The sequence below is a fragment of the Phyllostomus discolor genome, chromosome 1 (genome assembly GCF_004126475.2).
Source record: "Phyllostomus discolor isolate MPI-MPIP mPhyDis1 chromosome 1, mPhyDis1.pri.v3, whole genome shotgun sequence".
In the NCBI taxonomy this organism is placed as follows: Eukaryota; Metazoa; Chordata; class Mammalia; order Chiroptera; family Phyllostomidae; genus Phyllostomus; species Phyllostomus discolor.
The window spans coordinates 43,546,079-43,618,167 of record NC_040903.2 but is presented as its reverse complement, the minus strand read 5'-3'; the positions used below and the strand labels follow the sequence as shown (position 1 = coordinate 43,618,167).

The 72,089-nt window shown below is 36.0% G+C and overlaps 3 protein-coding genes and 1 long non-coding RNA gene across 5 annotated transcripts; all 4 read right to left on the bottom strand.

The window, feature by feature from the left end:
* Positions 1-4,209: 4,209 nt before the first annotated feature.
* Positions 4,210-5,272, bottom strand: MUC7 (mucin 7, secreted; the record flags this gene model as incomplete). Its single annotated transcript, XM_036021705.1, has 1 exon — positions 4,210-5,272. A coding segment is annotated over one exon (816 nt), but the record flags the coding sequence as incomplete, so codon positions are not given.
* Positions 5,273-31,215: 25,943 nt separating this feature from the next.
* LOC118499685 (submaxillary gland androgen-regulated protein 3B-like) lies at positions 31,216-39,538 on the bottom strand. Its single transcript, XM_036021698.1, has 4 exons — positions 39,385-39,538; positions 35,540-35,607; positions 31,660-31,770; positions 31,216-31,569 (listed from the first exon to the last, which is right to left on the bottom strand). The coding sequence occupies exons 2-4, from the start codon at positions 35,591-35,593 to the stop codon at positions 31,387-31,389; spliced, it is 348 nt and encodes a 115-aa protein (XP_035877591.1). The 5' UTR covers positions 35,594-35,607; positions 39,385-39,538; the 3' UTR covers positions 31,216-31,386.
* Positions 39,539-47,719: 8,181 nt separating this feature from the next.
* LOC118499691 lies at positions 47,720-66,282 on the bottom strand. Its single transcript, XR_004902198.1, has 4 exons — positions 66,155-66,282; positions 65,686-65,688; positions 62,464-62,470; positions 47,720-47,731 (listed from the first exon to the last, which is right to left on the bottom strand). It is a non-coding gene; the product is annotated as an uncharacterized LOC118499691 (long non-coding RNA).
* On the bottom strand, positions 57,887-66,215 carry LOC118499682 (submaxillary gland androgen-regulated protein 3B-like). Of its 2 annotated transcripts, none has more exons than XM_036021682.1 (4): positions 66,076-66,215; positions 62,215-62,282; positions 58,301-58,441; positions 57,887-58,258 (listed from the first exon to the last, which is right to left on the bottom strand). In XM_036021682.1, the coding sequence occupies exons 2-4, from the start codon at positions 62,266-62,268 to the stop codon at positions 58,058-58,060; spliced, it is 396 nt and encodes a 131-aa protein (XP_035877575.1). In that variant the 5' UTR covers positions 62,269-62,282; positions 66,076-66,215; the 3' UTR covers positions 57,887-58,057. The 2 variants fall into 2 exon arrangements, with proteins under 2 accessions (XP_035877575.1, XP_035877579.1); XM_036021686.1 differs by having other exon boundaries at positions 57,887-58,240; positions 58,331-58,441; positions 66,076-66,214.
* Positions 66,283-72,089: the final 5,807 nt, after the last annotated feature.

Genomic DNA, 72,089 nt, shown 5'->3' with positions numbered 1-72,089 from the left:
ATATAAAAAGTGGGCATTTCATAGTTTTAATATCTATAGGTTCATGGCTTATCAAATATTTAGATAAAACGTGTGATGCTCTTGGTTTAAATCTTGGCTCTGATGCTTTTAGGCTATTTAATAAGGGATAATGATAGTTTTGTGGATTAAATGAGTTAATATTTGGAAAGCTCTTAGTGATTGGCAGTACCATACAAGTATTAAATTAAAAAAATTGTGCCAGCGATGGCTCATGTATATTTTCTCTGTCCCTTCTGTCAACATCCCAGTTCAGTGGCACCAAGTTGTCCCTATTAGGTGAGGTTGTCAGGTTTCTGAGGCTAAATGCAGACAGAGAATTTTTTTTCCATCCATTTTGTCACTTTTTAATTATTAATTTTTATCATGGTAATATACTTTATAGAACAAATGCTACTCCTTCACATCTTAACCTGCTCTCCAGAGGAAACTGTTTCTAACTCTTTTAGCTGTTTCTTCTATTTGCCTCCATATTTTAAAACCATTATCTTAACAGCTATGTTAAAAGTGGTGGTCTTTTTAAGGGGGCAAACATACTTCCAGTAAAGTATGCTCATCTTAATATTCACATGTCACATCTTGAATGTTTACATATGTTATATATGTTTACACCTGTGTGCCCAGAGCCCAGATGAAGACAGGAAAAATCTCTGGCTCCCCAGGGGCCCCTTTTGGCTCAATTAGAAAACCCTCACAGCAGCATAACCCATCCATCACCATAGATCAGGCTTCCTCAACCTCAGTACTACTGACACTTGAAGAGCCTGTTCTGGACACTGTAGGATGTGTAGCAGCCTCCCTGCCCTTTACCCACTTGAGTAGGCAGAATAATACTCCCTCCCCACCCCACAACATGTCCATGCACTAATCCCTGAAACCTGTGAATATTTGTTACATGGTCAGTGCGAAGTAAGATGGCAGATGAAATAAAGGTTGCTATCAGCTGACCTTAATATAAGGAGATTATCCTGAATCACCCAGGGCCCAATGTAATCACAGGAGTTCTTAACTGTGGAAGAGGGAGGCAGAGTCAGAGGAGATGTGATAATGGAAAGTCAGGTTGGAGTGATGCACTTGAAGATGGAGGAAGAGGTCATAAGCTATAGAATTCAGGCAGTCTCTACAAGCTTGAAAAGACAAAAAAACTGAGATTTGCCTTGAGCCTCCAGGAGGAACACAGCCCTCCAGACACCTTGGTTTTAGCCCAGTGAGACCCAATTTGGATCTTTGAACAGAATTTTCTGGGTGATGTATCATGTTTTATTGTTTGGAACTTGATATTAAAAATTATTTAAGTAAATTAATCCCTATTCTGGGCCAACAGCAGCTTAAGGAATTTCACCTAGAATAGACTGTTTTCTTCCTGTTTGATCACACAGATCCCTGTAGTTCCCCTTTATAAAACACTTGCAATAATTTGTTGAATGTGTTCTCCAGCCAAATGTCAACCCTATGTACATTGCTGAAACTCAGGCACCATGTACAGTGCCTACACATGTAGACATTTGCTAAAGTGAATTACACTGAATTCCATGAACCATCTTAATGAAGAATTTTTCACTTTTCACTCAACCTGTGACTGCTGAGTTGTGTATAGTAAACCCAGTGCTACTGGTCATTGCAGAATACTCAATGCAGCCACAGCTATTTCATTTGACAGAGCTGCAAGTATAAGATGCACAATATAAGCTCATGAAGCAAAAGTGAGGGGAGGGCTCTGAGTCTCCAGTGAAAGTTGTTCCTACCAGGAATAAGGGAAACAGACGATTGGAGAAAAGTTAGCACCAGAGAAGGGGCGTGCTGAATGTGAAATGAAGTTGATGGCTGACTTGCAAAACTGATAAGCCCATGTTCTGCTGCAGTGTCAGTGTGGTGTGACTCAGCTAATTCACTTTACAAAGGCTCATGGGAGAATGGAGAGGAATGAAGAGGAATCTTTCCTTATCAAATGGTCCCTCCAGGTGGCCAACCTACCCTGGTAACTGAAATAGGGTCTATGCCAGAAATGGCAAGAATTGCCTGTGTTAAAGTCTCTAGGATGATAAAATGATGGCTACTAAAGTTAAAGTCTCTAGGGTGATAAATGATGGCTACTAAAAGTCAAAGGATAAAGAGCTCTTGATGACAGGAAATATGCTTTTAAGTACCTTTGCACATGGTTCATAGAAAAGTGCATAAGTGGAGGTCATATTAAGGATTAAACTGGAGTTGGCATGAATCTGTCCAGTTGTTGCTGGCAGCAGCAGCAGAGGCAGAGAGAGCTGACAGTGCTGAGCTTCTGATGGCCCCATGCTGGAAGATTAGTGGGATGTGGGTTTCTTTGAAATGCTTAAACAGTATTTAGGTTTAGAAACCAGGTAATGTTAGTGATACTTCACAAGGAGGTTGGTTAAATCTGGCATGTAGTGCCCTGGAACAGGAGTTCCAAGCTGTTCTAACAGGCCAAATACATATGGATACAAATACATATAACTCTGACTTTTATACTTTTCACAAAAAGTTGATGCGATCTTTTTGTGTGAAAGAATCAAAAAACAAGAGTCAGAGACAAATACAATTTAGAAGTGACAGCAACATACCTGACTGATATTATTAGGTTGATTGAGTGCAAGTAAGTCTATAACCATATTTACTGGCTGCATTCTGAAAAGCACTTTTTTTTTGCTATAACCAAAATTCATTTTGCTTCTACTTTGATTAAATAAAATACTGCCTCATATCTCATTTAGACATTTAAATTTGCTAGAATTGATAGAATGGACTTTTAGCTTCATGAATGAATCAATGATGCTATCATTATAGAAAGTGATTATATAATTTGAGAGCTATTTTCCTGGGTCATAAAATGATCAATTCATTAAGATATTATTTTATGTTTTATGTTTGTAGCTTGTTCTGCTATATTTAAGAAAACACCTTTGAAGTTTTATTAATTATATTTATTTTATTGTTGTTTAGTCACAATTGTCCCACCTTTTTCCCCATTGCTCTCCCCTGCCCCATCTTCCCCACTCCCACAGTCAATCTCCTGCCCCCATTGTTCCTGCCCATGAGTCCTCTATTCATGTTCTCTGGCTTGCTCTTTTTCCTACTTTCTCTCCTTATTTTACTTTCCCTGCCCTTCTGGTCACTGTCAGTTTGTTCTTTATTTCCAAGTCTCTAGTTCTATTTTGCTCATTTGTTTGTTGTGTTAATTAGGTTCCACTTATAGGTGAGATCATATGGTATTTGTCTTTCACTTCCTGGCTTATTTCACTTTAATATATGTTTATTTTGTTTTATATTGATATATTTATATATCATTTTATTTCAATTTGTATTTCTTTTCTTAGAAATTATATTTAGTTATATTTTTTATTACCTAGAATCCCCAGAGACATGTGCATTTCTAGGAAAAGGCAGTAAAATTGATATAATTTTATAATTTACCTTGCTGCCATCTCTTCCCTTTCTGTGCAGGAAGCCAAGAGCTCTTATATGTTTTGTTGCATATCCATTTGGCTTTAAGATGCTGAGTCATGCCACTATGTGCTGTTAGTTCCCCATTAGCAATTCAGCCTTCTCCACTTAGCTGTTTTCCTGGGTAGGATGACCATACAAACTTTCCTATGTGGGTTTCTTTGACTGTTAGATTTTGACTGGAGCCTAGTGATGAAAGCAATAGGAGAAGGAGAGAGGTAGGGAGGGGTACTGTCCTGGACTCTCTATGCTGTTATGCATTATCCTGCAGTAGTTACATCCCTTAACAGTAACAGATCCCACTAGGTGGCCTTTTGTCCACTGTCCAAACTCTCGTTGAGGGTCTGGTATTGGTATTTGATCCTTTTGCCCCATCAAGCCTAGGCACACTATAAGTTCCACTGTGGCTAGACCCTAAATGCCTCAATATCCCTTGTTTATACACTTAAACCTGCCCTTTTTCTTTCTTTTTTTTTTTTTAAGATTTTATTTATTTATTTTTAGAGAGGGAAGGGAAGGAGAATGAGAGAGAGAGAAACATCAATGTGTGGTTGCTGGGGGTCATGGCCTGCAACCCAGGCATTTACCCTGACTGAGACTTTTTCTTTAAGTAGGTCCTTTATTAAATGCCTTTGTTAAAAATAAAGTTCTTTGTTTTATTCTGGGAAACTGACTGATCAGTTGTTCATAGGTATTAAAATATAGATAGAGTGGCAGTCATCATGACAACGATTGTTGCTCAATAGTACTTTATTTTATTTCTTGGTGTGCTAGTTAGATCAGGGTTGATTCCAATGAAATAATTGGATTTCATTTTTTCTATGAGCTCAGAGCTCAGAGATTTCAGAAATATCAATTCTTATTTTTCATATTTAAGGATGAAAGGAATTGTTCCCAAAGGTCCCGGAAAGCATTTAATGCAGCTTGATTGGGAGTTGTCACGTGCAATGTGGTAGAGGGAGGGGTTGTGTTAATTTGACTAGTAGCTGTGGCAGATGCTGTGGTGGTTGCTGCTGGTGTTGTGGTAGTGAGGTCTGTTGACAAAGTGGTTAGGTTCTGTTGAGGAGGTGGTGGCTTCTGTTGTGGTGGTGGTTGCTGTAGTTGGTTCTGTAGAAGTGATAATGGTTGTCGGGGAGGTGGCTTCTGTGGTACCGATGTTGGTTGCAGTTGTAGTCTCTTCTGTGGAAGTGGTGGTGGTTGCTAATGTGGTGGTAGATTCTGCTGTAGTGGTAATGGTTGCTGTTGTGGTGGCGGGTTCTGTGGAAGTGATGGTGGTTGCTGTTGTAGTGGGTGCTATTGATGTGGTTGTTGTGGCAGTGGTGGATTCTGTAGGAGTAGTGGTGGTGGTGGTGGTTGGTTCTACTGAATTGGTAGTGACTGTTTTGGTGGTGGATTCTGTGGGAGTGGTGACAGTTGGTGGAGTAGTGGTGGCTTCTGCAGGGATAGGTTTTATAGCTACAGGAGTTTTTGTAATTACGTGTTGAGGTGGAATGGGGCGAAAAGGGGGACGGTTAAATATTTGTTGGAATGGTGAATTTGGAAAGCCTAGAAAGGGTGGAGGCTGTCTAATAGGGTTCAATGGATGGGGCAGAAATGGAATGGGCCGTTGTCCAGAGTGAGGATGATGAGGAAGAGAGAATATGACTTGGTGGACGAAAAATAGGAACAGGGGGTGGCTAATAACTCCTGGACCACGGAGAACAGTAAGCTGTGCTGGACCCCTCTTGAATGTTGGGGTAGATGGGGTGGTAGCTTCTGGAAAGGTCCATGGGGTCCCCAGGGAACTCTGTGGCCATCACTGGGCTGTGGTGATAAAAATTGAATAGAAACAAAAATAGTTTTAATTTAATCACTTAAAGTTGAAACATTAATATGTGTACTTTTAAAAGTCATATATTCCACTGAAAAAATAAGTTAGAAGAAAAAATAGAATATTTGGAACTCTAGTAGTCAGTAAAGAGTAGAATAATATTAAATGCAAAAAAACAAACAAAACAAAACAAAATACAAGACAAATACGACAACTTACTTTCTGACCTAAAGATTTTGGAGAGGGCCAAATTACCTAGACTGCTTAATGAAAAAAGCGACCTTTGGAAGTTGCTTCAAATGGAAAGTAAATGCTCTAGCAGAATGCCTAGCATACATTTTGGTCCTGTCCAAAGTGTCCACAGAGACACTTCATCCACGCTGACCCTTCTACCACACCCATGTACCATGATCAGCTAGGCTCCTGAGGTGAGAGGGTTGTGACTGGCAGCCACAACACAGTTATTGAACCAATAAAACATTGATAGCCTTTTTGAAAAACCTACTAATTCTGTAAACCAAAAGATAAAATAAACATTATGGTATGTTTGGACCCAGGGCATTTCCTAATCTTGCCTGATTTGGATAGGACTAAATTTCAAAAATCTTTTGGCATGGACCAAATGGCCTCATGGATGTTTTGTATGGGACCAATGTCCTGCAAGGCAGTGGAATTACCCAAGAACACCTTTCTCATTCCCCATTCCAAGAAATTAGTGAGATCCGAGGCTCTGAACCATTAATTAATTTTGTAACTGGTTATTGAGAAACTATTATATGCAACACATCTTTTAGGGGCTAAAGGAACACATTAAAGATATGAATGTCTTGCATAAGTCTGAAATCTAGTAGAAACCATAGCCTCCCCTCCCCCAAGCTACAATCCAAGGAAATACAACAAAAAGTCTATGGGAAGCAGTATAGTGTGTTCAGATAAAGACAATGGAATCTGATTGTAAGAGCCAATTCTACTGTAGCGAGTTAGCTGAGGTGCTTACACTTTCTAAGCCTATGCCTCTTTATTTATAAAATAGCTCTAGATCTAATTTTTACCTTATATAGTGGCTGATAAGATTACATATATACTATGTAAAGTGCTTAGACATAGTAAATAAGGTAAAAATTTTATAAATTTGAGCTATTTCACACTCTATGATTGCCCAGATGGCAGTTGCCAGCTTTGTATGTCTGACAAAAGATCAAATAATAATTGATACAAGTACAAAAAGGTTCTAGATGCAAGGGCAGTTTGGAGGGAAAGTTTATTTTTGACAAAAGAGAGAGGATTAAGGATTGCCTAGTAGAAAAGATAGCATTTGAAATGGGGCTTAAAGAATAGACTAGAATGGGGAAGGGGAAATCAAATTAAATGAATGTAAGCCATGAACAGTGTCAGAAAAATACTAATCCATTTTTAGAAACAGAACACCAGTTTATTTTAAACAAGTTTCAGGAAGGTACAAGACTCTAGTCACTCTCTTGTAACCTTCAACTTCTTGTCTGTGTATCTTTTTACCCTATTGACTTCAAAAACATCAAACTTTTAGAGCAACCCTATACAAATTACCTTCTCTGTTTCTACTTCCAGGCTGGTGAACATTGCTGGAGAATGATACAAATCCCCAAATATTAGAAACACTAGAGACATACAGTGTCTACCCTCATTTGGAACCTCAGCATTGCTAATTCATTCTTCCCTGTGTTCCACCACAAAAGACTATCTTCTCAGCATCCGTGCTCCTCTTCCTCTTATCCCCCTAGAGATATGATCTTGCCTTCTACTTTACAAAATTGAGGCTATCACATGAAGGACTTTGCATTTCTGCCCACACACCTGTAAATCTCACCTATATCCAGTTGCTCCTTCTTCCTGTTTACAACTAACATCTTCATCTGTGTTCTGTATGGGTCTCCTCTTCCTGCCCAGGGCTGTTCCTCTCTTAATTATTACATTTCCCTTCAGTGTTTTTTTAAATCCCTGGCTCTGTGATCTCAGGCTGTATAATAGCAATTTACATCTCATCTACTAAAGAAGCCCACTGACCACCTAATGTACTCCTGCCCTATTATCACTAGGTTATCCCTTTCCATTCCTAGCCAGATACTGGGGAAGGCTAGACTAGATTTTCTGTTTCTGCTTCCTAATATCCTATTCGCTTTTTATCCTGGATTCCATCTCTGACACACAACCTAATGTCTTTTTATAAAAGTAAGCCATCACTCAAAAATGACATAAAGAATTTAGCATAGAATTTGGCCTATTTCGATCATCAGTGAAATTAAATGTTACGTTTTGTAAACTTCTTAATAATGTTGAGTTAATCTTATGATTATTTTTAAAAAGCTGTATTAAGCCTTTCTAATGCAGCTCAGGAGTTGAAAAACAAAGCCCTGGGCTGAATGAAGCTTGCCTGATTTGGTAAATAAATTTTATTGGAACACAGTCATATTCTTTTGTTTATTGGGGCTGCTTTTGTTCTCCATTGGCTGAGTTGAGCAGTTGATGAAGAGACCATATGGCCCACAAAGTCTAAAATATTTATTACCTGGCACTATTTGGAAAAAAGTTTGTTCATCCTTGGTTATTATTATAAATCTATGCCATATTTCCCAGATTTAAGTCCCTTGGAGTCAGAAATCAGTTTTTTATACCATTATTACACCACTATCAATAGGCAGTATTAAATACATATTTATGGATGCTGTTTGGATATTGTAGAAATTTCATTTTTTGACAAACGTCACTGGATATGGAGGTGAGGGTGTGTGGAAGGGGCTATATCTTTCTAAGACTGTGCACTGACTTCATGCACTGTTTTTGCACATCACTCAGAGTAAAAAACCCAAGCAGTCAAAGGCTCATGAGACTGTATGCTATCTAACCCTCTTTATTCCTTCTGATCTCCCTCCTGATCCTGCCTTCCTCTCACTCTGTACCAGGCCTACTAACTGTTCCTCATGCTAGGCAGGCATGCCTCTCCTTCAGATGTTGATATTTTCTACTTTCTCTGCTTGCATGATTTGCTTTTTTACCTCCTTTCAGTCTTTAGTCAAATGTCATTTTCGGTCTGGCTATCCTGTATAATGTCCTATTCAAAAATGTAAACTTGTTCTATTTTCCCCTCACCCCTTCTAAAATTCAACATTGCCTCTTGTCTTTACTGGTGCATCCCAAGAACACATCTGGTCTTCTAGGATTTTTGCAAAGTTTAACTCTAATCTGAGAAAATTCATATACTAAATTTATATTTTTTAGGACATACAAGCCTCTCCTTCATATATAGGTGGGATTCTACAGTTTTATAAACTAGAAAATAATTTGTCTTAAGTTGCATTAGTCTTGTATTTCAGGCTTCTGGAATAGAAATGTGCTATTATTTTGTAAGAATCTTCAGGATGGAGGCCGTGTACATGGCTCCTGGGAAGTTGCCTACTGTCAGTATGAAATACAGGGTTGCAGGAAAGGAACCAAGATACCACTCTCTCTATTATCTCTGAAAATTGCTCTAGTCAACAAAGTTAGATATAATTTTATCTACCTTTCCTAAGTTTGCTTGTCCACAGAATTTTATTTATCTTCTAATCTATTAATGTTTTGGAAAGTCTGAAGCAAAGTTTATAAATATGGCCAGTGAAGTCATCTTTGTCACATGTGTTGAAGAATGATTCCAAAACAGTGGTTTATTGTAGCATGGTAAATTTGATAAATAATTATAATCATTGACCTCAGGCTTTTCATTTGATGTATTGATTTCAGTTGAATTGACCTTAAAATCTTTTTATATAACTCATGTAATTATAACACAATAGTGTAAGAAGTTAATCTCAAAAAACGTATTTGAGTGACCTCAAATTTCAGCATGGAAAAGAATCTTGTAGAATTCAGGTTCTCAGGCCCACAGCCAGATTTTTTTTTTATTTTTTTAAGTTTTGGGATATGGACTTTTTAAAGTTCTGAGATAAGTAGATCACAAGTTTCTGATACAGATATCCATGAAATGAAATATTCTTCTATTTCAACATTATATTATAGATGAGAAATGGGCTCAGTGAAAATGAACCAGTTGTCTAAAAATATTTATATAGATGTCATTAAATGTACCAGAATATAATTCTACTTTATCTGCTTATATTATTACATGTGCTTGATGGCAATGTTGACATTTTTTCATTGTGTAATGTAGATGGATTCTAAAGACTTTCTCTCAGGAAAGCACTGTAAAATGAAGACCTAAACATGAGCTCCCAGTTTTGAATTCAGCCTTGGTACTTTTTGTGTTATCCAGCACTGGGCTCAGTCTACAGCAGATTGTCAGTCATTATTAAAAGTGAAACATATTCTGAGCACTCTCTCCTAACTCTCACCCTAATACCAACCAACATAGTCTATGGTGATTGTTCTTTCTCTGAGGTCACATTATTCCATTGATGTTTTTGGCTATGGGACTTGTCACTTTCTTTTTGTATTATATGTTTTGGAGCCTATCAATGCCTTATAAACGTTTGAATGAAAGTGTTTCTAGAGTGAATGACCTTTTCCCCTCTCTGTTTTTATTTTTCCTTAAGTAAAAAAGGAAAGAGTAAACAGTAAAGAAGGACTTTACTCCTCAATTAACCAGAAGCATGTTAATTGTAACCAATGTGTTTGTATAGATCACAAATGCTTTCTAATTTTCATCTTTACAAATATTTTTATTAAAATGATTATCAATCAGTGATATGTGCATTGATGCAGCATGTCTTTCTAGATATTTATCTAGAAACTTTCTATTTTCCCCTTTCTTGTAACCTTAAAACATTAAGTAAGCTTCAATAATATTTTTCTTACAGTTTTGATTTGTCATGCTTTTGAAAAAGAGAAATAAAGAAAGAGCTGTTCCTGGAAAAAGAATTTGGCTTTCCCAGATTCTACCTAGCCTCGATCCCTTCATGCCCAAAACTACTGGACAGAAAATTTATGTGAAAGAGAAAGGAAAAGGAAAATAGGGACAAGTCTATGATGATAGACATCTGACACTGTATTGTTATATAAAGGAGACATAATTAGTACCAAAAATTTTTTATGAAGTTATAATTAATACAAGTATATAAGATTTCTAGGATTGGGTGACTTACCAAGAACATGCAATAAGAGCCAATAGGCTGAAGTTGAAAGTTATTTTTTCATTTTTTGGTATTGCACCTGAAAGCGAAAAAGATTACCAGTGGTTAGTCAAACTGATAACATTATGTTTTCTTAATTTTAAATAAAAATTTAGAAACAATCCTGGTACATGCTATGTAATATGACAAAAGAGCACGATAGGATTTTATAGATATACTTGAAATTTAGAAGAAAGGAAGGGCATACCTTGATAGTAACATTGCTATGTTTCTGATATTTTATAACAAAATCATGGGACTTGTATTTTATGAAAGGCAATTCCAGATAATTTTTAAATGCTTTTTGAAGTCAAAGGTTTTTTTGAAAAATCTTGTGGTCTCCAGTGGTGGCTAGATTGGAGAGCTGTAACTTATTTGGTTGTACTTTTGATAATAATTGTAAGCCAAAACTTACACATTTCTGTAGATTCATGATCTATATAGTGTTGATGTGACTGGATTATTGTAAAACTCAATATCTTGATGTAATTATTTTTTAAAAAACAAAAAATATAGTCCCTGTGTTACATTTACCTGAAGGGGGAAATAATTGTGCAATGTGCATCTTTTCTTTAACATCAACCTTCTGAGTTTTTTCTGCAAGTGATTCCCAAAAGCAAATTATTGTCCATCAGTGACTGAATGAGGAAGAAGATTTTGTCCTTAATTTGATTACAGTTTTCAGCAGTATTTCACAAGTATATGGCAACCTGTGCTCTGGGAAGGCAAAGTTCAAGTACCCTCATGCTGACAGATTGCTTGGGGTCAGTGTTGGTGTCTATCATCTGTGCCATCTTTAAAATGACACAGAGGAGAGGTCCACAGATTCCACAGTGCTGTGCTCTTGTGGCCATTTACTGAAAAGTGCTTTCTCTACTATGCTCTCTTTGTAGGCAGTTTAAAAACATCAATAAATACCCACATCAACAAAACAACAGAAATGCAGATCTATTTTTAATGTGTCTTTAAAACTCTTCCACTCATGATTGACTTTAGAGACCATTACAATACATCAGCAGAAAAGAATCAATAAATTGTGAAGCTGGATGTTTAACATTTCTGACACACTCCTTCAGAAATGTTAAAGATCTGGTGAGCTTTACCACTGACAATATATTTTCTTAAAATACACCTAAGGTTTTTAGGTAGTATGACTATTTCTATTGTTTCTTTGGCTTTATTCAGTTATGATTGACCAATAAAATTGTGAGATTATTTAACAGGACAAATGTGATGAGTTGATATATGTATATACTGTGAAAAGATTCCCCTCATTGAGTTAATTAATACATACATCACTTTGCACATTTACCCTTTTTTCTTTATCTTTAGGTGAGAGTATTTAAGTTCTATCTCTTAGCAAATTTCAGTTATACAATACAGTGTTGTCAACGACAGTCACTGCATTATACTTTAAACATCAGACTTCATTCATGATGTAACAGGGGAAATTTGGACTCTTTTACCAACCTCTTCCTATGTCATTAACCACAGCCCCTGGCAATCACTTTTCTACCTTCTGTTTCTGAGTTTGACTTTTTTGTTTTAGATTCTACATATAAGTAATATCACATAGCATTTTCCTTTTTCTGTCTGGCTTAGCAAAATACTCTTCAGATTCACCCATGTAGCTGCAAATGAACTAGTTTTTTCTTTTTAAAGGCTGAATAATATTCCATTATATTTTATCACATGTGAGAATGATAAACTTAAGAATATGAGCAAAAGTAAAAATCCTTACATCTGTATTTCTAATACATACCTTGGTTGGAGATTCTTCTTTGAAACAACCAAACTGTTGTTTAATTTTACTTCTGTCAGATAGTCAGTTTATACAGCCACCAGTTGAAAATTCAAGATGAGAGAGCTTGAAATTCAAGAAGAATGAGAACTTCCACAGGAAAACCTTCCTTTATAAGTACCTTCATCTGGATTTTTATTGGAGTTCAGAAGAAGGTTGAGTGAAGGTGATCTTTTGGGTTGATTTTCTTTACCTAAACAAAGAAATGACAGTTGCATATGCCAGTTTGGCAGCTTCATCCATAGAGCTGTGATCCAATCACTTAACAGGCCTTGGGAAAGCATGCAGAGTGGTCTGACACAGTGGTTTTCAAACTTGACTGCACATTAAAATTACCTGGGCAGCTTTTACAATCTATGGGGCAGGGAGACAGGTAAAAGCACTTTTTAAAACTGCCCTGTAGTATTCACAAAATGAAACCATATTTGAGAACCACTATTGTAAAATCTGGACTTTTCCCTTGTCTAGGCATATGAATTGGAACTGATGTATACTGTAAGAATTAACTTATTTGACAAGATGGATTTTGAAAAGTGGGAAAAGGAGAAAGTTAATATAAATGTGGTTGTCTCAGTTTTGGGAGAAAAAAGATCTCGTGGCAGAGGGGGAGAATTAATAAACACAGTTTTTATAGTTCCTTAATCTTAATTTGATATTTCTTTTCTAGTTGTAATTTTATTTAAAATTGTTAAAGGTACTGTAGACAGACTTGAAGCTACTTAAAATATGAAATATGCCTAATAAATTTGTTTGTAGCTAATGAATAGCTAGGTATTTAAAGGGTAAGAAAATACTTTCAAGATATATTAAGTTCTGTAAGTATGTTATTTCCATTACCTCAATAATATTAATGGATACAATAGACACTAGCTTAGCAAAGGTGATAGGTATGGAAAATTTAATAACTTATTTTTAATTTATGGCAAATAGGTATAGTGAATCAGATAATTTTATATTTAAAGTAAATCCAAGTATTGAGAGATTTAAACATATGCGATCGATGTATTCAGTTGAGAAAAATTATCCTATGTTAGAAAATGTTATACTTACTTCTCTAATAGCTATTGTTTGTTTAATCCTTCTCACATCCTAGACTATGTAGACTCTGTGATAATCATTTCTTGTGGATTAGATCATTTAATCTTCATAAAACCCCTTGCAATTTATGTTATTATTGCTAGATTACTGATTAAAAACAAATCATAGGGAAGTCAACTTGGTTAAGTTTGTCAAATATTTAAGATAGGGATGATCTTAAATATGACACATTTAAAAATTTGAATTTTTTCCACTGTGCTATTTTGTCCCTAAATCTGTTTTCTAATAGCTTAAGTAGCATACTTTTTTTTTTTACTATAGCACAAATTGATATGTGGATGCAACCCCTTAGTAATCTGTCCTATCAATCTAGAGAGTTGTAAACTTTATTTAAAGAATGAATAGAGAGGAACCAAAAAGAAAATATCAGATTGTATTACATGTAACTATTTTTCAAGAAATATTTTATGGTTGTACATGTGGGTATGTATTGGGCTATGCAAGTTACATGTCTTTGACTTGCAGTCATAAAAGTATGAAAGCCTTTTTTTAAAGGACAATTTAATGGTGTGTGTGGGATGAAGTCAAGTAGCCTGACTGGATTCCCAACTTCCTTCTGTGTTTAGCTGTATGCTGTATGAACAATTACTAATCACATGTGTGCCAATATAGTCATCCAAAAAATAGGATAATATTAATTCTACATGATAGAATTGTTCTGAAATTAAATGAAATTGCATATAGAAAATATGATCCTTGTGATTATTAAATGTTAGCCAAAGTTTCAATAAGAATTTTTTCTTCTCTTAATTTTTAAGATACTCTGGTATGATAGTTTTCTGGTAATTAAGATGTAATGCATGGAAGGAGACTTGACTTGGGGTGGTGAATACACATACAATATACAGATAATATATTTTAGAATTGTGTACCTGAAACCTTCATACTTTTATTAACCAATGTCACCCTGAAAACCTAAATAAAAATAAAAATAAAAGACAGACCAGTGACAAACCATTCAATTAAAAAAATAAAATTTAAAGGTGATTTAAAAGCTTTGGGTGGTGATAGGGGAATTGAGTTGAAATTGGTCTTAAACTACCAAGTTTTCTTTGTCTTGTCATATCTTTGGCTCATGATTTCATGTAGTTGACAAGTAAAAATCATACAGCAATTATTAATTTATTAACTTATTTATGAGTTGGCCATAAATTCAGGCCCTCTGCTCACTTTTTAATTGGACTGTTTGAGTTTTTTGGTGTTTGGTTGTCTGAGTCATTTATAAATTTTACATATTAGTCCTTTGCATATATCCCCCAAACTTTGATATGTCATAATGTCTTTCTCATTTGTCTCTATGTATCTTTGATTTCTTCTTTTATTTCTTCTGTGACCCAGTTGTTGTTTAGTAACATGTTGTTCAGCCTCCACATATTTGTGGTTTCTCCAGCTTTCTTTTGCAGCTGATTTTCAATTTCAAAGCATTGTGTTTAGGGGATATGCTTGGTATGATTTTAACCTTCCTAAATTTGATGAGGCTAGTGTTGTGTCTCACATCTGTTACTTCAAGACCTGAATGCAGAGTTAATCAATATTCCATGTTGCCTGCCAGATCTAAATAACCTTCATAAATGTAACTAACATTACATGTTAGTGTGTTGCAGAGATTAGTCAAGAGAATTTATAGTCAGGTCATTTTACTTCAAAGTGTAATGCAAACATTTATTTACTGGGTGATATCAGATAAGCTATTGTAACTCATTGTACCTCACTATCTTCACTGGAAAAATGTGCATATTTATAATTTTTCATGTCATGGAGTTTAGCTATTCCATCATTCATCCATTCACTCATTCATTCACTCATTCAACATTTATTTAATGCCTACTGGGCATCAGACATGGTATTAATTGTTAAAGTCACAGAATGTTTAAATGGTTAGAGTTTTAAGAATATTTTAGGAATCACAGGTGGTTTAGGAACAGAGAAGGTACATTTCGAGTATTGATCTTGAAAAAAATTCTGATGATATAATTAAGAGTATAAAACTGTGTGACTGGTTTGCTTACCTTAGGTCCTAATCAGTTACTGAACAATTACATGTCCAAACAGGGAAGGTAATTTTCCTATTTCTAAGTTAACATGAACAGTTCAATAAACCACTTTCTTCTCTGACATTAATTCAGGTTGTCAAAGCTGGAGTATCTTTTCTTTCTTGCTTTGACGCCAACATACTTTTCAGCCAAGTGTTTTAAATCCAGGAACAATCTGAACTTTAATGGATCATTGGCTCTGAAGGACTTAGGATGAACATTGGCAAAACTAAAAGATAGTTTCTGGTGACTTGTGACCAACAAAAGATCAGAGCAACATAAGCCAATGAAAGCATCTAAAGAACAATATAAATGAACAAACAAATGAGAAACAGACTCATAGATAGGGAGAACTGACTGATGGCTGCTGAAGAGGAATGAGGGTTGGGGGCTGGCTGAAAAAGTGAAGGGATTAAGAAGTACAAATTGGCAGTTACAAAATAGTCACAGGAGATGGAAAGTACAGCACAGGGAATATAGTCAATAATATTGTAATAACTATGTATGGTGCCAGTGGGTACTAGAAATATCAGGGAGAACACTTTGTAAAGTATATGATTATCTAACCATTGTGCTGTATACCTGAAACTAATACAAAATAATATTGAATGTAAACTGTAATTAAATTTTTTAATTAAAAAAGAAAGAAGCAGTCACTCAAGTTAATCTTTAATTAATTCATGGTGTTAAGAGATCCTGCATGAATACATTCTAGAAAGGTACCTAACTGAGCTAATGTCTCTGGTCTTAGGAACTTCAAGATAACAGTGGAATGACACAATTTTTAGTGCAGAGACTTATGTGACAGATAGAAAATGTTTTTGTGACATATGTTATTAGATTTAGCAAAATTAAACTCAGTCATGCAGCACCATATTTGTAGTTTGCTGCTATGTTGTACAATAGTAATACCTCTATTTTGGACTGATGAAAAGCATATGGATGTGTTTCTTCCAGGTTATGTAGTAGTAGATGATTTGGCTTTGGAGTTAGTAATACTTTGAATATGTCTCTTGTTTTTGAAATTATAGATTGCTTTGAAAATTGTTATGGAAAAATTTTTGTGTGGGAACAAACCACAACCCTTTTTTGTCGTGTGGGTTTAGTAGTGATGCCATTAAACAACAAAGAAGCATTCTGTTGGACTGAAGAAGTCTAGCACAAGGAAATGGGATTAATACGAGGCTTTAGCCTGACAAAGAACTATAGCTCTGATTTACACATCATGGATGCTGCAGGAATCCAGAGCTGAAGTTCTGTAAACTGGGAAGTTGGCTACAAGTTTCCCCCACTTTCAAGATGCTAAAGTTAAAAGAAAAAATATAATGAGATCTGAAGGATTCAAAATATCCATAAACCATGTCACAGCAATTGTTTAATATAATTACATTCCTTCATTTCAGTACCATGAGAACAGTTTTTCATTTGCTTTAAGTAGAAAGAGTATTATTCTGTAGTAAACATGAAAGTAATCTTCACAGTATAAACTGAATGGCTCCAGCCTATGAATGTAATTAAGTGTACAATTACCTTTTAATCACAATTTTGTTACCTACATGACTGCAATATGTAACCAAAGTACTTCAGTTCCTATTTTAAGATCTATGTTGGGGAATTTCCTTGGCTTTATCTTACTATACAAACATATTTTTGTTACAATTTTTTTATTATAACAATGTCTAGTTTTATACAAGTTCTCTCTGTAAACTAGATCCAATACTTTAAAAAATTAAAATGTAAATGTAACATATTTTTAGTTGATAAATCATGTTACATTTACTTTTTCATTTAATATGCAAAATAACTCTAAGACATAGAAAGTAATTTTCTAGTTTTTTAACTGAAAAAAAAAAAGCTGAGGGGTAGAGTTAGAGTTAAGGTTGTCACCTAAAAGCTAGTACAAATGCCATAAATAACAACTTTATATTTGGGGGAAAAATGGAATTGTTTTTTGAAGTGGAAATCAAAAGGCCTCAGCTTCGGAATTGACCTAGCTATCTATGAATAGTATGGCTTTGGGAGAAATATCATAAACCTTTCCCGGCTTTATTTTCTTCCTTTGTAAAATGGTCAAGTTAAGTTCAATAGCTCCCTTTTATCCCCAGTACAGGCAGATTCCTTGTCAAGGCCCATGCCAGGTCCCCAGTAGAGGGCGCACAAGGCTTTGGAGGGGCCTAAGGCTTATATAATTTTGGGAACTGACGGTAAGAAAAAGTTCAAAATTATGATTACCAACTACCTGCTGTTTGGTGGACAGCAGCCATAGAGAAGGGAAGAAAAAGGAGGCCAAATGTCCCAGGCTGCACCAAAGTGGGAATCGTCTGTTAGAAGTTCCGAGAGTAACGGTCTCCGTACTATCTGGCCTTCCTGCAGTTAACAACAATCTCAGTGACTAACGAAAGCGAACGTTTATTTCTCTCATATCATGTCGTGGCAACCGAGGGCATCCTGTTTCTGCAATTTTGTTGAGTGTGTTTAGGGAGCTGGATGCCCTGCAGCCCTATGGCATTAAGTGGACATATGTAATCCTCTTTTTACAGAAACAGTGGAAGTAAATGGTTGGGAACAGTAGTACCATCTACCGCAATTGGGAAGCAGCAGCCAAGGGGATGACAAATCCGTTTGTTTTATTTCTCGTAAAAGACCAACCTTAGTCTTTGAAAGCCTAATCCCTTCTAGTTTCACTAGGATACAGTTTTATTAATTATCATGTATTCAAAACTAAACGTTCAACTTCTTATTTTCAACTGTATAGAACGCCTAATTCATCTTGGAACTAAATAACGCTTGATTGCATTACCTTCTCAAGCCAGCGATCTCTTTATGGTCTGTTTAATAGGAAACCTCTTTTGTTGCTATCTCACTTTTCACCCCTTAACTTTTTTCATAAATTGGGACAATTATTGAGTTCTTATTCCCAAGCATTGTGTCATCCAGGTGCTTCTTGTTCTCCTTTCTTCCTTTTTCTTTTCTCTAAGTGTTTAAAAATTCTTAAACTTTTTTCTCTTCTTGGCTTTTTTGAATAGTTTGTGAATTCTCTAACCTAGGATTACCCCTTTTCTTCCTTTAAAAATTATTTATTTATTTTTAGAGAGAGGGAAAGGAAGGGAGAAAGAGAGGAAGAGAAACTTCAATATGTAGTTGCCTCTTTTGCACCCTCTACTGGGGACTTGACCCCACAAGCCAGGCAAATGCCTTGACACAGAATCCAACTTGCTAGTTGGAAGGAACCCTCTGGTTTTCAGGCAGGTGCTCAATCCACTGAACCACACCAGCCAGGGTGGGATTGCCCCCTTTTCTATCTGCTTTTCTGTCTTTTCTTTCTTCTGGTCTAATAAGGGGTTTCCCTCATGATTCTACCTTTTTCACTGCTCCTACTTTTGATTTTCTTCCCACCAGTCCTGCTCCAAACTCCCAATTCTCCTCTTCCGCTCCTCCTCTTTCTTCCTCTTCCTCTTTACTTAACAACAATACACATACAGAAAAACTTGTGTTTCTAGAAGAAATGTGCTCCAAACTGTACCTAATGGTAAAGGCCATCTGAATTGCACTGATGTAGAGTTTGTGCAGTCCTAGTTGAATAAAACGTTTTGTTATATAAAAGTCCAGGATAAGCAGAACACAAAGCTGACTGGACCATCACAATTGATTCCTTGTTTGTTTATACATTCTAGATGTCCTAGGCATGAGTGGTGGAAAAAGTTAATTGTATGGGCCACACCAGCCAGGTTGAATGCCTGCCCTTCACTTACCTACTATGTGTCCTTGGGTAGTTGATTAAATTCCATGTGCCTCAGTTTTCCTATCTGTAGAATGTCAATAATGATGGGAATTATCTTATAAGATAATGGTGAGTATTAAATAGTTACATGTGAAGCCTGAGAACAGAGTTTGCTACATAAAAGAAACTAAATGTTTTTATTATTTTCAAGGTATATTTTCTCTAATAATCTTCTAGGTAAAACCTTTATTAATTTTCTTTTCCTATAGAACTCTTAATCATGGTCCTCGTTAATCTGTTTATAAATTCCCGTTCTCATATCCATTTTTCTAGGCAAGTCTGATATTCATGGACAACTTGTTTCATGGGATGAAGAGCAAATGGGAAGTGTGGAAAGTATTGTAGTTTATCCATATTCATGTTCCCAGAATTTAAGTCCTGGTATGTTGTGTACACTTAACATATGTTTGGAGGGTGTGAATATGATTGCCAATTTCTCTCTTGCCTCCATGTATTTGCTGTATTTTTATCCAGCAGTGGGCCTCCTACCTTTTCCTGCCTATTGAAATCAGTCCTTTTGTTTTCATCTCCATGAAAGCATTTTTTTCCCTTCTCCTCAGTGAAAATCATAATATGTACTATGGATCATTTTTAATGGTCCTAATCTTAGTTACATGCATTCTTACCTTTGATTATTACTTCTTAGGACCTGGTTGTGTCTCATTAGCTACTGAATTTGCTTCCACCCCTCTTGTATCAAGATTTTGTGGTTACATATATCTTCTATAATAGTTTATCTATTCTAGTTTTCTATAAGTGTTTGCTTTCCCTAAAGAGGGATAAATGTCTCTCTCCCCTTTATGCTCATTATTGTTTGTGCCTTGCATATAATACAGGGTGGGAAAAAAGTAGGGTTACAGTTGTTCGTATGGAAAATAATATAATAATAAATAAATAATAAGAGAATAAACTCTGTGTTTCACATACTCACATCTGTAAAACTACTTTCGTTCTACCTTGTAAATAGTATGGATTCTTTAGATTGTTATGTAGTTAATTGCCTTGTTTCTATCTTTGCTACTTGAATCTTTGATGAATAGCAATGGAGTTTTTTAAATATTTGTATTATTTTATTCCCTATTCCAGATCCAGGTCATTTTTTACTAAATCACTTGAATGGGTTAATTTATCAACTATAAATTGATAAAAAAATTTTGGATGAAGTGATTCATGAGATGGTACAAAGTCTCAGTTAAAAGATATCTGGAGAAAATACCTCTTCAATGAAAGAATAGTGATTATGATATTTGGAAAAATAGTATAGTAGATCTGCAGAAATTTATTTTACTTATTTTTCTATCCTTTTTGAAACTATTCCTTCTAGTGTATGATCTTTCTGAACACAGGATGTATTTGTATCTCTTTTTTGTAGCTTTTATCATGGTTGGAATTTTATGTACACATTTATATGAGGTCTGCCTGGAAAAAGTCCAGTCATTGCGAATATAATGAGAATGGTATGCATAACATCAATATAGCCTGGCAGCCAAGGAGAGTGGACTGGAATGTGCCTATGTGAATAATGATGACTTCACTGTACTAGTCAGTGGGGGTAGTAGATGCCATTGAGTGAGCATGTGTACTGTGTGGCTGTCACACTCAAAATGACAGTGTGTAGAGCAATGAATCTGCATCAAATTTGGTGTTATGCTTGAACATTCCCCTGAGGAAATTCAGAATATGGCAGCTGTGGGCAACTGGTGATTGGCAGCTTCATCACAACAATGTGCCTGCTCACGCATCATGTCCTTGTCCAGAGTTTTTGGTGAAACATCAAATCACCCAGGTGACTCAGTCCCCCTACAGCCCAGACTTGGCACCCTGTGACTTCTAGATTTTCCCAAACTAAAATCACCTTTGAAATGAAAGAGATTTCAAATCATTGATGAGAATCAGGAAAATACAATTGGGAAACTGATGGTGATTGGGAGAACTGTGTGAGTAGGTTCCAAGGTGCCTGCTTTGAAGGGGACTGAGGTGTCATTGTCTTATGTACAATGTTTTTTGTATCTTGTATCTTCTTCATTAAATGTCTCTACTTTTCATATTACATGACCAGATACCTTCTGGAGCTTCTTGTTATATTCTATTATAATAGGATATAAATGTAAATTCTATTTATGTAGAATTACATTTTTACATAAATTATTTAGATGTAATTTTTGGTTATTACTAAATGCACTAGGGTTTCACAAAAAGTCATTTATAAATATTATAGTATTTTAACATGATGCTATATGGGGTGAATTCAAACAGTTATTTTTTTTTGCTTTGGAACATTTACATTTTGTTTTTCTGGACTTGCTGTATTGGACTTTGTTTTTCTGGACTTTGTAGTACTTTGTGTGCTACAGAGTCATCTCAAAGAACAGAGGTGCTGGCAATACTGCTGTCACTCTGCAGAGTAGTAAAGAGACTAATACCCATGTGATCAAATGTATAAATCAACTTAGAAGTTTTCACAGTATAGCAAAACTAAAGAAGAAGCAATAAGGACCCACTTTCCTCATCATTTTTCTCCCTTTATGAGTAGACTATATCATAATGTAACCAAGTACCAAGATTTTATGTATGACTATTATTGTTGTTATATTTCCTAACAAACAAGAATGTAAACAAAGGTAAATTAGAAAATAAGAAACTTTATAGAATGTTCTCAAGATTAAATTGATGTTGGACATATAAAAGTCTGACCCATGTGATTAGCATTACATTTCAATAGGCATTTCCTCTTCACATCATTTAATTTTTAAAATATCCTGATTTAATGGTTCTCTAATAATTGTGGTACAATGCATATTTAAATTTTAAAGGTGATTTACAAGTGTTTGGTGGTGATGGGGAAATTGAGTTGAAATTGAGATTAAACTATTAAGTTTTTGCTAATGATTTCATATAGTTGACAACTGTAACCTATATACAGTTTATAACTTACTAATTATGTTGACATATTCTGTTACTAAGCATGTGTATGATCCAGTAAATCTTTAAGTTAATGCTGAGTAACATTAATTGTTACTTCATAAATTGTTACCTTCTGCAGTCACATATTCATTTTGTGAAAAAAAAAATCTTTTCTTTCTTTTTGGTGCTGTAAATTATTTTCATACCAAGACACATTTTAGCCAAGTGTTTTTAAATACAAGGTGTGATTTCTAGTTGTCATGGAACATTGGTTAAAGGATCTAGGATGAACACTGTCAAACCGAATGGGTTTTGCTGTGGGTCACTGACAACAAAGGATTAAAGAGTCCAAAACAGGCAAAAAGCACACTGCTTTGAAAAATAAAAACTTTTACTCAGGTGGAATTTTAGTTAAAATCTGACCCTAAGAGATCTTGACTAAATACTTTTTAGAACAATATCTAAAATGGCAATTGTCTTTTTTGACAAGAAATTCAGGTTTCTTGTGGAATTTCACTCTTGTTAGTGAATAAAGTCATTTAACAGATAAAAATTAATTTTTTTTCAATTACAGCTTACCTTCAATATTGTTTTGTATTAGTTTCATGTATACAGCATAGTGGTTGGGCAATCATATACTTAATAAAGTGATTTCCCTGATATTTCATGTACTTACATGGTACCATACATAGTTACTACTATATTATTGACTATATTCTCTATTCTGTACTTTACATCCCCATGACTATTCTGTGACTACCAGTTTTTATTTCTTAATTCATTCACCTATTTCATCCAATTTCTCAAACCTTTTCTCCTCTGACAACCATTAGTTTGTTCTCTGTATCTGTGAGTCTAATTTTAGAAAATGGTTTTTCTAAAGAAACCTGTATCTGGTGGAATTAAGGCAGTGATTTATCTTTGCTCTCCTGTTATAATGGCTCCTTTCTTCCTTTAGTTATCAGTTTGCATTATATACTTAGAGGCTATGTTTTAAAACAAATTTAAGCATTTTGACTTATTATTGAATTGATCCTTTTGCATTAGAGATATGCCTTGTCTCTGGTGATACTTCTTGTCTTTAAATCTATTTTGCCTGCTGTTAGTATAGCTACACCAGATTCCTTTTAGATAGTGTTTTACATGGTATACTTTTCCCCCCTTGTTTCACCCTCTCCTCAAACAGTGTCTTCTTGCTTAAGGAGAACCTCTTGTAGACAATACATAACTTTAACAATTAGGTCTGGCAGTCTTTGTAATTAGGTAATCTAATTTGCTTGTTGCTGATCAAGGGCTTGCTGCCTGTGCTGGGGCCAATACTATGACATCAGCAGTTGAGTAAAGAAAAATTGGTTATTGCTAATCAACTAGCAAGGACACTGGTCATGAGGCTCTAATCTATCTCCTCAACCAAGGATTTTTGTGTTATATCTAAAGGAAGAATTGAAGGAAGTTATGTATATTCTATAGAGTTACATTATTTCAGCAAAATGAGAGCTTAGTGTGCAGGCTCTAGAGGATCTCAGCTTTTTTTGCATCACATGTTTATATTTGGGGGGTTTAATATGTAGTCCACAGTAGATTTCTACCTAACGATGTTGAAAGGTGAATTCTTTCTCTAGTGTGCATGTCAGACTGCATGATTTCTGATTTTGTTCAGTTACCTCTGGAAAAGATCTCTGTATCTCTAGAGACGGAACAGGCCAGTTTGGACTGGTTCTGCAATTACAGGCTTCCCCTTTTTGTTACTCATTCTTCACTCTTGAGGGAAATATGGTAACGAGGTCTGGTTTCAGTTAAGATGGTTGATTAACTCCAAGATGGAGTCAGACTAGTCTTCCTATTGCATCCTTCTTATCTGGCTCTTAGGATTTCCCATGCCCACCCACCTCTTCCCCAATGGTCCCTAAGACTTAGAGCAGCTACTCTGGGTGTTTAATTTACAAGCTGAGAGCACAGCAATTGTAGAGTTAGAAGCGGGCCAGGGTACCTATACCCTGTATGAGACAAAGAATAAAGTGTAACTTTTATTGTTATGTTCCCCAGGTCCTGAACCATGATGATGCCATCGTGATGACTGCTGGAGAAAAAGAAAGTATGGGTTTGATCATTGTTTCCTGCTAATCAGGGATGGAGGTCAGGATTTGAGGAATTAAATTGCTTTGTATTGATTACAGTAAACCAGGATAACTTTGAAGAGTAAACAAATATTTAATATTAATAGGAGTAAGATTATTTACATTTGCAATTCTGATCTCAAGAGGGACCTGATTCCTGAAGATAACCAGCTAAAAAGATTATTTAGAATACCTGTCTATGTCCGAGGTTCTGTTTGTGCCATTATCTTTGTGATTCCTAAATATTTTGCCACCTGGCTGGAGGGGTTAATATAAAAGTAGCAACTTTTTTTTTTTTCACAGAGCTAGAACAGATATTTCAAAAATTTATATTGGAGCCATAGAAGCCCCCCCACCCCCATAGCAACAACATCCTGAGAAAGAAGAAAAAAGGAGGAATCCCTCTACCTAATATCAACTATATTATAAGGCAGAGGTCCCCAACCCCCAGATTGTGGACTGATACCAGTCTGTGGCCTGTTAGGAACCAGGACACACAGCAGGAAATGAGCTGCAGGGCAGCCAGCAAGTGAAACTTCAAAACTTTGCTGGCATTACCATCTGAGCTCTGCCTCCTGTTCTCCCTGCCCCCATCCATGGAAAAAAATTGTCTTCCGTGAAACTGGTCTCTGGTGCCCAAAAGGTTGGGGACTGCTACTATAAGACCATAGTAATGAAAACAGACACATAGATCAATGGAACAGAATAGAGAGCCTAGAAGTAAACCCACACTGTTATAGTCAATTAATATTTAACAGAGGAAGCAAGCACATACAATAGGCTAAAGATAGTTTATTCAATAAATGATGGTAGGAAAATTGATCAGATACCTGCAGAAAAATGAAACTATGACTACCTTCTTACACCACACATAAGAACAAATTCAAAATGGATCAAAGACTTAAATGTTAGACCTGAAACCATAAAAATCCTAGATGAAAACATGGGCAGCAGTCTTGGACATTGTTTGTAGCAATATTTTATTGAATATATCTCGCCAAGTAAGGAAAACAAAAGAAAAGATGCACAAATGGGACTACATTGAACTGACAAGTTTTTGCACAGCAAAAGAAAACAAATAAAAGACAACATACAGAATAGGAGAACATATTTGCCAATACACCTGATAAGGGGTTAATATACAAAATTTATCAAGTACTTTCAAAACTCAACACCAAAAAAACAACCCAGTTAAAAAATGGGCAAAGGATTTGAATAGACACTTCTCCAAAGAGGACATGTGAATGGCCAACAGACATGTGAAAATATGCTCAACATCACTAATCATCAGAGAAATGCAAATTAAAACCACACTGAGATACCATATTATACCTGCCAGAATGGCTATCATCAATAAGTCAACAAACAACAGGTGCTGGTGAGGATGTTGAGAAAGGGCAACTCTTTTGCACTGTTGGTAGGAATGTAGATTGCTGCAACCACTGTGGAAAGCAGTATGAAGCTACCTCAAAAAATTAAAAATGGATCTATCTTTTGACTCAGCAATCCTATTTCTAGGAATATACCCAAAGGAACCCCAAACACTACTTTGAATAACATAAGCAACCCTATGTTCATTGCAGTGTTACTTACCATCACCAAAATAGGGAGGCAACCCAAGTGTTCACCAGTTGATGAGCAGCTAAAACAACTATGGGGACGTTTACACAATGGAATATACTCGACCATAAAAAAGAATAAAATTTTACACTTTGTAACAGTATAGATGGACATGGAGAACATTGAGCTAAGTAAAATAAGCCATTCAGAGAAAGACAAATCCAAATGTTTTCACTCATATGTGGAATCTAATAAATGAACTGAACTAACAAGCAGAACAGAGACAGACTCATAGTGAGCAGGATGACAGCTAATAGGGTGGGGAAGGGGAGGGTATGGAGGGCTTGAGCAAAAAGGAAACAGGGCTTCTTTTTTAAAAAACTCTGTGGACTTTCATTTGTTTAATTTTTTTATTGATTATGCTATTACAATTGTCCCATTTTTTTCTCCCCTTTCTTCTTCTCCTCTCCACCCTGTACCCCCCTCCCACCAGCATTCCCCCACCTTAGTTCATGTCCATGGGTCATACACATAAGTTCGTTGGCTTCTCTATTTCCTGTAGTGTTCTTACCCCCCCCCCACCCCGTGCTGTCTATTTTGTACCTACCATTTATGCTTCTTATTCCATGTACCTTCCCCCCATTTTCTCCCCTGCCCTTCCACTGAGAACCTTCCACGTAATCTCTATTTCTGTGATTCTGTTCCTGTTATAACTGTTTGCTTAATTTGTTTTTGTTTTTGCTATTTTTTTAGGTTCAGTTGTTGATAGCTGTGAGTTTGTTGTGATTTTGTTGTTCATATTTTTGATCATCTTCTTTTTCTTAGATAAGTCCCCTTATCATTTCATATGATAAGGGTTTGGTGATGATGAACTTTAACTTGACCTTATCTAGGAAGCATTTAGTCTGCCCTTCCATTCTAAATGATAGCTTTGCTGGATAGAGTAATCTTGGATGTAGGTCCTTGCCTTTCATGACTTTGAATATTTCTTCCTAGCCCTTTCTTGCCTTCAAGATTTCTTTGGAGAAATCAGTTGATGCTCTTATGGAAACTCCTTTGTAGGTAACTGTCTTCTTTTCTCTTGCTGCTTTGAAGCTTCTCTCATCTTTAATCTTGGGTAATGTAATTATGATGTGCCTTGTGTGCTTCCTTAGGTTCAATGTCTTTGGGACTCTCTGAGTTTCCTGGACTTCCTGGAAGTCTATTTCCTTTGCCAGACTGGGGAAGCTCTCCTTCATTATTTTTTCAAGTAAGTGTTCAATTTATTGCTCTTCCTTTTTTCCTTCTGGTACTCCTATGATTCAGATGTTGGAATGTTTAAAGTTATCCCAGAGGTTCCTAAGCCTCTCCTCATTTCTTTGAATTTTTGTTTCTTCATTCTGTTCCAGCTGAATGTTTATTTCTCCCTTATGCTCCAAACTGTTTATTTGAGTCCTGGTTTCCTTACCATCACTGTTGGTTTCCAGTACATTTTCCTTTTTTTCACTTTGTGTAGCTTCTTCTATTTTGCAACCACACTCAAAGATTTCTGTGAGCATCCTGATTACCAGGGTTTTGAACTCTGCATCTGATAGGTTGGCTATCTCTTCATTGCTTAGTTCTATATTTGGAGCTTTGGCCTGTTCTTTCATTTTGGCCATATTTCTTTGTCTTGCCATGCCTGTTACATAGTAAGGGGGGAGCCACCCAGGTCGCTGAGTTGCGGTGCTATATGTGGGGTAGGGGCTGAGAGGGAACACCTCTTGGCCCTTGCTTGGCTCTTGGCTGCCTTTCAGTCAATTTCCCTGCTACTCACAAGCAAATTTGGCCCTTCTGGTGCTGATTTGTGGGTTAGTGGGTTTGTGTGCATTCTAGGACCCTGTGGGTCTCCAATGAACTCTCCAATGAGGTTGGGATTTTCTCTTGCCATGATAACCCCCAGGTTTTTACAGAGGTTTTGGGGCTTTATTTTCCAGCTAGAAAACGTGGTTGCATGGTTTGTCTTGCTCCCTGGTTGTTCCTCCTGATTTATCCACATGCAAATGTGGGACTGCCTGGTCTGCCAGCTTCCACCTTGTGATCTGTCAGCTGCTGTCTCGCTCACCCAGATGTCCTAGCTGCTGCCTTGCTGCAGAGTCCTCTCCACCCCTCTGCCTGTCTCTGCCCATCTGACAAGTCTGGATGAATGTTTCTTTAACTCCTGGGTTGTTGGACTTCCATACAGTTCTATTTTCTGGCAGTTCTGGTTATTTTTTGTTTTTAAATTTGTTGTTGTCCTTCTTTTGGTTGTGTGAGGAGGGAAAGTGTATCTACCTATGCCTCCATTTTGGCTGGAAGTCAGGACTCTTTTGTGTGTGTGTTGCCATCCAGCTGAAATTATATAGCTGGAGATTATATATAGTTGACATTATATATAGAACGTTATTCTATAATGTTTTCCTGGAATGTCCAGGCTCAGTGCTTAGAAGCCTTGATTAGACTTGATTGCACACTAAGATATAAATTCTGGAAAATAGGTAAATAGCTCAGCAAAAATTCCTTAAAAGACAATACAGTGAAACTTTCTGTCTTAAAGCACCTTTCCCCCATGCCTAAAACGTTTTACAGGTCAGTGCTGGGTTCTTTGATCTGGTGGACTCTTTTGTCCACATTGGCTGTTGAGACTTCCAAAATCTGTGTTTCTCTATCTGATAAAGAGAGAAAGTACCAGGAAACCACACCATTCACTCATGCGCACCATATTTTTGAGATGTCTGCACATTCCTGCTTGTTCACATATTTGATAATACTCCAAACTCAAAGTACACTCAGTCAAGTCTGAGTTGTCACTAAAACCAGTTTGTGCTTTTCCCATAGCTGTTTGTAGTGACCTCTGAAAATAGCTCACTATTCACTTGACCCAGAGAACTCCACAAAATCATACAACTCAAGAGTTTCAAACCTTCACGTTCACTTTAACACCTATAAGACTTTCCAGGCCATCACATGTATGAAAGTCTGAAATGCTACCAAGTAAAGGGTGTCCCTTTACAGAAGCCACATGTAGCATTTTGTTGTTATAATGGTGGAATTAGCAGGTGTGCCCAGGCCAAACAGTGAGACTGGACACAGGGTTCATGGCCCAAAAACAGTGCTGAATTTTTGCTGCCATTGAAAATGCAGAGTAATGCTGAACTTAAGAGGTTAGATGTAGATTCCCCTCTGCTTATGGAGAACATGCAGGTGAACAAGCTCCTCAGAGGCAGCACTGAATTTACAGAGCTCATGGGTGGATTAACCCATACATGAGCTCTCTCTGCCACACTGAGACAAACCTACTGACAAGGAGCAGATTGTTCCCAAACCAGAAGAGAAAGTTGCACAGAGGAAAAATATATCCCAGAAGAAACTAAACAAACAAAAACATACGGCTTGCGAGTAAATTCAGCATAAAATAAGCATTAATAAAAGGGAAAGCAGGAAAAAGAAACATTTTTTAAACTTTTACCAGCCCTTTGTGGTATGGCTAAGCTCATATATAACTGTAATTCCTAGAGTGGCTCCTCTTTCCCATCTATTTTTCTGTCATTCTTTCTTGGCAAAATTGAGATCTTGGTTAAATTCAGTCCTTCCATTTATTCTGCTCTCGTATACATCCTGTCTGCTCATCTCAGTATATATACTTAAAAGTTGTGTCTCTTCAAAATCTTCATTTATTTATTTATTTATTATTTTAAAAAGATTTAGTTTATTTTTAGACAGAGGGGAAGTGAGAGAGAGAGGGAGAGGAACATCAATGTGTGGTTGCCTCTCTCAAGCCCCATACAGGGGGACCTGGCCCGCAATCCAGGCATGTACCCTGACTGAGAATTGAACCTGTGACCATCTGCTTTGCAGGCTGGTGATCAATCCACTGAACCACATCAGCCAAAACATGTCTCTTCAAAATTTGTAAGGCTGTGCCCCTCAATTCCATCCCATGGTTACCTAATCAAACATTAATCTAGGTATTTCTGCAAAAGAGACTTCCCAGATGTCATTAAATAGAGATAATGAAACAGAGAGGTTATCCTGGATTATTTTAGTAGGCTCATTATAATAATCTAAAGTCTTAAAAGTAGATAAATTTCTCCATCTGGAGTCAGAGATGTGGTGAGGAAGAGTCAGGCAGAAGAGGTGTGCAGGGGAAATGAGTGAGCCTTGAAACATTCTTTTCTAGAGCCTCCAAAAAAGAATGCAGCCCTGTCAATACATTGATTTCAGCCTTGTGAGACTCTAAGCAGAGGAATTAGCTGAGCCATGATATTGCATGGACTTCTAATTAATAGAACTGTGAGGTGATACATTTGTGTTATGATGCTAAATTTGTGATAATATATTATGGCAGTAATGAAAAATAATATTGAAGTTAAATAGAGACCTCAAACTTAACATATCCAAAGCAGAATTTGTGATTATTTCAAATCCTTGTACACTGAGTCTTCTCTGGTCTTTCCTTTCTCATTAATATTACCATTATTCACATACTTTCTTGTGCCCTATATAAAATTATTTCCAGACAATTTTTTTTTATAATTGTATGATGGGTTCTGGTACTCAGAGGGCATCCTGTTGCCTACTCTTCTAGCTTTATCACCCAGAAATTCAGGTGTCTCACTGTACTTTCCCTAATTACATCTTTGGCCCCATGGTATAAAGCTTGGCTTCTGTCAGCTCGAATCTTCATTTGGGTTGCTTACCTGGAGACAAACTGGTGACTTTCTTGACAACACTGGAGATCTCACATTATTGCTTAACTCTTTTTTTCTTTTAAATACTTTGAATAATTTTTTGTTTTTTTCAAGTAGAGAGTACTTTGTTCTTTTTTAACATTTTTTAAATTGTTGTTCAAATACAGTTTTCTGCTTTTTCCACCCACCCTTCTCCACCACTCCATCCCTCCCTACCACCATCCCCTGTTTCCACTCCCCCCTCCCCCTGCCTTGTTATTGTCTATGAGTCCTTTATAATTGTTCCTGCAAACCCTTCCCCCTTTTCCCATATAATCCCCTTCGTTCTCCCCACTGGTCACTGTCAGCCTGTTCTCAATTTCAATGTCTTTGGTTATATTTGCTTGCTTGTTCATTTTATTGATTAGGTTCCTGTTAAAGGTGAGATCATATGGTATTTGCTTTTTTTTTTAAAAAAAGGTAAATGATTTGTGCATTCTGAAGAGAAACCAGAGTATGAACTCTTTTTTAAAGGTAATAATAGTTCCTTCTTTTTCATATTTATTTATTTATTTATTTATTTATTATCATCACCCAAGGACATTTTTTTCATTGCTTTGCAAGAAAGAATGAGAGAGAGAGAGAGGGAGAGAGAGAGAGAAGTGTGACAGAGAAACTTCGACTGGCTGCATTCTCATACATACCCCAACCAGGGATTGAACCCACAACCTGGGTATGTGCTCCAACCAGAAACCCAAACTGTGACCTTTTGGTCCATAGGACAGCATTCCAACCAAAAGAACCACACACAACAGGCCAGGACTATTGCTCAACTCTTTATTTTCACTTTGTTAGCCTAATGTTTATGTGAGTTGTTTTGGTTTCTTTGTAAGCTTATTTATCTACACAGTTTAGGACTACTGGAATATCTCATCCTTATCCCAAGTTGGAAACTATTTTATCAAAAAAGCCTTTGGGTGAAGTAGCACTACTTGGGTTAAGTGGTTGTATCTTGGGTAGTAGTAGTTGTAGGGCTGGTGGGTTTTTCTGTGGTTGTGGTAGAGCTTGTTGTAGTAGATTGTACTTCAGGGGTTAAGTAGGTAATATACTCGGGAGGGTATCCTGGTAATTCTATAGGATTAGGTTGGAAAGGTGGATATGGATAACCTGGGCCATAAGGGGAAGGAGGAGGGGGTGGGGGAATCCTCCCTGGGCCACAAGGGAAAGGAGGAGGGGGTGGTGGAATCCTCCCTGGGCCATAAGGGGGAGGAGGAGGGGGTGGACCAAATCCTGGGCCAAAAGGATTAGGCTGTGGAGGGAAAGGAGGAGGCAATGGTCGTGGTGGATATCGTCTCCTGGGGCCTCTCTGACTCTCACCAGGCTGTGGGAAAAAAAGAAGTAAACAATTTTAAATTAAATATTCCAGTGTGAAGCCCAAGAACTTACAGTCTCTGTGGCAGGCAGAATTCTGAGATGGCTCCCAAGACTTGTGCTTTCTGTTGGCCAATGCTGATCTGACTGTATCAGGTGAGCCTTTTACAATAGGTTCTACAGGTCAGAGACAGAAGAAGTAGAGAGATTTGAAGCTGCAGCAAGTGCTCTTCTCTTGCCTTTGGAGCCAAGAGCCATGTTGTGTAGAGGAACACATGGAAATAAATGGTAGATGGGCAAGAGGAGCTAGGAATGGTCACTTGCTCATAGCAAGCAAATAAGGACCTCAGTCCTACAAACAAGGGAATTAATTCTTATAATAGTCACACAAGCCTGAAAGAGGACCCTGGGCTCCAGAAAGGAACATACTTTTGGCAACACTTTTTTAGCCTTGTCAGACCCTGAGCAGAGAATCCAACCAAGCCAAGGCCAGAATTCTGACCATAGAATTTGTGAGATAATAAATGGATTTTTAAAGCTACTAGTTTGTGGAAGTTATGCAGCAAGAGAAAATATTATATCTATCTAAGTCACACAGTTTGAAAGTCTATATTAGAGGAGAGAAAGAGATTTTCTTTTGTCCTGTGAATGCCTAGGCACTCAGTGAAAGCTGAGATAGGTAGTATTGAATGGAAAATAAAAATTGAGTTAAATCACATCCTTCTCATATAGTAGAGACTGCCATTGGCATCAATTTCAAATGTAGAAAATTTCTCATATCTCATTCAAGAGTTCAAGATTGTTTCAGACTATGAAACTAATAAGTTGTCAAATATATTACTGAGCACCTACTTTGTGCAATATGCTGAAGTAGGAGTTATAGGGGTACAACCATGAAATTTGTGAGTCTACAGATTAAGTAGCTATGATACTAGAAGGTACAAAAATTGCCCAAAGAGAGGCAGTTTCCTGCCTCTGCTACTTAGAGATTGTGTGAATGTGAAATGCTTTTTGAGCCTCTCTCTTCACCTGCCTTAGATTTATGCTACCCCATTCCCCAGAAGCCTATACTTTTCTAAGCTGGTGCCAGTTTTATTAAAGTTCTCTACCTCTTCTTTAGCCCTCAGCTACCCTACTAAGCTGATGTTTTCTACTGTTCAAAGTAATGTGAGCAATTAGAAATGAACTTTATTGATTTACTGGTCACATACTGTAAAGTCATAAGTATTTGGATATTTCCTTTTTCTTTATAAGCATTTTTTCAGGATTCTGTCAGTTTTTCCTTTATTACTGAACTTCAATATGTGCCTTTTAACTGGCTTGTTTTCCCAGAAGATAACTAGCACCTGTGTGCCACTTATATAAGGTCCCCTTTCAACTATGCATTTTCTTGTCACCACTTTCTCTTCACCTCTGTCCTTGATAGCAAAACTCTCTGAAAGGGTAGTCTAGGTTTGCTGACACTAGTTCCACTTCTCATATGTTAGTTACTCTTCAAACTGACTTCTGTCCCCAGCATGCCAGTAAAACACTTTCTTTGGTGTCACCAATAAACAAAAAATGCCAAGTCACAGCTATGAACCTGTTATGTCAGCCCTCACTATCTACTGAGAGTGTATTGAATTATGGAGGGCGTTTGACCCAAGGCTGACAATCCAAAGGCTAGATCAGGGTGTTTGAAAAGTTCAAGACTTGATTTTTAATTGGCGAAAACTCCAAATCCTTAGTGTGGAAAATATTTCACATAATTTTCACTGTTGAGACAGTGACTTTGCTGAAAGTGCCCATATCTCCTAAGCATACCCCAGGTATTCATCTAAAAGTTATGTGTAATACAAAAAACTTTATAGTAAATATCTGTTTTTTTTCCTACCTTTTTAACCCAGCCACAGTAATTAGCTCCCTTTTCACAACTGGACAATGATAATGAACTTGGTAAAATGATGAAGATAGAAAGAAAAATTACCCTATCACTGGACTAAAATGAAGCTAATTTCTTACATTACTTGGTTTAGGAACAGTTCAGCTAGACATGAATACTTAGAATCTCAATGTATTTATTCTTTAATGGGATTAATATTTATTAATTTTCTCTGGTAGAAATTACTCTGGAATTCATCTTTTTCCCAAACAGGAATGAATCTATCCCTACCTCATAGCTGGTTATTATTCTATTACTTATGCTTTAATGGGATTCAGGCTTTCTTTGAGGATTAAATGAGATGATGTCTGTAAAGCATTTAGAAAATTATCTATAACAGAAAATACACTCAAAAGAAGACTGAATCAATATTACTATTTACCTGCCCATATTATCAATTATTAATCATCATGAATTTCACATAATTAAGCTGGAGAAAAGCTTAGTTTTATTTAAACTGCTTATATTATTGGAATTCTAAAATTTATTTTACAAAAAAAATCATTGGCTAATCAGTGCCTAATTCTTTAAAATAAGCAAGTATTTTTCTCATAGTCTGAGGACATGAAAATATTAAATATAAACTTTAGCATCAGATAAGAATGATATAATATGACCTTTTAAACAGGTCAATATGTTTTATTGGTTTATCAGAAATCATATTACATCTAGCCTTGGCTGGTGTGGCTCAGTGGATTGAGCACAGGCATGCAAACCAAAGGCTTGCTGGTTCTATTCCCAGTCAGGGCACATGCCTGGGTTGAGGGCCAGATCCCGAGTAGGATGTGTGTGAAAGGCAACCACGCATTGAAGTTTCTCTCCTTCTCTCCATTGCTTCCTCTCTCTCTATAAATAAAATCTTTTAAAAAATCATATCATATCTATAATGCCTTAGTAATATGGCCAAGGTCTGACTGCTTGAGAAACCTGGCCTGTTTTGCAAGTTTCTGAGAGTAGATAGAAGAATTCCTTTATGTCTCATAATGATATAATTTTATGTTGCCTGCTTTGTTTAACCCTAGTCTCTTCTGAAAAAAAAGTTTTTTAAAATGTCTTTTTCACTTGATATTACATATTTTAGTTTGGTAGAAATTACTCTGGAATTAATCTCTTTTTCCCAAAACTGGAATGAATCTATCCCTACTTTGTAGCTGACTATTATTCTATTACTTCTGGAACACGAAAACTTGTGGCTTTTTTTACCCTTGAAATTTTGAATACTCTTTGAATATTTAGAAGCTTCTGTGGTGCTTGATCTGTCCTCTACTCATGGTAGGGTGTTTATTGATATAAATGTTTATAGCTTATCAAAAGTTGCATGAGTCCTTGGAAAAATGCATATTTCTGGGTCTTACTCTCAGACACTCATTCATTCTGGAATGTGGCTTGACTTACTATATTTTTAATAAGTGAGTCAGTTTACTCTGATGTAGATGATGCATGAACCCTATGTTGATAAAATTTTTCTATTTTAACTATGCCATTATGTAGATGAGGAAACAAAATCACAAGAAAATTAAAGAACATATTCAAGTATACTCCAAAAGTGTCATTAAGTATATTGGAAAAATTGCAGTAAATTAGTTTCCTGACTTGTGAAGTTGCTAATGTATGTGTACCCCATTTTATTCATGTCTGTATAATGCAGTCTGATATTATAGAATTCCACAGTCATATGTGGTAGCCATGAGCTATGTGTGGAAATTTAAATTAAATTAGATTTATAATTTTAGTGGAAATTAAGCAGTAGAACAGTGATTGATAGCTGCTAATATATAAGAAATAGTAGTATCATTAATGTGGAAAATCTGACTAGTAGCTGCATGAAAAATATGAAGATATGATTAACAAGACTTACCAGGAAACAGGCTTCAAGGGCCAAAAGGCCCAAGATTAAGCACAGTGATTTCATCCTTATTGTTTCTCCTGAAAATAAGCACAATGGCTAATCAATATTCCCTCTTTTTTAAAAGTGTCCCAACCACTGGTATTTGAAATAGTGTAGAAATAGTATTGTAGCATTTTTAAGAAAATTGTCTAATTTTATTTTGGACTCAGTATTAATATGCAGCAACACTGTTAGGCTTATGATGTGGAACTATGGAACGATGAAACTCATTTTCACTTTTGACTTGTAAGCTAAACACAAGAGTAATGGTAAAAAAGTTGTTGATAAAATGTTTCATTTGACAGAAGCTTTTATGAGTAAGATTTTTACTTTCATATTATTATCTTGTAAGCTGATTCTTTTCCTTTCTTACTATTGAGATGTCCCAAGAAACAAAATTATCTATTGTTTTTTATTGAACTTCTTGGGATTATATTGGTCAATAAAATTATATAGATTTAAGGTATACAATTCCATAATACATCATCTGTATATTGTATTGTCTGTTCCCACACAAGTCAGTCTCTTTCCATCACCATTTTTCCTCTCTTTACCCCTCTCTTGCCTCTTCCACCCCCATTTCCCTCTGGTAATGACCATAATTTTGTCTCTGAGTTTTTTTTTTTTGCTTAATCTCTTCACCAAGAAATAAAATTTATTTATTTAATTTTTTTAAACATTAATTTTTTTTACTTATTGGTTTTGAGAGAGAGAGAGAGAGACAGAGAGAGAGAGACATAGATTTTTAAAAAGATTTTATTTATTTTATTTTTAGAGAGGGAAGGGAGGGAGATAGAGAAAGAGAGAAAAACATCAATGTGCGGTTGCGGGGGTGGGGGGTCAGGCCTGCAACCCAGGCATGTACCCTGACTAGGATCGAACCTGCAACACTTTGGTTCGCTCCCACACTCAATCCACTGAGCTACACCAGCCAGGGTACCAAGAAATAAAATTTAAAATATATGATCAGTTATATTAATACCTCTAATACAAATCTATAAAGTAATGCAATGCCTATTATAAATATCACGATGTTCAAATTAAAAAAAAGGTGCATTTCAAAGACAGTTGACCCTTGAACAAAACAGGTTTGAACTACAAGTGTCCACTTATATTCAGTTTTTTCCAGTAAATATGCAGTAGGTACTCCATATCCCTAGATTTGCATTCACAGATTCAACCAACTGCAGATTGAAAACTGTTTTTGATCTTCTCATTGGGAATCTGTGGGCACAGAAGGCCAACTGTATGCATTGTTCTACACTGTAGTATATATAAAGGACTTGAGCATTCACAGATTTTTGTATACATGAGGGACCTGGAATCAATCTCCCTGCAGATACTGAAGGATGACTTGTGAGTCAAAGGTTATGCTTGGATTTTTCTACTGTGGGGAGTTGGTACTCCCAACCCCTATGTTGTTTATGGGTAAACTGTAGTTTAAAGAAAAATTGTCATGTAATACATAGCCTATTTTTAATAACATTCTACTAAGTTTATTCCATGATAAGCAATCTCAAGTTACTTCCAAAAATACATATAATGTACATTAAAGACCAAGACAGAAAAGGGGATATATTCTGGTGTTTTACTCTCAGTTGGCTTCAAATTTACAATGAATTTCAAGTTCATGATAGCCTCTGTTCTGGGAAAGCAGTGCATGCACCTCCGTGAAGATTGGCTTTCTAGTAGTCAGCTCTGCTCATCAGTTGAGAGTGTTGACTGAACAATCAAAGTCTTAAAAGAATCTTAGGGACACATTTCACTGAATATTCCATTATATATGCATTTAGCTTTCTCTTTAAGTATTCCTTTTCCTATCACACATTCTTGGATAACATTTAAAAAACAAAGGCAAAAACTAATAATAAAAATGTGCTGTAGAACAATTCAATTCTCTTAGAGTACATGTGATAGCATTCTGGTCATTATGAAGCTCAAAAAATGTTAAGGCACATCAGGGTAAGAATTGATTGATTGTGTAATTGGATGGATTAATTGTCCTAAGTGCTCACATAAATGCTTTTCTCTGACATATAGAATTTCACAAGATTTAATGCATTCTCTGACTTACCAAATTCATGTAAGTCACATGCTATTTTAGTGAAAAATGAATTTCTCTAAAAGCCCATGAAAATGATATCTTTAAAAGTTTCAGAACAAACAGGGTGGTACTGGCATAAAAACAGACATATAGATCAGTGGAACAAAATAGAGACCCTGGAAATAAATGCACCACCTTTATGGTCAATTAATATTTGGCAAAAGAAGCAGAACATACAATGAGGTAAAGGTAGTCTGTTCAATAAATGGTGTTGGGAAAGCTGAATAATTTGTGAAAAAAATTGAAATCAGACCACTTGTTCACCATTCTCAAGAATAAACTCAAAATGAATTAAAGGTTAAATGTAGGACCCAAAATCTTAAAAATCCTAGAGGAAACATAAGCTGTAAGATCTCAGACATTTCTCATGGCAATATTTTTTCTAATATATTTCCTTGGGCAAGGAGAACAGAAGAAAAACAAGCACATTGGACTACATGGAACTAAAAAGTTTTCGTACAGCAAACTATCAGCAAAATGAAAGGACAGCCCACTGAATTGGTGAACATATTTGTCAGTGATATTTCCCACTGATATGGTGACCATATCATTTGATATGGTGAACATATCAGATACATCTGATAAGGGGTTAATATCCAAAATTTATAGAGAACTTAAAAACTCAACACAAGAAAAGCCACAACAACAACAAATACAATTAAAAAAATGGGCAAAGGTCCTGAACACTTCTGCTAAGAGGACATGCAGATGGCCAATAGGTATATGGAAAGGTACCCAACAGCACTAATCATCCAAAAAATGCAAATTAAAACCACAATGAAATATCTTGTCAGAATGGCCATCATCAATAAATCAACAAACAACAGGTCTTGGTGAGGATGTGGAGAAAGGGAACCCTTGTGCACTATTGGTAGGCATGCAGATTGGTGTGGCCACTGTGAAAAACAGTATGGAGTTTCCTAAAAAATTAAAAATGGTACTGATTTATGACCCAGCAATTCCACTTTTGGGAATATATCCAAAGAAATCCAAAACTCGAATTTGAAAAAATATATGCAGCCTATGTTTGTTGCAGCCGTTATTTACCATCACCAAGATTTGGGAGCAGCCTAAGTGGCCATTAACAGATGAAGGAGTCAGAAAGCTGTGGTACATCTGCACAGCGGAGTACTACTCCACTGTAAAAAAGAAGGAGATCTTACTTTTTGGAACAGCATGCAATTGACGTGAAGAGTATTATGCTAAGTGAAATAAACCAGTCAGAGAAAGACAAACACTATATGACTTCATTATATGTGGAATCTGATGAACAGAATAAGTTAACAAACAAAATAGAAACAGACTCATAGGTACAGAGAACAGACTGACAGCTGTTAGAGGGGAAAGGGATTGGGAGGCTGGGTGAAAAAGGCAAAGCGATTAAGCTAAAAATAAACAAAAAAACCCCTCATAGACACAAACAACAGTATGGTGATTACCGGAGGGGAAGAGGGCATGGGGAGGAAGAAAGGGAAAGGGGGGCAATGGTGATGGAAGGAGACGTGACAGCAGGTGGGGAACACACACTACAATATACAAATGATATATTATAGAATTACATAGAATTATTATTATAGAATGATGTATAATTGAAATGTATATAAATGTGTTAACCAGTGTCTCCCTAATAAATTCAATAAATTAAAAAAAGTCTCAGAAAAGTTTAGTATTCAGAGTAAAAATTCTTCCTTCCATGTTTCCATGTACCTACGTTTGTGTGAGGATCCTTTTCAGGGCTGAGAATTCTGCTGGTCAAAATATCTCCTCCCAGTTGGTTTTCCAACGGTGACGAAGGTGAGAAAGAACAAGAAACTGCGGCTCTTATATATTTTGCAATGGATTTCTAGTGATAATAAGGAAAAGCTAGTTGGAAGAAATAAGCTTCTAGGTTGGTGTTATTTAAACAAAGATAGAAAAGTGTCATTGCCAATTTGGCAATCTTTTTCTAAAGGGTTATTTTTTTTTTATTTCTGAGGAGCTTTGACCCATTCAATATTTCATGTTTCCTGAAGGAACATATATTATACAATGAATCATAATGCCCTTTTGTTTCAATAAAATAATCTGGAGTTTGTGGTGCACTGTTGCCTCTTTATTTTAAAGAAAAGCTCAAGCTGTTCTTTTTCAAGTAATTGTAATGGGCCATCTTTCATCATATGTTATGATTACCATGTTTTTTATTTTATCTAAAAGTTAAATACATTGTATGAGAAATTAAAATGTCAAGTTATTTTTAAAGCAAACTCTAATACAATAGAGACATAATTTGGGGGGATAAAATGTAGAATTAAAATTAGAAATTGTTATTAAATCAGTGTTACTAAATACCACACACAGAGCACTGCGGCCAGTTATGTACTGAGAGTCTTAAACATATTGCCCAAGTTTTGGATCACTGTTCTATATCTTTTGGGTTTAATGTTTCTACTCCTTTTTTTAGTTGAAGTAGTAAAGTTGTATTACTATTTTATTCTTAGGTATTTCTACATATCTGGTAATCTATGTATTATTTCTCCCATTTATGTAAAATTAGCATAGTTGTGTAAATGTTTTTGAAGGATGACAAAAATGAGTGCTTGGATTAAAATTGATCTAATTTTGGAAATAGCAAGAAAGGAAAACCTAGAGTCATAGTTTCTTAATCTTAAATGTACTTGAATTCTCTGTGTCTGTGATTATTTCAAGATATGTAGATTATTTAAAAGATACTTAAACGAACATTTTTTTAACAGGAAGTTTCCTCTGGTTAGTGAAGACTAAAACAGTGGTCTGAGATTGTGTTTTAGAAAGTCACACGTTGTTTGCCATAATTAACTAGAGAAATTTAATTAAACAAGAAAGTAGCAATGTAAAATTTTCAATTATGGGAACATCATATGGATATATTTTTATTTTGAAGTGTGTATCTATGAGAAAGTCAAAGTTTTATATTTTAGTGAATCCAGGCTTTGAGGGTTTTCTTATGCTAGATGATTCTATAATTTATAGTTTTTACAATTATGTATAATAATATTGCTATTGTTTAAAAAGTTCTTACCATTTACTTCATGGCAACATGGAATGAGTTTTTGCTATGATCTCCATCTTACACAGAGATACTAATGAACCTAAGTCTGCTCACTTCAAGACCTGAATACTGAGTTCACCAATACTCTGTGGTACCTCCTAAATCTAAATAAGTCAGTTAGAGAAAGACAAATACCATATGACTTCACTCATATGTGGAATTGAATGAACAAACTGAGCTAACAAGTAACACAGAGATAGACTCATAGATGGAGAGCAGGTAACAGCTAGTGGCGGGGCCCTGGGGGAGAAGGTAGGGGATGCAGGGACTGAGCAGAAAGGGCAGAGGACTCATGGACATGGACTATAGTGTGGTGAATCCTGGAGGGAGAGGTTTAAGGGGACTAAATGGCAATGGAAAAAATACAAAACAACAAGATGAAGCTGGGTTCTGATAAATATAACCATTTATCAAACAATGAATAAACACATAAGATATCTTAAGTTAATTTAAATATATGTACAGAGACAAGCAGACATTGTATGCTTCCTAATAAAAGAAGACAACACCAGATCTGAAGAAAGTCCTGAAAAAAACAAACCTCTAGATACAATCAAGGTCTTTAGATCTAATTACTATTTTATAAGAAAAAAACAGTGGACAAAGGAACTTGTTAAACTGTACCATGGGAAGAACAATCCTCAATTAATCCACGCAGTGGGAAACTCTACAAAACAAATGACCCAGCTTCTTCAACACATTGCAGAGAGAAAGGAGATGGAGGGAAACTGAAGATTAAACAAATGAAAAGATGGACCAAACTAACCACAATGTGTAGACTTATTTGGGTCCTATTCACACATAGTGTACAACTGGTACACCCAACAGGTTATTTGATATTACTAAGGGAATTAATGTTTATAAGTGAAATAATTGTATGGTCATTTTGTTACAAACAAGAGTCCTGTTTTTTAAGAGATACATTCTGAAATAGTTACAGATAGAATCTGAAGACTGGGACTTGCTTAAGTATACTCTGGGAGAGGGGTAGCGAACTGAGGTATGGATAAAGCATGATGGATTAGTTATTATTCCATAACTAAGGCTAGATATTGAGTACACAGATATTCATTGTACAATTCTATTTCTGTACATTTTAAATTCCCCATAATGAAGTTTTAAAAAATAGAATGTATCCATCACTTGAAAAAATAAATAACCTTTATACATTAACATTATATGTTAGTATGCTGCAGAGATTAAAGTGCATTTATAGTCAGGTAATTTTCTTCAAAGTGTAATACCAATATTTATTTGCAGAGTGATATCAGATAAACTATTTCAACCCATTGGGCATCAGTATCTTCATTGAAAATGTGGCCATTTATAATTTCCATGTAATGGAGTTTAGCTATTCCATAGTTCATTTGTTCACTCATTTGACATTTATTTAATGCCTACTACATTTATTTTAATGTCAGACATAGTTGTCAAACTCACAGAGTATTTAAATGTTGGGTGTGTTAAAAATATTTGGGGAGTCAGAGATGGTGTCAGAACAAAGAAGCCACATTTTGAGAGTTGATCTTAGTTTTAAATTATTGCACTTAATTTAAAAATGCATTTGCTTTGTCACATTTTGTTGCCTTAAAAAATTCTGATGACATAATCAAGTGTAATAAACTGTATAACTGGTTTGCTAAACTTGGGGCTTAATCAGTTACTGAACAATTAATATGTCCTAATGGTGAAAAGCTACTCGCTTCTCTGAAAATAATTCAGGATGTCAAAAGAGAAGTGTATCTTCTTTCTTGTTTCAATGCCACATACTCTTAAAGAAAGTATTTTAAATCCAGGAACGATCTACATTGTAATGGATCATTGGCTTTGAAGGACTTAGGATGAACATTGGCAAAGGTGAAAGATAATTTCTGAGTGACCTTGTGGCCAACAAAGGCTCAGAGAAACGTAAGCCACGGAAGCACATGTCTGTTAAGAAGAAAACAGTCACTCAAGTTAATCTTTAATTAATTCATGGCTTTAAAAGATCCTGAGTAAATACTTTCTAGAACAGTAGCTAAATAAATTAATATCTCTATGTCACTGAACGTTCAAGGTGACAGTGAAGTCAGAGACTTAAGTGTCAGACATAAAAATGTTTTCGTGAATAATTGTATTTAACCAAATTAAACTCAGTCATGCCGCAACATATTTGCAGTCTGCTGCTCTGTGGGCAACAGTACAACTGTGTCTTTGGACCTGTGGAAGGCGTATAAATGTATCACTTCTAAATTATGTATTTGGCTCCAGCCTGTGAATGAAAATAAGTATAGAGTAGCCTTTTTAATTATAATTTTATTAATAGGTAACTCTAAGAAGGTAACCAAAGGATTTTAGTTCCTCTTTGAAGATCTCTCTTGGGGAATATTGCTGGCTACATTTTATTACTCAAAATATACTACCTTTTTCACACTTTATTTTTTAAAAAAAATCTGGCCGTATACAAGTTTTCTCTGTAAACTAGATCCATGCTTTTAAAATGCAAAAAGTAAATTAAACACATTTGTTAGTTGATAAATCATGTTATATTTATTTTTAATTTAATATGCAAAATGACTCTAAGACATAGTGAGGAAGAAATGAATATCCTGTTTTTTTATGCAAAAAACTAGAAGGGTAGAGTTAGTATTAGGACCACATCACACATGCTTAATAAGGTTTATTTTTTTCCTTTTTTAAAAGAATTGTTGTTCAGTTACAGTTGTCCCACCTTTTTTCCCATTGCTCACCCCTACCTTGCCCTCCTCACTCCCACATTGTCCATGCCTATGAGTCCTCTATTTGTGTACCTTTGCTTGCCCCTTCCCCTTCTTTCCCCTGTTATCCCCCTCTCCCTATCCCCTCCCCTATGGTCACTGTCCATTTGTTCTTTATTTCCATGTCTCTCGTTCTGTTTTGTGTTTGTTTGTTTTGTTGATTAGGTTGCACTTATAGGTGAGATTGTATGGTACTTGTCTTTCACAGCCTAGCTTATTTCACTTAACATAATGCTCTCCAGTTCCATCTATGCTGTTTTCAAAGGGTAGGATTCCCTTCTTTCTTTCAAGTTTATTTTAAAAATTATTCGTAGTCTATTGGTAAGATGTGTAAAAAAATAAAGAAGGGCCCTTCCTGTGGTGGCTCAGTGGATTGAATGTGGGCCTGTGAACCAAAGGGTCACCACCTATTCCATTCCCAGTCAGGGCATATGCCTGGGATGGGGGCCAGGTCCTCAACTGGGGGCATGTGAGGGGCAACCACACATTGATCTCTCTCTCCCTCCCTCCTTTCCCCTCTCTCTAAAATATAAATAAATAAAATCTTAAAAAAATAAAGAAGGACTCTAGAAAATAAGTCTATTTAAAGAATGAAAGTTATATGTTCATCACCTAAGAGATAGTATAAATACCTTAAATAACAACCGTATGTTTTGGGGGGGTAATGGTGTATTGTTCTCTGAAATGGAAATCAAAAGACTGCAGTTTCAGAATTGATCTTGCCTCCTGTAAATAGTGTGGCCTTGGGCAAAAGTTTGTTAACCTGTCAGGGCTTTATTTTCGTCTTTGAAATAGTAAAGTTAAAATAAATACCTCCCTTTTGTTCCCATTAGAGGCAGATCTAGATTTGGAGGGGCCTAAGGCTTATATAATTTTGAGAGCTGATGATAAGAAAAAAAAATTATAATTGCCAACTACCTACTGTTTGGTTGACAGCAGCCATAGAGAAGGGAAGAAAGAGGAAGGTCCAAATGTCCCTCCCAGGCTTTCACCGCAGTGGGAATCGTCTGTTAGAAGTTTGGGAGAGAAACGGACTCTGTGATATTTGTCTTTCCTGCAGTAACAACAATTTCAGTGACTACCAAAAGCAAATGTTTATTTCTCTCATATCACATGTTGACAACTGAGGGCAGCGTGTTTCGAGATTTTGTTGTGTGTGGTTTCTCATTCCAGACCCAGATGGAAGAAGAAACAGTCTCCAGTTAGGACTTGAAACTCTTGTAGTGTAAAGGAAACAAGAAGAGCAGGATGATGGGATTGCTGCCTAGGAGTTGCCTACGTGCTGTGAGCTCACATTGCAGTGCCACAAGCAAGTCAGGGTGCCCGCTTGTCAATGATGCATACTGTGAAGTAGAGACGCGATGCCCTGCAGCCCTATGGCATTGAGTGGAAATCTATAATCCTCTTTTTATAAGGGGCGGTGGAAGCAAATGACTGGGAACAGTAGTACAATCTAACCACAATTGGGAAGCAGAGCCAAGGGGGTGACAAATCCATTTCATTTATTCCTCATAAAAAACAACCTTATTCTTTGAAAGTCTAATTCCTTCTGCCTCGTCTTCAATATGCGTTTTATTATCATATTTTCAAAGCTAAAATGATCAACCTCCTTATTTTCAACTGTATAATAATTTATGCTCTTGACTGCCTATACCTTCTCAAGCCAGTGACCTGTTGCTTTATAGCCTGTTTAACAGGAAACCTCTCATTTTGCTGTTTCACTTTTCACCCCTTAACTTTTTTATGATTTGGACAATTATTAAGTTTCTTATTTCTAAGCATTGTGTCATCCAGGTAGTTATTATTCTTATTTTCTTTTCTCTAAATGTTTATAAATTCTTAAACCTTTTTCTTTCTTGGCTTTTTTGAATAGCTTCATGAATACTGTAACCTCTGATTGCCCCTTTTTCTATCTGCTTTTCCCTGTCTTTCTTTTGGTCTAAGAATGGGTTTCCCTCATGATTCTACCTTTTTTTCAGTCCTCCTTTTGATTTTCTCACCACCAGTCCTGTTCCAAACCCCCAATTCCTCCTTTTCCACTCTTCCTTTTCTTCCTCTTCCTCTTTACTATACAACAATAAATATACAGAAGAACTTGTGTTTCTAGGAGAAATGTGCTCCAACTGTATCTAATGGTAAAGGCCATCTGAATTACACTTATGTAGAGTTTGTGCAGTCCTAGTTGAGTAAAACTTTTTGTTGTATAAAAGTCCAGGATAAGCAGAACACAAAGCTGACTGGACCATCACGATTGATTCCTTGTTTGTTTTTACATTCTAGATGTCTTAGGCATCTAGATGTCATTAATGGTGAAAAAGTAAGAGTATGGGCCACACCAGCCAGGTTGAATGCCTGCCCTTCATTTACCTACTATGTGTTCTGGTAGTTGATTAAATTCCATGTGTCTCAGTTTTCCTATCTGTAGAATGTCAATAATGATGGGAATTATCTTATAAGTAATGGTGAGTATTAAATAGTTACATGTGAAGCCTGAGAACAGAGTTTGCTACATAAAAGAAACTAAATGTTTTTATTATTTTCAAGGTATATTTTCTCTAATAATCTTCTAGGTAAAACCTTTATTAATTTCTTTTCCCTATAGAACTCTTAATCCTGGTCCTCGTTAATTCTGTTTATAAATTCCCGTTCTCATATCCATTTTTCTAGGCAAGTCTGATATTCATGGACAACTTGTTTCATGGGATAAAGAGCAAATGGGAAGTGTGGAAAGTATTGTAGTTTATTCCATATTCATGTTCCCAGAATTAAGTCCTGGTATGTTGTGTACACTTAACATATGTTTGGAGGGTGTGAATATGATTGCCAATTTCTCTCTTGCCTCCATGTATTTGCTGTATTTTTATCCAGCAGTGGGCCTCCTACCTTTTCCTGCCTATTGAAATCAGTCCTTTTGTTTTCATCTCCATGAAAGCATTTTTTTCCCTTCTCCTCAGTGAAAATCATAATATGTACTATGGATCATTTTTAATGGTCCTAATCTTAGTTACATGCATTCTTACCTTTGATTATTACTTCTTAGGACCTGGTTGTGTCTCATTAGCTACTGAATTTGCTTCCACCCTCTTGTATCAAGATTTTGTGGTTACATATATCTTCTATAATAGTTTATCTATTCTAGTTTTCTATAAGTGTTTGCTTTCCCTAAAGAGGGATAAATGTCTCTCTCCCCTTTATGCTCATTATTGTTTGTGCCTTGCATATAATACAGGGTGGGAAAAAAGTAGGGTTACAGTTGTTCGTATGGAAAATAATATAATAATAAATAAATAATAAGAGAATAAACTCTGTGTTTCACATACTCACATCTGTAAAACTACTTTTGTTCTACCTTGTAATAGTATGATTCTTTAGATTGTTATGTAGTTAATTGCCTTGTTTCTATCTTTGCTACTTGAATCTTTGATGAATAGCAATGGAGTTTTTTAAATATTTGTATTATTTTATTCCCTATTCCAGATCCAGGTCATTTTTTACTAAATCACTTGAATGGGTTAATTTATCAACTATAAATTGATAAAAAAATTTTGGATGAAGTGATTCATGAGATGGTACAAAGTCTCAGTTAAAAGATATCTGGAGAAAATACCTCTTCAATGAAGAATAGTGATTATGATATTTGGAAAAATAGTATAGTAGATCTGCAGAAATTTATTTTACTTATTTTTCTATCCTTTTTGAAACTATTCCTTCTAGTGTATGATCTTTCTGAACACAGGATGTATTTGTATCTCTTTTTTGTAGCTTTTATCATGGTTGGAATTTTATGTACACATTTATATGAGGTCTGCCTGGAAAAAGTCCAGTCATTGCGAATATAATGAGAATGGTATGCATAACATCAATATAGCCTGGCAAGCCAAGGAGAGTGGACTGGAATGTGCCTATGTGAATAATGATGACTTCACTGTACTAGTCAGTGGGGTAGTAGATGCCATTGAGTGAGCATGTGTACTGTGTGGCTGTCACACTCAAAATGACAGTGTGTAGAGCAATGACTCTGCATCAAATTTGGTGTTATGCTTGAACATTCCCCTGAGGAAATTCAGAATATGGCAGCTGTGGGCAACTGGTGATTGGCAGCTTCATCACAACAATGTGCCTGCTCACGCATCATGTCCTTGTCCAGAGTTTTTGGGTGAAACATCAAATCACCCAGGTGACCAGTCCCCCTACAGCCCAGACTTGGCACCCTGTGACTTCTAGATTTTCCCAAACTAAAATCACCTTTGAAATGAAAGAGATTTCAAATCATTGATGAGAATCAGGAAATACAATTGGGAAACTGATGGTGATTGGGAGAACTGTGTGAGTAGGTTCCAAGGTGCCTGCTTGAAGGGGACTGAGGTGTCATTGTCTTATGTACAATGTTTTTTGTATCTTGTATCTTCTTCATTAAATGTCTCTACTTTTCATATTACATGACCAGATACCTTCTGGAGCTTCTTGTTATATTCTATTATAATAGGATATAAATGTAAATTCTATTTATGTAGAATTACATTTTTACATAAATTATTTAGATGTAATTTTTGGTTATTACTAAATGCACTAGGGTTTCACAAAAAGTCATTTATAAATATTATAGTATTTTAACATGATGCTATATGGGGTGAATTCAAACAGTTATTTTTTTTTGCTTTGGAACATTTACATTTTGTTTTTCTGGACTTGCTGTATTGGACTTTGTTTTTCTGGACTTTGTAGTACTTTGTGTGCTACAGAGTCATCTCAAAGAACAGAGGTGCTGGCAATACTGCTGTCACTCTGCAGAGTAGTAAAGAGACTAATACCCATGTGATCAAATGTATAAATCAACTTAGAAGTTTTCACAGTATAGCAAAACTAAAGAAGAAGCAATAAGGACCCACTTTCCTCATCATTTTTCTCCCTTTATGAGTAGACTATATCATAATGTAACCAAGTACCAAGATTTTATGTATGACTGTTATTGTTGTTATATTTCCTAACAAAGAAGAATGTAAACAAAGGTAAATTAGAAAATAAGAAACTTTATAGAATGTTCTCAAGATTAAATTGATGTTGGACATATAAAAGTCTGACTCATGTGATTAGCATTACATTTCAATAGGCATTTCCTCTTCACATCATTTAATTTTTAAAATATCCTGATTTAATGGTTCTCTAATAATTGTGATACAATGCATATTTAAATTTTAAAGGTGATTTACAAGTGTTTGGTGGTGATGGGGAAATTGAGTTGAAATTGAGATTAAACTATTAAGTTTTTGCTAATGATTTCATATAGTTGACAACTGTAACCTATATACAGTTTATAACTTACTAATTATGTTGACATATTCTGTTACTAAGCATGTGTATGATCCAGTAAATCTTTAAGTTAATGCTGAGTAACATTAATTGTTACTTCATAAATTGTTACCTTCTGCAGTCACATATTCATTTTGTGAAAAAAAAAATCTTTTCTTTCTTTTTGGTGCTGTAAATTATTTTCATACCAAGACACATTTTTAGCCAAGTGTTTTAAATACAAGGTGTGATTTCTAGTTGTCATGGAACATTGGTTAAAGGATCTAGGATGAACACTGTCAAAACCGAATGGGTTTTGCTGTGGGTCACTGACAACAAAGGATTAAAGAGTCCAAAACAGGCAAAAAGCACACTGCTTTGAAAAATAAAAACTTTTACTCAGGTGGAATTTTAGTTAAAATCTGACCCTAAGAGATCTTGACTAAATACTTTTTAGAACAATATCTAAAATGGCAATTGTCTTTTTTGACAAGAAATTCAGGTTTCTTGTGGAATTTCACTCTTGTTAGTGAATAAAGTCATTTAACAGATAAAAATTAATTTTTTTCAATTACAGCTTACCTTCAATATTGTTTTGTATTAGTTTCATGTATACAGCATAGTGGTTGGGCAATCATATACTTAATAAGTGATTTCCCTGATATTTCATGTACTTACATGTACCATACATAGTTACTACTATATTATTGACTATATTCTCTATTCTGTACTTTACATCCCCATGACTATTCTGTGACTACCAGTTTTATTTCTTAATTCATTCACCTATTTCATCCAATTTCTCAAACCTTTTCTCCTCTGACAACCATTAGTTTGTTCTCTGTATCTGTGAGTCTAATTTTAGAAAATGGTTTTTCTAAAGAAACCTGTATCTGGTGGAATTAAGGCAGTGATTTATCTTTGCTCTCCTGTTATAATGGCTCCTTTCTTCCTTTAGTTATCAGTTTGCATTATATACTTAGAGGCTATGTTTTAAAAACAAATTTAAGCATTTTGACTTATTATTGAATTGATCCTTTTGCATTAGAGATATGCCTTGTCTCTGGTGATACTTCTTGTCTTTAAATCTATTTTGCCTGCTGTTAGTATAGCTACACCAGATTCCTTTTAGATAGTGTTTTACATGGTATACTTTTCCCCCCTTGTTTCACCCTCTCCTCAAACAGTGTCTTCTTGCTTAAGGAGAACCTCTTGTAGACAATACATAACTTTAACAATTAGGTCTGGCAGTCTTTGTAATTAGGTAATCTAATTTGCTTGTTGCTGATCAAGGGCTTGCTGCCTGTGCTGGGGCCAATACTATGACATCAGCAGTTGAGTAAAGAAAAATTGGTTATTGCTAATCAACTAGCAAGGACACTGGTCATGAGGCTCTAATCTATCTCCTCAACCAAGGATTTTTGTGTTATATCTAAAGGAAGAATTGAAGGAAGTTATGTATATTCTATAGAGTTACATTATTTCAGCAAAATGAGAGCTTAGTGTGCAGGCTCTAGAGGATCTCAGCTTTTTTTGCATCACATGTTTATATTTGGGGGGTTTAATATGTAGTCCACAGTAGATTTCTACCTAACGATGTTGAAAGGTGAATTCTTTCTCTAGTGTGCATGTCAGACTGCATGATTTCTGATTTTGTTCAGTTACCTCTGGAAAAGATCTCTGTATCTCTAGAGACGGAACAGGCCAGTTTGGACTGGTTCTGCAATTACAGGCTTCCCCTTTTTGTTACTCATTCTTCACTCTTGAGGGAAATATGGTAACGAGGTCTGGTTTCAGTTAAGATGGTTGATTAACTCCAAGATGGAGTCAGACTAGTCTTCCTATTGCATCCTTCTTATCTGGCTCTTAGGATTTCCCATGCCCACCCACCTCTTCCCCAATGGTCCCTAAGACTTAGAGCAGCTACTCTGGGTGTTTAATTTACAAGCTGAGAGCACAGCAATTGTAGAGTTAGAAGCGGGCCAGGGTACCTATACCCTGTATGAGACAAAGAATAAAGTGTAACTTTTATTGTTATGTTCCCCAGGTCCTGAACCATGATGATGCCATCGTGATGACTGCTGGAGAAAAAGAAAGTATGGGGTTTGATCATTGTTTCCTGCTAATCAGGGATGGAGGTCAGGATTTGAGGAATTAAATTGCTTTGTATTGATTACAGTAAACCAGGATAACTTTGAAGAGTAAACAAATATTTAATATTAATAGGAGTAAGATTATTTACATTTGCAATTCTGATCTCAGAGGGACCTGATTCCTGAAGATAACCAGCTAAAAAGATTATTTAGAATACCTGTCTATGTCCGAGGTTCTGTTTGTGCCATTATCTTTGTGATTCCTAAATATTTTGCCACCTGGCTGGAGGGGTTAATATAAAAGTAGCAACTTTTTTTTTTCACAGAGCTAGAACAGATATTTCAAAAATTTATATTGGAGCCATAGAAGCCCCCCCACCCCCCATAGCAACAACATCCTGAGAAAGAAGAAAAAAGGAGGAATCCCTCTACCTAATATCAACTATATTATAAGGCAGAGGTCCCCAACCCCCAGATTGTGGACTGATACCAGTCTGTGGCCTGTTAGGAACCAGGACACACAGCAGGAAATGAGCTGCAGGGCAGCCAGCAAGTGAAACTTCAAAACTTTGCTGGCATTACCATCTGAGCTCTGCCTCCTGTTCTCCCTGCCCCCATCCATGGAAAAAAATTGTCTTCCGTGAAACTGGTCTCTGGTGCCCAAAAGGTGGGGACTGCTACTATAAGACCATAGTAATGAAAACAGACACATAGATCAATGGAACAGAATAGAGAGCCTAGAAGTAAACCCACACTGTTATAGTCAATTAATATTTAACAGAGGAAGCAAGCACATACAATAGGCTAAAGATAGTTTATTCAATAAATGATGGTAGGAAAATTGATCAGATACCTGCAGAAAAATGAAACTATGACTACCTTCTTACAACCACATATAAGAACAAATTCAAAATGGATCAAAGACTTAAATGTTAGACCTGAAACCATAAAAATCCTAGATGAAAACATGGGCAGCAGTCTTGGACATTGTTTGTAGCAATATTTTATTGAATATATCTCGCCAAGTAAGGAAAACAAAAGAAAAGATGCACAAATGGGACTACATTGAACTGACAAGTTTTTGCACAGCAAAAGAAAACAAATAAAAGACAACATACAGAATAGGAGAACATATTTGCCAATACACCTGATAAGGGGTTAATATACAAAATTTATCAAGTACTTTCAAAACTCAACACCAAAAAAACAACCCAGTTAAAAAATGGGCAAAGGATTTGAATAGACACTTCTCCAAAGAGGACATGTGAATGGCCAACAGACATGTGAAAATATGCTCAACATCACTAATCATCAGAGAAATGCAAATTAAAACCACACTGAGATACCATATTATACCTGCCAGAATGGCTATCATCAATAAGTCAACAAACAACAAGTGCTGGTGAGGATGTTGAGAAAGGGCAACTCTTTTGCACTGTTGGTAGGAATGTAGATCTATCTTTTGACTCAGCAATCCTATTTTTAGGAATATACCCAAAGGAACCCCAAACACTACTTTGAATAACATAAGCAACCCTATGTTCATTGCAGTGTTACTTACCATCACCAAAATAGGGAGGCAACCCAAGTGTTCACCAGTTGATGAGCAGCTAAAACAACTATGGGGACGTTTACACAATGGAATATACTCGACCATAAAAAAGAATAAAATTTTACACTTTGTAATAGTATAGATGGACATGGAGAACATTGAGCTAAGTAAAATAAGCCATTCAGAGAAAGACAAATCCAAATGTTTTCACTCATATGTGGAATCTAATAAATGAACTGAACTAACAAGCAGAACAGAGACAGACTCATAGTGAGCAGGATGACAGCTAATAGGGTGGGGAAGGGGAGGGTATGGAGGGCTTGAGCAAAAAGGAAACAGGGCTTCTTTTTTAAAAAACTCTGTGGACTTTCATTTATTTAATTTTTCTATTGATTATGCTATTACAATTGTCCCATTTTTTTCTCCCCTTTCTTCTTCTCCTCTCCACCCTGTACCCACCTCCCACCAGCATTCCCCCACCTTAGTTCATGTCCATGGGTCATACACATAAGTTCGTTGGCTTCTCTATTTCCTGTAGTGTTCTTACCCCCCCCCCACCCCGTGCTGTCTATTTTGTACCTACCATTTATGCTTCTTATTCCATGTACCTTCCCCCCATTTTCTCCCCTGCCCTTCCACTGAGAACCTTCCACGTAATCTCTATTTCTGTGATTCTGTTCCTGTTATAACTGTTTGCTTAATTTGTTTTTGTTTTTGCTATTTTTTTAGGTTCAGTTGTTGATAGCTGTGAGTTTGTTGTGATTTTGTTGTTCATATTTTTGATCATCTTCTTTTTCTTAGATAAGTCCCTTTATCATTTCATATGATAAGGGTTTGGTGATGATGAACTTTAACTTGACCTTATCTAGGAAGCATTTAGTCTGCCCTTCCATTCTAAATGATAGCTTTGCTGGATAGAGTAATCTTGGATGTAGGTCCTTGCCTTTCATGACTTTGAATATTTCTTCCTAGCCCTTTCTTGCCTTCAAGATTTCTTTGGAGAAATCAGTTGATGCTCTTATGGAAACTCCTTTGTAGGTAACTGTCTTCTTTTCTCTTGCTGCTTTGAAGCTTCTCTCATCTTTAATCTTGGGTAATGTAATTATGATGTGCCTTGTGTGCTTCCTTAGGTTCAATGTCTTTGGGACTCTCTGAGTTTCCTGGACTTCCTGGAAGTCTATTTCCTTTGCCAGACTGGGGAAGCTCTCCTTCATTATTTTTTCAAGTAAGTGTTCAATTTATTGCTCTTCCTTTTTTCCTTCTGGTACTCCTATGATTCAGATGTTGGAATGTTTAAAGTTATCCCAGAGGTTCCTAAGCCTCTCCTCATTTCTTTGAATTTTTGTTTCTTCATTCTGTTCCAGCTGAATGTTTATTTCTCCCTTATGCTCCAAACTGTTTATTTGAGTCCTGGTTTCCTTACCATCACTGTTGGTTTCCAGTACATTTTCCTTTTTTTCACTTTGTGTAGCTTCTTCTATTTTGCAACCACACTCAAAGATTTCTGTGAGCATCCTGATTACCAGGGTTTTGAACTCTGCATCTGATAGGTTGGCTATCTCTTCATTGCTTAGTTCTATATTTGGAGCTTTGGCCTGTTCTTTCATTTTGGCCATATTTCTTTGTCTTGCCATGCCTGTTACATAGTAAGGGGGGAGCCACCCAGGTCGCTGAGTTGCGGTGCTATATGTGGGGTAGGGGCTGAGAGGGAACACCTCTTGGCCCTTGCTTGGCTCTTGGCTGCCTTTCAGTCAATTTCCCTGCTACTCACAAGCAAATTTGGCCCTTCTGGTGCTGATTTGTGGGTTAGTGGGTTTGTGTGCATTCTAGGACCCTGTGGGTCTCCAATGAACTCTCCAATGAGGTTGGGATTTTCTCTTGCCATGATAACCCCCAGGTTTTTACAGAGGTTTTGGGGCTTTATTTTCCAGCTAGAAAACGTGGTTGCATGGTTTGTCTTGCTCCCTGGTTGTTCCTCCTGATTTATCCACATGCAAATGTGGGACTGCCTGGTCTGCCAGCTTCCACCTTGTGATCTGTCAGCTGCTGTCTCGCTCACCCAGATGTCCTAGCTGCTGCCTTGCTGCAGAGTCCTCTCCACCCCTCTGCCTGTCTCTGCCCATCTGACAAGTCTGGATGAATGTTTCTTTAACTCCTGGGTTGTTGGACTTCCATACAGTTCTATTTTCTGGCAGTTCTGGTTATTTTTGTTTTTAAATTTGTTGTTGTCCTTCTTTTGGTTGTGTGAGGAGGGAAGTGTATCTACCTATGCCTCCATTTTGGCTGGAAGTCAGGACTCTTTGTGTGTGTGTTGCCATCCAGCTGAAATTATATAGCTGGAGATTATATATAGTTGACATTATATATAGAACGTTATTCTATAATGTTTTCCTGGAATGTCCAGGCTCAGTGCTTAGAAGCCTTGATTAGACTTGATTGCACACTAAGATATAAATTCTGGAAAATAGGTAAATAGCTCAGCAAAAATTCCTTAAAAGACAATACAGTGAAACTTTCTGTCTTAAAGCACCTTTCCCCCATGCCTAAAACGTTTTACAGGTCAGTGCTGGGTTCTTTGATCTGGTGGACTCTTTTGTCCACATTGGCTGTTGAGACTTCCAAAATCTGTGTTTCTCTATCTGATAAAGAGAGAAAGTACCAGGAAACCACACCATTCACTCATGCGCACCATATTTTTGAGATGTCTGCACATTCCTGCTTGTTCACATATTTGATAATACTCCAAACTCAAAGTACACTCAGTCAAGTCTGAGTTGTCACTAAAACCAGTTTGTGCTTTTCCCATAGCTGTTTGTAGTGACCTCTGAAAATAGCTCACTATTCACTTGACCCAGAGAACTCCACAAAATCATACAACTCAAGAGTTTCAAACCTTCACGTTCACTTTAACACCTATAAGACTTTCCAGGCCATCACATGTATGAAAGTCTGAAATGCTACCAAGTAAAGGGTGTCCCTTTACAGAAGCCACATGTAGCATTTTGTTGTTATAATGGTGGAATTAGCAGGTGTGCCCAGGCCAAACAGTGAGACTGGACACAGGGTTCATGGCCCAAAAACAGTGCTGAATTTTTGCTGCCATTGAAAATGCAGAGTAATGCTGAACTTAAGAGGTTAGATGTAGATTCCCCTCTGCTTATGGAGAACATGCAGGTGAACAAGCTCCTCAGAGGCAGCACTGAATTTACAGAGCTCATGGGTGGATTAACCCATACATGAGCTCTCTCTGCCACACTGAGACAAACCTACTGACAAGGAGCAGATTGTTCCCAAACCAGAAGAGAAAGTTGCACAGAGGAAAATATATCCCAGAAGAAACTAAACAAACAAAAACATACGGCTTGCGAGTAAATTCAGCATAAAATAAGCATTAATAAAAGGGAAAGCAGGAAAAAGAAACATTTTTAAACTTTTACCAGCCCTTTGTGGTATGGCTAAGCTCATATATAACTGTAATTCCTAGAGTGGCTCCTCTTTCCCATCTATTTTTCTGTCATTCTTTCTTGGCAAAATTGAGATCTTGGTTAAATTCAGTCCTTCCATTTATTCTGCTCTCGTATACATCCTGTCTGCTCATCTCAGTATATATACTTAAAAGTTGTGTCTCTTCAAAATCTTCATTTATTTATTTATTTATTATTTTAAAAAGATTTAGTTTATTTTTAGACAGAGGGGAAGTGAGAGAGAGAGGGAGAGGAACATCAATGTGTGGTTGCCTCTCTCAAGCCCCATACAGGGGGACCTGGCCCGCAATCCAGGCATGTACCCTGACTGAGAATTGAACCTGTGACCATCTGCTTTGCAGGCTGGTGATCAATCCACTGAACCACATCAGCCAAAACATGTCTCTTCAAAATTTGTAAGGCTGTGCCCCTCAATTCCATCCCATGGTTACCTAATCAAACATTAATCTAGGTATTTCTGCAAAAGAGACTTCCCAGATGTCATTAAATAGAGATAATGAAACAGAGAGGTTATCCTGGATTATTTTAGTAGGCTCATTATAATAATCTAAAGTCTTAAAAGTAGATAAATTTCTCCATCTGGAGTAAGAGATGTGGTGAGGAAGAGTCAGGCAGAAGAGGTGTGCAGGGGAAATGAGTGAGCCTTGAAACATTCTTTTCTAGAGCCTCCAAAAAAGAATGCAGCCCTGTCAATACATTGATTTCAGCCTTGTGAGACTCTAAGCAGAGGAATTAGCTGAGCCATGATATTGCATGGACTTCTAATTAATAGAACTGTGAGGTGATACATTTGTGTTATGATGCTAAATTTGTGATAATATATTATGGCAGTAATGAAAAATAATATTGAAGTTAAATAGAGACCTCAAACTTAACATATCCAAAGCAGAATTTGTGATTATTTCAAATCCTTGTACACTGAGTCTTCTCTGGTCTTTCCTTTCTCATTAATATTACCATTATTCACATACTTTCTTGTGCCCTATATAAAATTATTTCCAGACAATTTTTTTTTATAATTGTATGATGGGTTCTGGTACTCAGAGGGCATCCTGTTGCCTACTCTTCTAGCTTTATCACCCAGAAATTCAGGTGTCTCACTGTACTTTCCCTAATTACATCTTTGGCCCCATAGTATAAAGCTTGGCTTCTGTCAGCTCGAATCTTCATTTGGGTTGCTTACCTGGAGACAAACTGGTGACTTTCTTGACAACACTGGAGATCTCACATTATTGCTTAACTCTTTTTTTCTTTTAAATACTTTGAATAATATTTTGTTTTTTTTCAAGTAGAGAGTACTTTGTTCTTTTTTAACATTTTTTAAATTGTTGTTCAAATACAGTTTTCTGCTTTTTCCACCCACCCTTCTCCACCACTCCATCCCTCCCTACCACCATCCCCTGTTTCCACTCCCCCTTCCCCCCGCCTTGTTATTGTCTATGAGTCCTTTATAATTGTTCCTGCAAACCCTTCCCCCTTTTCCCATATAATCCCCTTCGTTCTCCCCACTGGTCACTGTCAGCCTGTTCTCAATTTCAATGTCTTTGGTTATATTTTGCTTGCTTGTTCATTTTATTGATTAGGTTCCTGTTAAAGGTGAGATCATATGGTATTTGCTTTTTTTTAAAAAAAAAGGTAAATGATTTGTGCATTCTGAAGAGAAACCAGAGTATGAACTCTTTTTTAAAGGTAATAATAGTTCCTTCTTTTTCTTATTTATTTATTTATTTATTTATTTTTTATCATCACCCAAGGACATTTTTTTCATTGCTTTGCAAGAAAGAATGAGAGAGAGAGAGAGAGAGAAGTGTGACAGAGAAACTTCGACTGGCTGCATTCTCATACATACCCCAACCAGGGACTGAACCCACAACCTGGGTATGTGCTCCAACCAGAAACCCAAACTGTGACCTTTTGGTCCATAGGACAGCATTCCAACCAAAAGAACCACACACAACAGGCCAGGACTATTGCTCAACTCTTTATTTTCACTTTGTTAGCCTAATGTTTATGTGAGTTGTTTTGGTTTCTTTGTAAGTTTATTTATCTACACAGTTTAGGACTACTGGAATATCTCATCCTTATCCCAAGTTGGAAACTATTTTAACAAAAAAGCCTTTGGGTGAAGTAGCACTACTTGGGTTAAGTGGTTGTATCTTGGGTAGTAGTAGTTGTAGGGCTGGTGGGTTTTTCTGTGGTTGTGGTAGAGCTTGTTGTAGTAGATTGTACTTCAGGGGTTAAGTAGGTAATATACTCGGGAGGGTATCCAGGGAATTCTATAGGGTTAGGTTGGAAAGGTGGATATGGATAACCTGGGCCATAAGGGGAAGGAGGAGGGGGTGGGGGAGTCCTCCCTGGGCCATAAGGGAAAGGAGGAGGGGGTGGTGGAATCCTCCCTGGGCCATAAGGGGGAGGAGGAGGGGGTGGACCAAATCCTGGGCCAAAAGGATTAGGCTGTGGAGGGAAAGGAGGAGGCAATGGTCGTGGTGGATATCGTCTCCTGGGGCCTCTCTGACTCTCACCAGGCTGTGGGAAAAAAAGAAGTAAACAATTTTAAATTAAATATTCCAGTGTGAAGCCCAAGAACTTACAGTCTCTGTGGCAGGCAGAATTCTGAGATGGCTCCCAAGACTTGTGCTTTCTGTTGGCCAATGCTGATCTGACTGTATCAGGTGAGCCTTTTACAATAGGTTCTACAGGTCAGAGACAGAAGAAGTAGAGAGATTTGAAGCTGCAGCAAGTGCTCTTCTCTTGCCTTTGGAGCCAAGAGCCATGTTGTGTAGAGGAACACATGGAAATAAATGGTAGATGGGCAAGAGGAGCTAGGAATGGTCACTTGCTCATAGCAAGCAAATAAGGACCTCAGTCCTACAAACAAGGGAATTAATTCTTATAATAGTCACACAAGCCTGAAAGAGGACCCTGGGCTCCAGAAAGGAACATACTTTTGGCAACACTTCTTTAGCCTTGTCAGACCCTGAGCAGAGAATCCAACCAAGCCAAGGCCAGAATTCTGACCAAAGAATTTGTGAGATAATAAATGGATTTTTAAAGCTACTAGTTTGTGGAAGTTATGCAGCAAGAGAAAATATTATATCTATCTAAGTCACACAGTTTGAAAGTCTATATTAGAGGAGAGAAAGAGATTTCTTTTGTCCTGTGAATGCCTAGGCACTCAGTGAAAGCTGAGATAGGTAGTATTGAATGGAAAATAAAAATTGAGTTAAATCACATCCTTCTCATATAGTAGAGACTGCCATTGGCATCAATTTCAAATGTAGAAAATTTCTCATATCTCATTCAAGAGTTCAAGATTGTTTCAGACTATGAAACTAATAAGTTGTCAAATATATTACTGAGCACCTACTTTGTGCAATATGCTGAAGTAGGAGTTATAGGGGTACAACCATGAAATTTGTGAGTCTACAGATTAAGTAGCTATGATACTAGAAGGTACAAAAATTGCCCAAAGAGAGGCAGTTTCCTGCCTCTGCTACTTAGAGATTGTGTGAATGTGAAATGCTTTTTGAGCCTCTCTCTTCACCTGCCTTAGATTTATGCTACCCCATTCCCCAGAAGCCTATACTTTTCTAAGCTGGTGCCAGTTTTATTAAAGTTCTCTACCTCTTCTTTAGCCCTCAGCTACCCTACTAAGCTGATGTTTTCTACTGTTCAAAGTAATGTGAGCAATTAGAAATGAACTTTATTGATTTACTGGTCACATACTGTAAAGTCATAAGTATTTGGATATTTCCTTTTTCTTTATAAGCATTTTTTCAGGATTCTGTCAGTTTTTCCTTTATTACTGAACTTCAATATGTGCCTTTTAACTGGCTTGTTTTCCCAGAAGATAACTAGCACCTGTGTGCCACTTATATAAGGTCCCCTTTCAACTATGCATTTTCTTGTCACCACTTTCTCTTCACCTCTGTCCTTGATAGCAAAACTCTCTGAAAGGGTAGTCTAGGTTTGCTGACACTAGTTCCACTTCTCATATGTTAGTTACTCTTCAAACTGACTTCTGTCCCCAGCATGCCAGTAAAACACTTTCTTTGGTGTCACCAATAAAACAAAAAATGCCAAGTCACAGCTATGAACCTGTTATGTCAGCCCTCACTATCTACTGAGAGTGTATTGAATTATGGAGGGCGTTTGACCCAAGGCTGACAATCCAAAGGCTAGATCAGGGTGTTTGAAAAGTTCAAGACTTGATTTTTAATTGGCGAAAACTCCAAATCCTTAGTGTGGAAAAATATTTCACATAATTTTCACTGTTGAGACAGTGACTTTGCTGAAAGTGCCCATATCTCCTAAGCATACCCCAGGTATTCATCTAAAAGTTACGTGTAATACAAAAAAACTTTATAGTAAATATCTGTTTTTTTTCCTACCTTTTTAACCCAGCCACAGTAATTAGCTCCCTTTTCACAACTGGACAATGATAATGAACTTGGTAAAAATGATGAAGATAGAAAGAAAAATTACCCTATCACTGGACTAAAATGAAGCTAATTTCTTACATTACTTGGTTTAGGAACAGTTCAGCTAGACATGAATACTTAGAATCTCAATGTATTTATTCTTTAATGGGATTAATATTTATTAATTTTCTCTGGTAGAAATTACTCTGGAATTCATCTTTTTCCCAAAACAGGAATGAATCTATCCCTACCTCATAGCTGGTTATTATTCTATTACTTATGCTTTAATGGGATTCAGGCTTTCTTTGAGGATTAAATGAGATGATGTCTGTAAAGCATTTAGAAAATTATCTATAACAGAAAATACACTCAAAAGAAGACTGAATCAATATTACTATTTACCTGCCCATATTATCAATTATTAATCATCATGAATTTCACATAATTAAGCTGGAGAAAAGCTTAGTTTTATTTAAACTGCTTATATTATTGGAATTCTAAAATTTATTTTACAAAAAAAATCATTGGCTAATCAGTGCCTAATTCTTTAAAATAAGCAAGTATTTTTCTCATAGTCTGAGGACATGAAAATATTAAATATAAACTTTAGCATCAGATAAGAATGATATAATATGACCTTTTAAACAGGTCAATATGTTTTATTGGTTTATCAGAAATCATATTACATCTAGCCTTGGCTGGTGTGGCTCAGTGGATTGAGCACAGGCATGCAAACCAAAGGCTTGCTGGTTCTATTCCCAGTCAGGGCACATGCCTGGGTTGAGGGCCAGATCCCGAGTAGGATGTGTGTGAAAGGCAACCACGCATTGAAGTTTCTCTCCTTCTCTCCATTGCTTCCTCTCTCTCTATAAATAAAATCTTTTAAAAAATCATATCATATCTATAATGCCTTAGTAATATGGCCAAGGTCTGACTGCTTGAGAAACCTGGCCTGTTTTGCAAGTTTCTGAGAGTAGATAGAAGAATTCCTTTATGTCTCATAATGATATAATTTTGTGTTGCCTGCTTTGTTTAACCCTAGTCTCTTCTGAAAAAAAGTTTTTTAAAATGTCTTTTTCACTTGATATTACATATTTTAGTTTGGTAGAAATTACTCTGGAATTAATCTCTTTTTCCCAAAACTGGAATGAATCTATCCCTACTTTGTAGCTGACTATTATTCTATTACTTCTGGAACACGAAAACTTGTGGCTTTTTTTACCCTTGAAATTTTGAATACTCTTTGAATATTTAGAAGCTTCTGTGGTGCTTGATCTGGTCCTCTACTCATGGTAGGTGTTTATTGATATAAATGTTTATAGCTTATCAAAAGTTGCATGAGTCCTTGGAAAAATGCATATTTCTGGGTCTTACTCTCAGACACTCATTCATTCTGGAATGTGGCTTGACTTACTATATTTTTAATAAGTGAGTCAGTTTACTCTGATGTAGATGATGCATGAACCCTATGTTGATAAAATTTTTCTATTTTAACTATGCCATTATGTAGATGAGGAAACAAAATCACAAGAAAATTAAAGAACATATTCAAGTATACTCCAAAAGTGTCATTAAGTATATTGGAAAAAATTGCAGTAAATTAGTTTCCTGACTTGTGAAGTTGCTAATGTATGTGTACCCAATTTTATTCATGTCTGTATAATGCAGTCTGATATTATAGAATTCCACAGTCATATGTGGTAGCCATGAGCTATGTGTGGAAATTTAAATTAAATTAGATTTATAATTTTAGTGGAAATTAAGCAGTAGAACAGTGATTGATAGCTGCTAATATATAAGAAATAGTAGTATCATTAATGTGGAAAATCTGACTAGTAGCTGCATGAAAAATATGAAGATATGATTAACAAGACTTACCAGGAAACAGGCTTCAAGGGCCAAAAGGCCCAAGATTAAGCACAGTGATTTCATCCTTATTGTTTCTCCTGAAAATAAGCACAATGGCTAATCAATATTCCCTCTTTTTTAAAAAGTGTCCCAACCACTGGTATTTGAAATAGTGTAGAAATAGTATTGTAGCATTTTAAGAAAATTGTCTAATTTTATTTTGGACTCAGTATTAATATGCAGCAACACTGTTAGGCTTATGATGTGGAACTATGGAACGATGAAACTCATTTTCACTTTTGACTTGTAAGCTAAACACAAGAGATAATGGTAAAAAGTTGTTGATAAAATGTTTCATTTGACAGAAGCTTTTATGAGTAAGATTTTTACTTTCATATTATTATCTTGTAAGCTGATTCTTTTCCCTTTCTTACTATTGAGATGTCCCAAGAAACAAAATTTATCTATTTGTTTTTATTGAACTTCTTGGGATTATATTGGTCAATAAAATTATATAGATTTAAGGTATACAATTCCATAATACATCATCTGTATATTGTATTGTCTGTTCACCACACCAAGTCAGTCTCTTTCCATCACCATTTTTCCTCTCTTTACCCTCTCTTGCCTCTTCCACCCCCATTTCCCTCTGGTAATGACCATAATTTTGTCTCTGAGTTTTTTTTTTTTTGCTTAATCTCTTCACCAAGAAATAAAATTTATTTATTTAATTTTTTTAAACATTAATTTTTTTTTACTTATTGGTTTTGAGAGAGAGAGAGAGAGACAGAGAGAGAGAGACATAGATTTTTAAAAAAGATTTTATTTATTTTATTTTTAGAGAGGGAAGGGAGGGAGATAGAGAAAGAGAGAAAAACATCAATGTGCGGTTGCGGGGGTGGGGGGTCATGGCCTGCAACCCAGGCATGTACCCTGACTAGGAATCGAACCTGCAACACTTTGGTTCGCTCCCACACTCAATCCACTGAGCTACACCAGCCAGGGTACCAAGAAATAAAATTTAAAATATATGATTCAGTTATATTAATACCTCTAATACAAATCTATAAAGTAATGCAATGCCTATTATAAAATATCACGATGTTCAAATTAAAAAAAAGGGTGCATTTCAAAGACAGTTGACCCTTGAACAAAACAGGTTTGAACTACAAGTGTCCACTTATATTCAGTTTTTTTCCAGTAAATATGCAGTAGGTACTCCATATCCCTAGATTTTGCATTCACAGATTCAACCAACTGCAGATTGAAAACTGTTTTTGATCTTCTCATTGGGAATCTGTGGGCACAGAAGGCCAACTGTATGCATTGTTCTACACTGTAGTATATATAAAGGACTTGAGCATTCACAGATTTTTGTATACATGAGGGACCTGGAATCAATCTCCCTGCAGATACTGAAGGATGACTTGTGAGTCAAAGGTTATGCTTGGATTTTCTACTGTGGGGAGTTGGTACTCCCAACCCCTATGTTGTTTATGGGTAAACTGTAGTTTAAAGAAAAATTGTCATGTAATACATAGCCTATTTTTAATAACATTCTACTAAGTTTTATTCCATGATAAGCAATCTCAAGTTACTTCCAAAAATACATATAATGTACATTAAAGACCAAGACAGAAAAGGGGATATATTCTGGTGTTTTACTCTCAGTTGGCTTCAAATTTACAATGAATTTCAAGTTCATGATAGCCTCTGTTCTGGGAAAGCAGTGCATGCACCTCCGTGAAGATTGGCTTTCTAGTAGTCAGCTCTGCTCATCAGTTGAGAGTGTTGACTGAACAATCAAAGTCTTAAAAGAATCTTAGGGACACATTTCACTGAATATTCCATTATATATGCATTTAGCTTTCTCTTTAAGTATTCCTTTTCCTATCACACATTCTTGGATAACATTTAAAAAACAAAGGCAAAACTAATAATAAAAATGTGCTGTAGAACAATTCAATTCTCTTAGAGTACATTTGATAGCATTCTGGTCATTATGAAGCTCAAAAAATGTTAAGGCACATCAGGGGTAAGAATTGATTGATTGTGTAATTGGATGGATTAATTGTCCTAAGTGCTCACATAAATGCTTTTCTCTGACATATAGAATTTCACAAGATTTAATGCATTCTCTGACTTACCAAATTTCATGTAAGTCACATGCTATTTTAGTGAAAAATGAATGTTCTCTAAAAGCCCATGAAAATGATATCTTTAAAAGTTTCAGAACAAAACAGGGTGGTACTGGCATAAAAACAGACATATAGATCAGTGGAACAAAATAGAGACCCTGGAAATAAATGCACACCTTTATGGTCAATTAATATTTGGCAAAAGAAGCAAGAACATACAATGAGGTAAAGGTAGTCTGTTCAATAAATGGTGTTGGGAAAGCTGAATAAATTTGTGAAAAAAATGAAATCAGACCACTTGTTCACCATTCTCAAGAATAAACTCAAAATGAATTAAAGGTTAAATGTAGGACCCAAAATCTTAAAAATCCTAGAGGAAAACATAAGCTGTAAGATCTCAGACATTTCTCATGGCAATATTTTTTCTAATATATTTCCTTGGGCAAGGAGAACAGAAGAAAAACAAGCACATTGGACTACATGGAACTAAAAAGTTTTCGTACAGCAAACTATCAGCAAAATGAAAGGACAGCCCACTGAATTGGTGAACATATTTGTCAGTGATATTTCCCACTGATATGGTGACCATATCATTTGATATGGTGAACATATCAGATACATCTGTTAAGGGGTTAATATCCAAATTTATAGAGAACTTAAAAACTCAACACAAGAAAAGCCACAACAACAACAAATACAATTAAAAAAATGGGCAAAGGTCCTGAACACTTCTGCTAAGAGGACATGCAGATGGCCAATAGGTATATGGAAAGGTACCCAACAGCACTAATCATCCAAAAAATGCAAATTAAAACCACAATGAAATATCTTGTCAGAATGGCCATCATCAATAAATCAACAAACAACAGGTCTTGGTGAGGATGTGGAGAAAGGGAACCCTTGTGCACTATTGGTAGGCATGCAGATTGGTGTGGCCACTGTGAAAAACAGTATGGAGTTTCCTAAAAAATTAAAAATGGTACTGATTTATGACCCAGCAATTCCACTTTTGGGAATATATCCAAAGAAATCCAAAACTCGAATTTGAAAAAATATATGCAGCCTATGTTTGTTGCAGCGTTATTTACCATCACCAAGATTTGGGAGCAGCCTAAGTGGCCATTAACAGATGAAGGAGTCAGAAAGCTGTGGTACATCTGCACAGCGGAGTACTACTCCACTGTAAAAAAGAAGGAGATCTTACTTTTTGGAACAGCATGCAATTGACGTGAAGAGTATTATGCTAAGTGAAATAAACCAGTCAGAGAAAGACAAACACTATATGACTTCATTTATATGTGGAATCTGATGAACAGAATAAGTTAACAAACAAAATAGAAACAGACTCATAGGTACAGAGAACAGACTGACAGCTGTTAGAGGGGAAAGGGATTGGGAGGCTGGGTGAAAAAGGCAAAGCGATTAAGCTAAAAATAAACAAAAAACCCCTCATAGACACAAACAACAGTATGGTGATTACCGGAGGGGAAGAGGGCATGGGGAGGAAGAAAGGGAAAGGGGGGCAATGGTGATGGAAGGAGACGTGACAGCAGGTGGGGAACACACACTACAATATACAAATGATATATTATAGAATTACATAGAATTATTATTATAGAATGATGTATAATTGAAATGTATATAAATGTGTTTAACCAGTGTCTCCCTAATAAATTCAATAAATTAAAAAAAGTCTCAGAAAAGTTTAGTATTCAGAGTAAAAATTCTTCCTTCCATGTTTCCATGTACCTACGTTTGTGTGAGGATCCTTTTCAGGGCTGAGAATTCTGCTGGTCAAAATATCTCCTCCCAGTTGGTTTTCCAACAGTGACGAAGGTGAGAAAGAACAAGAAACTGCGGCTCTTATATATTTTGCAATGGATTTCTAGTGATAATAAGGAAAAGCTAGTTGGAAGAAATAAGCTTCTAGGTTGGTGTTATTTAAACAAAGATAGAAAAGTGTCATTGCCAATTTGGCAATCTTTTTCTAAAGGGTTATTTTTTTTTTATTTCTGAGGAGCTTTGACCCATTCAATATTTCATGTTTCCTGAAGGAACATATATTATACAATGAATCATAATGCCCTTTTGTTTCAATAAAATAATCTGGAGTTTGTGGTGCACTGTTGCCTCTTTATTTAAAGAAAAGCTCAAGCTGTTCTTTTTCAAGTAATTGTAATGGGCCATCTTTCATCATATGTTATGATTACCATGTTTTTTATTTTATCTAAAAGTTAAATACATTGTATGAGAAATTAAAATGTCAAGTTATTTTTAAAGCAAACTCTAATACAATAGAGACATAATTTGGGGGGATAAAATGTAGAATTAAAATTAGAAATTGTTATTAAATCAGTGTTACTAAATACCACACACAGAGCACTGCGGCCAGTTATGTACTGAGAGTCTTAAACATATTGCCCAAGTTTTGGATCACTGTTCTATATCTTTTGGGTTTAATGTTTCTACTCCTTTTTTTAGTTGAAGTAGTAAAGTTGTATTACTATTTTATTCTTAGGTATTTCTACATATCTGGTAATCTATGTATTATTTCTCCCATTTATGTAAAATTAGCATAGTTGTGTAAATGTTTTTGAAGGATGACAAAAATGAGTGCTTGGATTAAAATTTGATCTAATTTTGGAAATAGCAAGAAAGGAAAACCTAGAGTCATAGTTTCTTAATCTTAAATGTACTTGAATTCTCTGTGTCTGTGATTATTTCAAGATATGTAGATTATTTAAAAGATACTTAAACGAACATTTTTTAACAGGAAGTTTCCTCTGGTTAGTGAAGAACTAAAACAGTGGTCTGAGATTGTGTTTTAGAAAGTCACACGTTGTTTGCCATAATTAACTAGAGAAATTTAATTAAACAAGAAAGTAGCAATGTAAAATTTTCAATTATGGGAACATCATATGGATATATTTTTATTTTGAAGTGTGTATCTATGAGAAAGTCAAAGTTTTATATTTTTAGTGAATCCAGGCTTTGAGGGTTTTCTTATGCTAGATGATTCTATAATTTATAGTTTTTACAAATTATTGTATAATAATATTGCTATTGTTTAAAAAGTTCTTACCATTTACTTCATGGCAACATGGAATGAGTTTTGTTATGATCTCCATCTTACACAGAGATACTAATGAACCTAAGTCTGCTCACTTCAAGACCTGAATACTGAGTTCACCAATACTCTGTGGTACCTCCTAAATCTAAATAAGTCAGTTAGAGAAAGACAAATACCATATGACTTCACTCATATGTGGAATTGAATGAACAAACTGAGCTAACAAGTAACACAGAGATAGACTCATAGATGGAGAGCAGGTAACAGCTAGTGGCGGGGCCTGGGGAGAAGGTAGGGGATGCAGGGACTGAGCAGAAAGGGCAGAGGACTCATGGACATGGACTATAGTGTGGTGAATCCTGGAGGGAGAGGTTTAAGGGGACTAAATGGCAATGGAAAAAATACAAAACAACAAGATGAAGCTGGGTTCTGATAAATATAACCATTTATCAAACAATGAATAAACACATAAGATATCTTAAGTTAATTTAAATATATGTACAGAGACAATCAGACATTGTATGCTTCCTAATAAAAGAAGACAACACCAGATCTGAAGAAAGTCCTGAAAAAAACAAACCTCTAGATACAATCAAGTCTTTAGATCTAATTACTATTTTATAGAAAAAACAGTGGACAAAGGAACTTGTTAAACTGTACCATGGGAATACAATCCTCAAAATCCACGCAGTGGGAAACTCTACAAAACAAATGACCCAGCTTCTTCAACACATTGCAGAGAGAAAGGAGGATGGAGGGGAAACTGATAGATTAAACAAATTGAAAAGATGGACCAAACTAACCACAATGTGTAGACCTTATTTGGGTCCTAATTCACACATAGTGTACAACTGGTACACCAACAGGTTATTTGATATTACTAAGGGAATTAATGTTATAAGTGAAATAATTGTATGGTCATTTTGTTACAAACAAGAGTCCTGTTTTTTTAAGAGATACATTCTGAAATAGTTACAGATAGAATCTGAAGACTGGGACTTGCTTAAGTATACTCTGGGAGAGGGGTAGCGAACTGAGGTATGGATAAAGCATGATGGATTAGTTATTATTCCATAACTAAGGCTAGATATTGAGTACACAGATATTCATTGTACAATTCTATTTTCTGTACATTTTAAATTCCCCATAATGAAGTTTTAAAAAATAGAATGTATCCATCACTTGAAAAAATAAATAACCTTTATACATTTAACATTATATGTTAGTATGCTGCAGAGATTAAAGTGAATTTATAGTCAGGTAATTTTCTTCAAAGTGTAATACCAATATTTATTTGCAGAGTGATATCAGATAAACTATTTCAACCCATTGGGCATCAGTATCTTCATTGAAAATGTGGCCATTTATAATTTCCATGTAATGGAGTTTAGCTATTCCATAGTTCATTTGTTCACTCATTTGACATTTATTTAATGCCTACTACATTTATTTAATGTCAGACATAGTTGTCAAACTCACAGAGTATTTAAATGTTGGGTGTGTTAAAAATATTTGGGGAGTCAGAGATGGTGTCAGAACAAAGAAGCCACATTTTGAGAGTTGATCTTAGTTTTAAATTATTGCACTTAATTTAAAAATGCATTTGCTTTGTCACATTTTGTTGCCTTAAAAAATTCTGATGACATAATCAAGTGTAATAAACTGTATAACTGGTTTGCTAAACTTGGGGCTTAATCAGTTACTGAACAATTAATATGTCCTAATGGTGAAAAGCTACTCGCTTCTCTGAAAATAATTCAGGATGTCAAAAGAGAAGTGTATCTTCTTTCTTGTTTCAATGCCCACATACTCTTAAAGCAAGTATTTTAAATCCAGGAACGATCTACATTGTAATGGATCATTGGCTTTGAAGGACTTAGGATGAACATTGGCAAAGGTGAAAGATAATTTCTGAGTGACTTGTGGCCAACAAAGGCTCAGAGAAACGTAAGCCAACGGAAGCACATGTCTGTTAAGAAAGAAAACAGTCACTCAAGTTAATCTTTAATTAATTCATGGCTTTAAAGATCCTGAGTAAATACTTTCTAGAACAGTAGCTAAATAAATTAATATCTCTAGTCACTGAAAGTTCAAGGTGACAGTGAAGTCAGAGACTTAAGTGTCAGACATAAAAATGTTTTCGTGAATAATTGTATTTAACCAAATTAAACTCAGTCATGCCGCAACATATTTGCAGTCTGCTGCTCTGTTGGGCAACAGTACAACTGTGTCTTTGGACCTGTGGAAGGCGTATAAATGTATCACTTCTAAATTATGTATTTGGCTCCAGCCTGTGAATGAAAATAAGTATAGAGTAGCCTTTTTAATTATAATTTTATTAATAGGTAACTCTAAGAAGGTAACCAAAGGATTTTAGTTCCTCTTTGAAGATCTCTCTTGGGGAATATTGCTGGCTACATTTTATTACTCAAAATATACTACCTTTTTCACACTTTATTTTTTAAAAAAAATCTGGCCGTATACAAGTTTTCTCTGTAAACTAGATCCAATGCTTTTAAAAATGCAAAAAGTAAATTAAACACATTTGTTAGTTGATAAATCATGTTATATTTATTTTTTAATTTAATATGCAAAATGACTCTAAGACATAGTGAGGAAGAAATGAATATCCTGTTTTTTTATGCAAAAAACTAGAAGGGTAGAGTTAGTATTAGGACCACATCACACATGCTTAATAAGGTTTATTTTTTTCCTTTTTTAAAAGAATTGTTGTTCAGTTACAGTTGTCCCACCTTTTTTCCCATTGCTCACCCCTACCTTGCCCTCCTCACTCCCACATTGTCCATGCCTATGAGTCCTCTATTTGTGTACCTTTGCTTGCCCCTTCCCCTTCTTTCCCCTGTTATCCCCCTCTCCCTATCCCCTCCCCTATGGTCACTGTCCATTTGTTCTTTATTTCCATGTCTCTCGTTCTGTTTTGTGTTTGTTTGTTTTGTTGATTAGGTTGCACTTATAGGTGAGATTGTATGGTACTTGTCTTTCACAGCCTAGCTTATTTCACTTAACATAATGCTCTCCAGTTCCATCTATGCTGTTTTCAAAGGGTAGGATTCCCTTCTTTCTTTCAAGTTTATTTTTAAAAAATTATTCGTAGTCTATTGGTAAGAATTTGTTAAAAAATAAAGAAGGGCCCTGGCTGGTGTGGCTCAGTGGATTGAATGTGGGCCTGTGAACCAAAGGGTCACCACCTATTCCATTCCCAGTCAGGGCATATGCCTGGGATGGGGGCCAGGTCCTCAACTGGGGGCATGTGAGGGGCAACCACACATTGATCTCTCTCTCCCTCCCTCCTTTCCCCTCTCTCTAAAATATAAATAAATAAAATCTTAAAAAAATAAAGAAGGACTCTAGAAAATAAGTCTATTTAAAGAATGAAAGTTATATGTTCATCACCTAAGAGATAGTATAAATACCTTAAATAACAACCGTATGTTTTGGGGGGGGTAATGGTGTATTGTTCTCTGAAATGGAAATCAAAAGACTGCAGTTTCAGAATTGATCTTGCCTCCTGTAAATAGTGTGGCCTTGGGCAAAAGTTTGTTAACCTGTCAGGGCTTTATTTTCGTCTTTGAAATAGTAAAGTTAAAATAAATACCTCCCTTTTGTTCCCATTAGAGGCAGATCTAGATTTGGAGGGGCCTAAGGCTTATATAATTTTGAGAGCTGATGATAAGAAAAAAAAATTATAATTGCCAACTACCTACTGTTTGGTTGACAGCAGCCATAGAGAAGGGAAGAAAGAGGAAGGTCCAAATGTCCCTCCCAGGCTTCACCGCAGTGGGAATCGTCTGTTAGAAGTTTGGGAGAGAAACGGACTCTGTGATATTTGTCTTTCCTGCAGTAACAACAATTTCAGTGACTACCAAAAGCAAATGTTTATTTCTCTCATATCACATGTTGACAACTGAGGGCAGCGTGTTTCCGAGATTTTGTTGTGTGTGTTTCTCATTCCAGACCCAGATGGAAGAAACAGTCTCCAGTTAGGACTTGAAACTCTTGTAGTGTAAAGGAAAACAGAAGAGCAGGATTGATGGGATTGCTGCCTAGGAGTTGCCTACGTTGCTGTGAGCTCACATTGCAGTGCCCAAGCAAGTCAGGGTGCCGCTTTGTCAATGATGCATACTGTGAATAGAGAGCGGATGCCCTGCAGCCCTATGGCATTGAGTGGAAATCTATAATCCTCTTTTTATAAGGGCGGTGGAAGCAAATGACTGGGAACAGTAGTACAATCTACCACAATTGGGAAGCAGAGCCAAGGGGGTGACAAATCCATTTCATTTATTCCTCATAAAAAAACAACCTTATTCTTTGAAAGTCTAATTCCTTCTGCCTCGTCTTCAATATGGTTTTATTATCATATTTTCAAAGCTAAATGATCAACTCCTTATTTTCAACTGTATATAATTTATGCTCTTGACTGCCTTACCTTCTCAAGCCAGTGACCTGTTGCTTTATAGCCTGTTTAACAGGAAACCTCTCATTTTGCTGTTTCACTTTTCACCCCTTAACTTTTTTTATGATTTGGACAATTATTAAGTTTCTTATTTCTAAGCATTGTGTCATCCAGGTAGTTATTATTCTTATTTTCTTTTCTCTAAATGTTTATAAATTCTTAAACCTTTTTCTTTTCTTGGCTTTTTTGAATAGCTCATGAATACTGTAACCTCTGATTGCCC

Bases quoted from the DNA above. Each gene is read 5' to 3' on its own strand.
- LOC118499685 (XM_036021698.1), bottom strand. From the start codon at position 35,593: ATGAAATCACTGTGCTTAATCTTGGGCCTTTTGGCCCTTGAAGCCTGT. The intron at 31,771-35,539 runs GTAAGTCTTGTT...TTTTTCCCACAG, and splicing joins CCCTTGAAGCCTGTTTCCTG to CCTGGTGAGAGTCAGAGAGG. The intron at 31,570-31,659 runs CCTCCCCCTTAT...CCTCCTCCTTCC, and splicing joins GATTTGGTCCACCCCCTCCT to CCTTATGGCCCAGGTTATCC.
- LOC118499682 (XM_036021682.1), bottom strand. From the start codon at position 62,268: ATGAAATCACTGTGCTTAATCTTGGGCCTTTTGGCCCTTGAAGCCTGT. The intron at 58,442-62,214 runs GTAAGTCTTGTT...TTTTTCCCACAG, and splicing joins CCCTTGAAGCCTGTTTCCTG to CCTGGTGAGAGTCAGAGAGG. The intron at 58,259-58,300 runs CCACCCCCTCCT...GGGAGGACTCCC, and splicing joins ATGGCCCAGGGAGGATTCCA to CCACCCCCTCCTCCTTCCCC.